The sequence below is a fragment of the Mustelus asterias genome, chromosome 6 (assembly GCF_964213995.1).
Source record: "Mustelus asterias chromosome 6, sMusAst1.hap1.1, whole genome shotgun sequence".
Classification (NCBI taxonomy): Eukaryota; Metazoa; Chordata; class Chondrichthyes; order Carcharhiniformes; family Triakidae; genus Mustelus; species Mustelus asterias.
The window spans coordinates 99,808,832-99,880,920 of NC_135806.1; positions in this window are offsets into that span (position 1 = coordinate 99,808,832).

The window sequence follows — 72,089 nt, forward strand, 5'->3', positions numbered from 1 at the left end:
TTGGTCCAACTAGACCAATCGTTTGTATCCCTCCATTCCCAGGCTGCTCATGTGACTATCCAGGTAAGTCTTAAACGATGTCAGCGTGCCTGCCTCCACCACCCTACTTGGCAGCGCATTCCAGGCCCCCACCACCCTCTGTGTAAAAAACATCCCTCTAATATCTGAGTTATGCTTCGCCCCTCTCACCTTGAGCCCGTGACCCCTCGTGAACGTCACTTCTGATCTGGGAAAAAGCTTCCTACCGTTCAACCTATCTATCCCCTTCATAATCTTGTACACCTCTATTAGATCTCCCCTCATTCTCCGTCTTTCCAGGGAGAACAACTCCAGTTTACCCAATCTCTCCTCACAGCTAAGACCCTCCATACCAGGCAACATCCTGGTAAACCTTCTCTGCACTCTCTCTAACGCCTCCACGTCCTTCTGGTAGTGCGGCGACCAGAACTGGACGCAGTACTCCAAATGTGGCCTAACCAGCGTTCTATACAGCTGCATCATCAGACTCCAGCTTTTATACTCTATACCCCATCCTATAAAGGCAAGCATACCATATGCCTTCTTCACCACCTTCTCCACCTGTGTTGCCACCTTCAAGGATTTGTGGACTTGCACACCTAGGTCCCTCTGTGTTTCTGTACTCCTGATGACTCTGCCATTTATTGTATAACTCCTCCCTACATTATTTCTTCCAAAATGCATCACTTCGCATTTATCCGGATTAAACTCCATCTGCCACCTCTCCGCCCAATTTTCCAGCCTATCTATATCCTGCTGTATTGCCCGACAATGCTCTTCGCTATCCGCAAGTCCAGCCATCTTCGTGTCATCCACAAACTTGCTGATTACACCAGTTACACCTTCTTCCAAATCATTTATATATATCACAAATAGCAGAGGTCCCAGTACAGAGCCCTGCGGAACACCACTGGTCACAGAAATCCAGCCGGAAAAAGACCCTTCGACCACTACCCTCTGTCTCCTATGGCCAAGATGTGGAGATGCCGGCGTTGGACTGGGGTAAACACAGTAAGAAGTTTAATAACACTAGGTTAAAGTCCAACAGGTTTATTTAGTAGCAAAAGCCACACAAGCTTTCGGAGCTCTTAGCCCCTTCTTCAGGTGAGTGGGAATTCTGTTCACAAACAGAGCTTATAAAGACACAGACTCAATTTACATGAATAATGGTTGGAATGCAAATACTTACAACTAATCAAGTCTTTAAGAGACGAAACAATGTGAGTGGAGAGAGCATCAAGACAGGCTAAAAAGATGTGTATTGGCTGTCTTGTCTGGAGACAATACACATCTTTTTAGCCTGTCTTGATGCTCTCTCCACTCACATTGTTTCGTCTCTTAAAGACTTGATTAGTTGTAAGTATTTGCATTCCAACCATTATTCATGTAAATTGAGTCTGTGTCTTTATAAGCTCTGTTTGTGAACAGAATTCCCACTCACCTGAAGAAGGGGCTAAGAGCTCCGAAAGCTTGTGTGGCTTTTGCTACCAAATAAACCTGTTGGACTTTAACCTGGTGTTGTTAAACTTCTTCCTATGGCCAAGCCAGTTCTCCACCCATCTAGCCACTTCTCCTTGTATCCCATGAGCCTTAACCTTCTTAACCAACCTGCCATGTGGGACTTTGTCAAATGCCTTACTGAAATCCATATAGACGACATCCACGGCCCTTCCTTCATCAACCGTTTTTGTCACTTCCTCAAAAAACTCCACCAAATTTGTAAGGCACGACCTCCCTCTTACAAAAACATGCTGTCTGTCACTAATGAGATTGTTCCATTCTAAATGCACATACATCCTGTCTCTATGAATCCTCTCCAACAACTTCCCTACCACGGACGTCAAGCTCACCGGCCTATAATTTCCTGGGTTATCCCTGCTACCCTTCTTAAACAACGGGACCACATTCGCTATCCTCCAATCCTCCAATCCTCAGGGACCTCACCCGTGTCCAAAGAAGCGACAAAGATTTCCGTCAGAGGCCCAGCAATTTCATCTCTCGTCTCCCTGAGCAGTCGAGGATAGATACCATCAGGCCCTGGGGCTTTGTCAGTTTTAATGTTCCCTAAAAAACCTAACACTTCCTCTCTTGTAATGGAGATTTTCTCTAACGGGTCAACACCTCCCTCCGAGACACTCCCGGTTAACACGCCCCTCTCCTTCGTGAATACCGATAGTCTTGAGTGACTATGTGGAGTTTGCATGTTCTCCTGGTGTGAGTTTCCTCCAAGTGTTCCGGTCTCCTCTCACAGTCCAAAGATGTGCGGGTTAGGTGGATTGGCCATGCTACATTGCCCCTTAGTGTCCAAAGATGTGTAGGTTAGGTGGATTAACCATGGTAAGTGCACAGGGTTACAGAGATAGGGCGGGGGTATGTGGTTCTGGGTAAGGTGCTATTTCGGAGAGTCAGTGCAGACTCAATGGACCGAATGGCATCCTTCTGCATGTAGCTCCATGATTGCGCTTTATGATTTTATTTATGGATAGAACTGAATTTAGCTATGATTTCTCTTCACCCTTCCTGCGGTCAAATAGTCCATTGATATTCACTCTCATAAGTCCTACAACCATTTGGGTTACATGCCAAAGGGCTGTCACATCCATGGAGCTGCACCCACCAGGAATTTGAGCCAATAGGAGAGGTAGGAAGAAAATTTGTAGGGAAAAAAAATCCTAACACGTGCCTAACCTGAAAGCGCACAGGAACGCAGCATGTTTTAAGATCAAGACATTCCTGAACTAAAACAGAAAAATGGCACAATCTGACAGCCAAATTTCTTCAGATACATTATTTCATGTGGAGTGTCAGTGTGTCTAAATTGAGATAAAACTTAGGTATAGTTTTGCGTTCTGTATAACAGTTAGCTGGTCGAAATTTGTTCTTTTTATTGCAGCTTTACCAGACTGCTGTCTGGAATAACAGAAATATCAAGGTGAAGTGTGTAAGATATTGCCTGAAAAATTGTATTGATTCAGTGACAGGAACCCAGGAGGGGGCAGGAGATGGCTGCAACAAGCTGGCACCAGAGAGAAATGTAAGCTGGTTGTTATGTGATGCAACCCACACAGACACATAGTGCTTGTTGTCCTTTACGAAACTCATGTTTCCAAAACCCTGCAAACGAACTTCTGTTTTTGGCTATGGTTTTCAAGCAGAATGGTTGTTTCATATAGTATTCCACATTGCATAGATGGTTGAAGATCTGTTCTTAATATTTTTGCTACTTAACCTGGCTTCTGTGCTTCTTTCAAAATCTTGCATAGTTTAAACAGAGATGCTTTTAAATAGCAGTAAACAGAGACTCTCACAGTTGGAGCCAAGGGAAGTAAAAGAGGTGCTAACATTATAGCTGGAAAATTTTCACAGGGACATTGTGAAAGCAACAAGGCCAAAAGGGCACATTATGCATAGGACGCACCACCCCTTCCAGATTCACTTCCCCAAAATGTAACAGTTTCTGTTACAGAGGGTGTGAAACTTAGCAAACTGCTATCGATACTGGTAATTGGCTAATTGTATTTTTTTACATTTTTGTTTTTAAATACACAGATTAGGCACTTAACAGAAAGTCAATTTCAGCAAATTTGCTTTTCACCTTATGTCATAGTTTCTGTCAGTCAATACTATTGCCAGATTTTTTAGGGAAAAAGAGAAAGTTAATTCACTAAAGTTAAATGGCTATTTCTGCCCTTGGTTTGTACTTTAACTGAAAGAAAATGTAACTGAAAGCATAGGATCATGGAATTCCTACAGTGCTGAAGGAGGCCATTCGACCCATCAAGTCAACACCGACTCTCCGATACAGCATCTTACCCAGGCCCTATCCCTGGCCCTATTCCCTGCATTTAGCCCACTAATTCCCCCTAACCAACACAGCCTGGGACACTAAGGGGCAATTTAGCGTGGCCAATCCACATAACCTGCACATCTTGGACTGTGGGAGAAAACCGGAGCACTCAGAAGAAACCCACGCAGTCTCTCAAAGGCTGATATCGAACCAAGGTCCCTGGCACTGTGAGGCAGCAATGCTGACAACTGTGCCACCGTACTGCCAGTATCTTGCAAAATTGAATATAGCAATTCAGTGCAAGGTCAGAATCTGACTGTATTTAATTAAGCTTCCCTGATAGAACACAAACTCACACTGAAATTATAGCACAGGAAGAGACCATTTGGTCCAACCAGCCCATGTTGGTGCTTACATTCTACACAAGTAATGGCCAAAATCCCATGTCCTGATCCCGTTTACATGTTTCCACTTTCTTTCAACCACCTATGTGTGAAACAAATGCTATTATTCATGCTATCCTTCTTTCAGCAGAAGATATTACGGTTTTCACTACCATGGATCTGGTTAACCTTTGGAAATAAGAGATTAATTCCAGGTCAAACCTCTCAAAAGATAAATTCCTGCGAAAATTCCCCCAGCCCATGTAAGTGATACTCCAAGATGCTATGCAAATTACAATCTACATTATTCAATCAAGGGACTGGAATCACATGTCAGTATTTACAATCTTGCCTGTGGAGGCTTTAAATTTAAGTAATCTGAGAATTAGAAACCTGCTGCTTCTAACCACAGGGACTAAGATGTACATTCCATCCTTCACCTTCATTCTGACAACTCGACTCTCCATGACAGTAAGTATGCATTCGCCAATGGGCTGAGAACATTACCCTTAACTGCCTTGATCAATAGGAAAAATAAATGTTTAAGACCATTAAATTGTAAGAAACTTGTGGTGATTTTCCCTTTGAAGAGCAACACAGCAGAGTAAGTGTCACTTGGTGTGGGTGACCAACAGGACTCACCCCATTATGAGAAAGGCTCCGACGCAAAGACATTTTCGCAGCAAGCCTCAGCTCATACAGTTGCTCTACAATCCCTATTAATAAATACTTTTTTGTGTTCACTAACGAAGTTTGTGAAAGTGCATCTTTACAAAATTCATCCAGAAATCAACACTAATGCTTAGAAACCGATCCCTCTCCACCACACTGTAAGAAACATCTTTCTCTATCAATCTCACCAAAACTGGAAAGAACAGACACATTTGTTTGAGAGTATGGGTGGGGTGTAGGGAAGGATACAGGTGGGGACTTCCTGCTAAGATGGAGCATAAGGGTTAGTGGAGCTCAGAAGGCCGATGATCTGGTCCTTGGAGAAACTGTGGCTGGAGGTGAATTTTCCACAAAACCTACAAAGATTTTTGCAGGCGATTTATTTTGGATCATGCCGGCGCACTCTTGCCTGATAGAATTACTTAATTTTACATAGACAAATGGAAAAAGTAAAAAAATCTTGATATCAGACTGGTATATTAAATATAGATTATAAAAGGTAAAAGCAAATTATTGCGGATGCTGGAATCTGAAACAAAAACAGAAAATGCTGGAAGTTTTCAGCACTTCTGACAGCATCTGAGGAGAGAGAACAGTTGGATTATTATATCTGATGTACTTAATATGGTCTACTGATACCAATCATAGAAATGTACATCAATGTCTCTCCTTCCTCTCAGTCATACTTTCCACATTTATATATTGCAGAAGATCCATCTCTAATTAGTAATCTATCCTCATCTTCCTCCCTCTATAATTTACATGGATGCTAGTTATGAGGTGTCTATTTGTACACTGAACAGAAGCCCATCATATCATCGACTGCTCACAAAGGTTAGTCATGGCAGGAATCAATTCTGGCCTCCCAGATTGCCTGGATCCACTACAGTTCGTCTATTGCCTGCCGCAACAGGTCCACAGCAGACACCATCTCCCTGGCCCTGCACTCAATCCTGAAACACCTAGATAATAAAGACACTTATGTCAGAATCTTATTTATCGACAGCAGCTCAGCCTTCAACACCATTATTCCTACGAAACTCATCTCCAAATTCCATGGCCTGGGGCTCGGCTCCTCCCTCTGTGACTGGATCCTGAACCCACAGATGACAATAAGTAAGGATATGCAACAACACCTCCTCTACGATTATCCTCAACAGCGGTGCCCCACAGGGTTGCATCCTCAGCCCCTTACTATACTACTTATACACCTATAACTGTGTGGCCAAATTCCCCGCCAACTCAATTTTCAAGTTTGCTGATGACACCGCCACTGTGGGCCAGATCTCAAACAATGCTGAGACGGAGTACAGGAAATAGATAGAGAATCTGGTGAACTGGTGCGACGACCATAATCTCTCCCTCAATGTCAACAAAACAAAGGAGATAGTCATCGACTTCAGGAAACATAGTGGAAGACACTCCCCTGTTGACATCAATGAGGATGAAGTCAAAATAGTCGAGAGCTTCAAGTTCAGATCATCAACAACCTGTCCTGGTCCCTCCATGCTGACGCTCTGGTTAAGAAAGCCCAACAATGCCTCTACTTTCTCAGAAGACTAAGGAAATTTGGCATGTCCACTACAACTCTCACCAACTTTTAGAAATGCACCATAGAAAATATTCTTTCTGGATGTATCACAGCTTGGTATGGCTCCTGCTCTGTCCAAGACCGCAAGAAACTACAAAGGGTCGTGAATGTAGCCCAATCCATCACTCAAACCAACCTCCCACCCATTGATACTGCCTACACCTCCTGTTGCTTCAGAAAAGCAGCCAGCATAATTAAGGACCCCACAAACCCCGGACATACTCTCTTCCACCTTCTTCCGTTCGGAAAAAGATACAAAAGTCTGAGGACACGTACCAACTGACTCAAGAACAGCTTCTTCCTTGCTGCCATCAGACTTTTGAATGGACCTACCTCATATTAAGTTGATTTTTCTCTACCCCTGGCTATGACTGTAACACTACTTTTTGCACTCTCTCCTTTCCTTCTCTATGTACGGTATGCTTTGTCTGTATAGTGCGCAAGAAACAATACTTTTCACTGTGTACTATGACAATCTGTGATAATAATAAATCAAATCAAAGCAATTGGTTTGAAAGCATGTTATATTTGTTGTACTGAAAATAAGCTAATTTATGGCACATCGTGCCAAAAAAGCTGACTCAACAGAATATAGGCTCAACATTTGTAAACCAGTAATTTAAAAATCGTATGCCCAATGCGACAACTCCCTCCAATTTCGGCTCTTAACAAAGCATCCAAATAAAAACATGCACACAATGATATATATCTGTCTGTCTATTGAGCTATCTCTCCAAATGCATATTAAATCTTATCATCCATTAGAGTCAGGTGTGCAATCATTTCAAAAAGGTCAATATATTAAATCTTACATTTCTTAAACCTCTCACAGGACTGGCATTAATGATGTCTCGCCACAGAAACATTTCCTCCTTGAAAAACCTCTGAAATTCTGACATACCAATGCAAAACCTCAAGTCAAAATCCATCGCACTTCAGTAATGTATGCTTATTTGGCAACACCTCATATATTATAGAAAAAAGAATAGTGACTTAGAGGATGGTGAAGTAGATGCATCAGTGTCGTCACAAACTCATTGTACAGAAATAAAAATTTGCTCAGTGACTGTAAAAGTAATGACTATCGGGACAAATGGTTTAAGAAAGATGAAAGTATACCACATTGATTTGATTGTCTGACTGCATAGTGAGCTTCGACAATTAAATGTTTCACAACCGGGTGTGCAGCCTGCTGCGAGGAAAGAAAGCAGAAGTGCCAGGATTTGAAAAAGAAAAGATACATTTTATGGTTATGGGTGTCAGAGCTGAATCTACTAAGTCTCAGCAGCTTCTTTCTCTCCGCCTCTGATGGTACTCCAGGCTTATCACGTGACTTACAAGTTAGTTCGTGTTGTTCCAGAAATAGAATCAATGGAGAAGAGGCTAACCACATAACTGTCCGTTGTGAAGTCTTGTGGTTGAATCTGGGGTACCAGGCCTGCAAAGAGCTGCCAGAAAATGAAGACAAACTATTTCAGTTCCCTTCTGTACATGTGTCACTTTGCTGATTTCTAGTGTCAAAAAGAGATCTGTTATCACAAGTTTGACAATCCATAAATTAAACAAGTTGGATACTAAATAGAATTTTCAGTTAACTAAAAAGAGAAGTACCGACTGTTTATTCAAAGAATCTTTTTCAAAAAGGAAAAAAACCCTTTCAACAGAAAACGATCTTTTGAATTGAAAATGCTTTATCCTCTTTTGCCATTGAATCCTCTTTCTCCATCTAACCTCAAGTATTAATGGTCCACTCAATGTAAAAGAGAGCTAAGCTGGGGATTCCTGAAGAAAAGGGTCGGTTTTTGCCTTCGAGTACTGAATCCATGAGAAGCATAAACTTCAGACTGCAAAATATTTTAATCCCAATATATGTGAAGAAACAAACTAATGTGACTAAACTGATTCACGATTAAGTTCACAGAGTTCCAAACATGTTTATTTGTGACCATATAAAAGCTTTGTGCGTCAGCCATAGCTCAGTTGGTAGCACCCTTCAGTCACAAGGTTCTAGGTTCAAGTGCCACCCCAGGGCTTAAGCACGAAACTTGAGGCTAACAGTCCAATGTAGTACTGAAGGAGCACTGCACTGTTGGAGTGCCACTTACAGATGAGATGATAAACTGAGCCTCCATCTGTCTCCTTGGGTGGGCATAAAAAATCCTATGGCATTATTTAGAAGAAGAGCAAGAGAGTTATTCCTGATGTCCTGTGTAATATTTAGCCCTTAATTAACATCACAAGTAAGAGATTACTGGTTATTATCACATTGCTGTTTGTGGAAGTTTGCCGTGCCCAAATTGTCTGCTGGGTTTCTTACATGACAAGAGTGACTTCACTTCAGATGTATTTCATTGGCTGTAAAGTATGTCCAATGGTTGTAAATGGCACCATGTAAGGGCAAGTCTTTCATTTACTGTTTTCCCTTGCCTACAAAATCTCCTGTGAAACCATATAAGATAATGGGGTAGGCCAGAATTTTCTGGCTTTCATGCGCCGTTGCTGCTGCAAGGGAGGATGGATAATTTGGCGCTCAGCTAAATCTCCAGTCACTGCAGCAGGACCAGAGAATCCCACTGGCGTGAACAGCCGTAAAATTCCAGCCGTAATCTAAGTCTACATGTAGCAAGATCTGAACAACTTCCAGTCTTGGGCTGATAAGTGGAAAGTAACATTTGTGATGTAATGGTATTGTCACTCGATTGGGAATCCAGGAGACCCAGGGTATTGCTCTGGAGACCCAGGTTCAAATCCCACCATGGCAGATAGTGAAATTTGAATTCAACAAAAATCTGGAATTAAAAGTCCAGTGATGACCATGAAACCATTGTTGATTGTTGTAAAAGCTGGTTCACTAATGTTCTTTAGGGAAGGAAATCTGCCATCCTTACCTGGTCAGGCCTACATGTGACTCCAGAGCCACAGCAATGTGGTTGCATCTTAACTGCCCGATGAAATGGCCGAGCAAGCCACTCAGTTCAAGGGCAACTACAGATGGACAGTAAATGATGACTCAGCCAGCGACGTCCACATCACCTGAATGAATAAAAAAAAAACAAGTGCCATGACTGAACATCCCTGACCAGAGAGGTTCTAACAATCTCCACTTACCACTCAATGGCATTGCCATCACTGAACCCTCCACTATCAGCATCCTGGGAATCCCATTGACCACAGAAACTTAACTGGATCAGCTCCCTAAATACTATTGCTGCAGGCCACAGGTTGAGTATTTTGTATTGACTTACTCAGCTTCTGACTCTCAAGAGTCAGTCCACCATCTACAAGGCACAAGTCGGGAATGTGATGGATTACTCTTCTCTTTCCTGGATGAGCACAATTCCAACAACATTCAAGAAACACAGCACCATTCAGGGCAACACAGCCTGCTTGATTGGCACCCCATCCACCACATTAAACATTCGCTCCTTCAGCCATTGGCACAAAGTGGCTATAGGGTATCCACAAGATGCACGACAGCAACTCGCCAACTCTTATTCGACAGCACATTCCAAACCTGAGACTTCTATCAACAGAAGTACAAAGGGAGCAGACATATGGAAACACCACTGCTTGCAAGTTCCCTTCAAGTCACACACCATCAATCCACACCATTTTTTTTTCCAAGATGGCACCGGAGTTAGGCGACATCTTGCAAGCTGTACCCAGCATACCTTCTAATTCTATCTTTTACTCTTGTTCTATGCTTCTAAAACTTAATTCTAACTCTTTTAAACTCTCTAACAATGCTCTAATTCAATCTCTTACAGATTTGGCGACATTCTGAACTCTCTCATTTCCTTCTCTACATACGATATGCTTTGTCTGCATGGTGCGCAAGAAACAATATTTTTCATTGTATATTAATACATGTGACAATAATAAATCAAATCAAATCATCCTAACTTAGAAAAACATTGAAATTCCTTCATCATTGCTGGGTCAAAATCCTGTAATTCCCTGTCTAGCAGCACCAGGAAAATACCTTCACAACAGGGACTGCAACGGCTCAGGCAGGCGGCTCACCATCACCTTCTCAAGGGCAAATAGAGATCGGTAACAGATGCTAGCTTTACCAGTGACACCCATATCCAAGAAATGAATAAAGAGTATAATTCTTTCATTCTTCTGAGTCTTTCAGCTCTCCCAGTATGGTTAACCAACATGACAACAGTGTCTGAAATTCAAGTAAGTAAAATGGAATTTTTTTGTGTAATTGCCTCAAGGGGTTGTTTTCAGAACATTGTTATTTATTTTTCTTGCAATCTTTCTGCACTCTCATTGCAGAATACTGTCCGCTGTGTTCAAGGGTGTACATATGCTGAGGATAGTACATACCTTAGAGTTAAGCTGGGGATAGGCAGAGAAAAACTAGCAGTTCCCACATTACCCGAGAGTCACTGTCCCTGTCTATTTTCACGCAACTCAGTGTTCCAGACTCTTTTTCTCATCTGTGTTTGTCCTCTGCCCCTGACTGCTTCAGATTTAAAAAATGGAAAATTATGACATAAACAGAGATAATGGCTGGTATTTAATGCAAGTGATAGGGGTCATGCCCACTGGCTGGAGCAAGGGAACCCTCAGAAAGACCCATTGCATTAAGTGACCATCAGGCACTTAAGTGGACAGCAGGAGGCCAGGGAAGGCCTCCTGCTGTCCACTTAAGTGCCTGATGATCACTCTGCTGATGCTACCTCTAATGCCTGCCTCTGTTTGGCTGGTTGTTCTTGGTGGTGGGATTTCTGTCCCTGGGATCAAGGACTGCAGGGGCAGAAATCCCACCACCAAGAACAACCAGCCAAACAGAGGCAGGCATTAGAGGTAGCATCAGCAGAAGTGGTGGCTGCTGCTGACAATGGAGCCATTCCAAAGCTCAGGGCTGAGGAACTCAGCCCAAATGTGAGGGAGAGTGGGATGGGGGCTGTGGGAGAGAGGAAGGTAGGGCAGGGGATGGGTCTCAACATAACAATTCACCCCCATCCCCTCCCACCTCCACCTTCCCACTGCTGCATCACTCAATCAGGGTTTTTTTTTTGACTCCAGGCAGGGCAATCCTCCATCCACCACTAGTATTCAACCATGTGGGTGAGGCCTTTGACTGGAATTTTCCGATTGCTCTCGCTGGCAGGAACTTCCAGTCCCATTGACTGTGAATCCCTGCCATGGGTTTCCCAGCGGCAGGGGCTGCATAGAACGAGAGACGCTGTTGTCAGTGGCAGGACCTCCACCACCATGAAACATGCTGCGGGAGGTGTGGAAAATCCCACCCCTTAAGTGAGAAATAATTGTCCACTGAAGAGCATCAATTGCCAGTGGGACAGGAAGATCATCCACAAAACTTCCCATCCTGCGCTTAATCAGGGCAGCGGCAAAACCCACCCCACCTGATTACATTCCTCCAAACTCACTCTGGGGAGGGCATTGCATTCCCCCCCAATGTTTCAGGTTGATGACCTTATATCAGAACTAGAACAAGTTAGGTACATGGTAGATTTATAACAAGTATAGAGAGGGAGAAATGGGGAAGGGAGGAAAAAGCAAAAAGGACAGTTAGTAATAGGGTGGAAGACAGAAGAGATTAATGACAGAAGAGGTGATAATGTAAGGCAAAAATAGGTGATACATGGTACAAGAAAAATAAAAAAATGAAAAGAAAACAGCATGAAGGATGTGTCCAGAGGAAATGTAAATTGGAAAGCAGAATCATTGCTAATGGCTGCTGTGCAAAAATAAAACCAATAAACAGAAAACTAAATGGGGTCAGAAGTTATGATCTGAAGTCGTTGAAATTAATGTTGTGCCAGGAAGCATGGTTAAAAGTTCAGATTCTGTTCCTCAAACCAAAGTTGAGCTTCATTGGAATAGTATAGAAGACAGAAAGGTCAGAGTGGAACTGATGCAGAGAATTAAAATGACAGATAACTGGGAGCACAGTGTTTTTGCTTAGGAGCTGAACAGGGATGTCTTGTAAACTAGCCATTCAATCTGTGTTTAACCTCCCCATTGTGGAGGGGTCCGCATTTTGAACAAATACAGTATGCTAAATTGATGGTAGTATAGATCTCCAAAGATCTATATGGGTGGCACGGTGACACATGGGCGGCACAGTGGTTAGCACTGATACCTCATAGCACCAGGGATGCGGGTTCGATTCCCGGCTTGGGTCACTGTCTGTGTGGAGTTTGCACATTCTCCCCGTGTCTGCGTGGGTTTCCTCCGGGTGCTCCAGTTTCCTCCCACAGTCCAAAGATGTGTGGGTTAGGTGGATTGGCCATGCTAAATTGCCCCTTAGTGTCAGGGGGATTAGCTAGGGTAAATGCATGAAATAATGGGAATAGGGCCTCGTGGGATTGTGGTCGGTGCAGACTCGATGGGCTGAATGGCCTCCTTCTGCACTGGAGGGATTCTATGATTCTATGATGTGTAGGTTAGGTTGATTGGCCATGCTAAATTGCCCTTTCGTGTCAGCAAAATTAACAGAGTCAATGCGTGGGATTACGGGGATAGGGCCTGGGTGGGAGAGTTGTTGGTGCAGGCTCAATGGGCCAAATGGCCTCCTTCTGCACTGTAAAGATTCTATGATTCTATAAGTAAATTGCTGTTTGATCTGAAAGGAGTGTTTGAGCCTTGAATGTACAACTAGATTCTGGGGGAAGAAGGTACTAATGAAGTCTGGCTAAAGTCTGTAAATAGTGTAAATAGACAGTGAGAAGGGAGGTGGTCCAAGAGCAGGTGTTACATCTCTTTTGTTTGCATGGGAAGAAACTTGCTGAACATCATTCGACAGCACTTTCCAAACCCATGACCTCTACCAGTTAGAAGGACAAGGGCAGCAGGCAGAAAGGAAACACCACTACCCTGTAGGTTCCCCTCCAAGCATCATCCTGTCTTGGAGCTGCATTGTCTTTCTCACACCAACACTGGGTCAAAATCCTGGAACCCCCTTCCTGACAACACTCTGAGTGTACCTACACAACATGGAGAGCGACAGTTCAAAGATGGCAACTCACTAACACCTTCGATGGTTAGAAATGGACAATAAATGCTAGGTTTGTCAGTAATGCCCATATCCCAGGAATGAATATGGGAAGGGGGTGCTGGAAGTGACAGAGGAATGGACTGTAGCATTACAGAGAAAGCAATCCCTTTGAAATGCTGACAGGGGAGGGGCAAGGTGTGTTTTGTGGAGGCATCATGCTGGAGGTGGCGAAATGGCAGAAGATGATGCATTGAATATGGGGGGGTGCATCTAAGGTGAGGACAAGAGGAACCCTGTTGTGGTTCTGGAAAGCAGATGGGGAGAAGAGTGACAACATAAGGGCAGGAAGTGAAACTGTAAGTAGAGGGGGAAATTTGCAGTTAAAGGAAAAGGAACATACATCAGAGGCACTGGTAAAGAAGGTTGCATCATCAGGACAGATTCAGTGGAGTTGGAGAAACTGGAGAAATGAAATGGAGTCTTCACAGGAAGCAGGTAGAGAGTGAGGATGAGTATTTGAGGTAGCTTTGGGAGTCAGTGGGCTTGTAGTTGATGTAGTTTGATTGTCTATTTCCAGAAGTTGAGGAAATGGTCCATGTGATGGTGAGGGAAAGATGGAAATTAGGTACAGTTGATGAAATGTTCCATTAAGGGAGAGAGCAGAAAGGGGTATTGATACAGTCACCAATGTACTCGAAAAAGAGATGAGGGAGGTGACCTAAGAAGGATTGGAACAAAGACTGTTGCGCGTATCCCGTAAAAGGACAGTTATGGCTCAGGCCCATCCAGCTTTCCATAACAGTGCCTTTTATTTGGATGAAGTGAGGAGTTAAAGGAGAAGTTGTTCAATATGAGACCATTTCTGGCCCGGTTGAAGAGGGTAGCGGTGGATGGAGACTGATTGGGCCTCCATGCAATGAATAAAGGGAGACCACTTGTCCTCGTGGTAAATGGAGGTGTAGAAAGATTGGCCATGCACGGTTGCTTAGGTTTGTTGTATTGAGTAGGAAAGGCTGAGCACACCTTATATTTCCCAGTTTCATTTAGAAATGAACCAAATCATTTTTGGGTCTAACTTACCTAATTTCGAAGCAAGGCTAAGACTTACGTGGATCCTGTTGTGTGTGCACATTTTGCTGATCACTGAACTTAAGCAACTTCTAGTTGAGTAGTGAGATTTTGCTGGCAGATTTCCCAGATCTCTTTGTCAATGAGCACATGTCCTATTGCTGATGTCCTTCGTATACTCTCTGTAGAGATGGTGTCAGTTTGTGAATGGCATCATTCCTCAATTTTAAGTGGAGCCTATTCTCTCTTTAGGCTCTCCCAATTCTCCTGTAGTTATATATTTGTTCACAGAGTGAATGGGTGGACAGATGTCCTGCTTACAGGTCTTTCTCTGTGACTAGCTGCTGAAGGTGCATAAGACCACTACACTTTTACTTACTTTCCGACTGCTACTTCCTTCCCTGTAGGAAGCATCTTGTCTTTCCCTGGCTCTTCTCCAATCAACATGCTGATGTTGGAAAGCCCCAATGTGGGAAATGATGAACAGAAACCCTTTGTTAACTCACTTTTAACTTGTAATCATTGAAAGATTTCTCCACAACATTACTCAGAAAATACCCTTATTTTTGTTAAAGCGATGGCACAGTGGCACAGTGGTTAACACTGCTGCCTCACAGCACCAGCGACCGGGGTTCAATTCCAGCTTCGGGTCACTGTCTGTGTTGAGTTTGCACTTTCTCCCTACGTCTGCATGGGTTTCCTCCGGGTGCTCAGGTTTCCTCCCATAGTCCAAAGATGTGCAGGTTAGGTTGATTGGCCATGCTAAATTGACCCTAGTGTCAGGGGGATTAGCAGGGTAAATGTGTGGGGTTACAGGAATAGGGCCTGGGTGGGATTGTGGTCGGTGCAAACTCGATGGGCCGAATGGCCTCCTTCTGTACTGTAGGGATTCTAAGGTTTCTATGATCCAAAAGGAAGACAGGAAGGTTTAAAATGTAACACTTGCTGGTGAATATATTTGTGTTTGCAAATATATTTACCAACAAATGTTATATATTGGACCTTTCAATGTCAAAAAAGCCTATCTGCTTCTCCCCTGAGTCACTGTTCTGTATAACGGGGAAAGTTCAGGTTCCAGAGCATTTGGGAGAGGAGCAGAAACCACCCGCAAGTGGAACTAAATATATCCTGTAAAACTATCTTAGAATCCCTACAGCACAGAAAGAGGTCATTTAGCCCATCGAGTCTGCACCGACCACAATCCCACCCAGGCCCTACCCCCATATCCCTATACATTTACCCGCTAATCCCTCTAACCTACGCATCTCAGGACACTAAGGGGCAATTTTAGCATGGCCAATCAACCTAACCCACACACCTTTGGACTGTGGGAGGAAACCGGAGCACCCGGAGGAAACCCACGCAGACACGAGGAGAATGTGCAAACTCCACACAGACAGTGACCCAAGCCGGGAATCGAACCCAGGTCCCTGGAGCTGTGAAGCAGCAGTGCTAACCACTGTGCTACCATGCCGCAGGGAATGAATGATTACAATGGTAGATCCAGATGAGAAAAGATGGGAGGAAGCTCAAGTGGAGTATAACCACAGACAGACTAGTTGGGCCAAAAAAATGGCCTGTTTCTGTGCGTTATATCTTCTATAAAAACTTCACATAGCTGTGAGACAGCAGTGCTAACCACTATGCCACCGTGCCGCCCTTCTATTCTATTCTAAAATGTTGAGTTATGTCGATCTCAAAGGAGAAAGAATGGGAAGTGTGTTTTGTACACAAAATACTCGCTTATCTCATCAAAAGTGGATGTGCACATTGATATCTAATAGCTATCATAGTTTGGAATGAAAAAGAGGTACACAGCAAGCCACCCTCCCATGGCCCTAACATTAACCACTGGAAGTATCCACTTTATAAGTGAGTAATCTGGTAATAATGTAAAAGTTCTCTTATAAAACTTAAGTCTCACCTTTTGTCATTTTTAATGAGAGGAATGATGCTGGAAAGCTGATTCTCACATGGATACACACATCTCTCCCTCACACACACAGATTCACGACATACATACACACTCACACCCTCCCCCTTAATCGCGCACACATGTACACACACACATCCCCCCGCTCCACCCCGACCATGCATGCATGCACATGCACTCAACCCCCCCACCCCCCCCCCGCCTCCCCCCCCCCCCCCCCCCCGACCATGTATGCAAGCACTCAACTCAACCGAGGTTTGATTCCCGGCTTGGGTCACTGTCTGTGTGGAGTTTGCACGTTCTCCCTGTGTCTGTGTGGGTTTCCTCCAATTGCTCCGGTTTCCTCTCACATTCTGAAAGACGTGCTGATTAAGTGCATTGACCCGAACAGGCGCCGGACTGTGGCAACTGGAGAAATTTCACAGTAACTTCATTGCAGTGTGAATGTAAGCCTTACTTGTGACACTAATAAATAAACTTTAACTTAGATATCCTGGTTTGGCAAGCATTAAGAAATAGTCATTGATATTCTCAGCCAAAACCAAATTGCACATAAGCCTTAGTTAACACAGGGATATTTTCATTCAATATGACCTGCCTGGCAGGAAATTAAAATCAATGGAGAATAGATTTGGACAGAATGTAAAACTGGTGTCTGATCCTTTCTGTCTGATTCCCATTGGGAATTACCTTTACAGTCTCTGTCTATAGACCTTTCAGCTCGCCTAAGGTATTAACAATTTCAGGGATTGAACATTCCAAACATTTGTGTTGGTCAGTTCCTCAGTGTGGGTGATGGAGTGGGGTGAGGGGGGCTACGTTGGGAGCAGTGTAGTGAGGGGTTCTCCAAGTCATTTGTTGTAACTTAAGGAGAGGTTTGGTTGAAACCCTGAATACTAGTGTAAACAAGGTATCTATTGAGGTTATGATGACTGATCAAGGAAAGCTTGAAGAAATATTGATACCAGCGACACTCAATAGAGGAGTTTTTTTAAAGTTTAAAATCGGCCAAGTTTCCTTCCCATCCTTGAGGAAGTAAAACTAGAGTCAGTTCTAACTGCACTGAGGCAGTTTTGCATAATGGTTATGAGTAATGAAATATGATAATATCAAGAATCTCAGTGAGATAGGAAGTTAATCCTGACTGACAAAACAAATAAAATACAGCTTAATGGTATGGTATATCGGGTTAGTGTTCTGAACTAAATGTCTTAGAATGGATATTATCATTGCATAGCCACTTTGATTTTTTTTTCCTACCCGTTTTTGACATTTTTGTTTGTTCACTCTTGATGGTATTACTTGTTACTACATTTACACAAATGCTGATCACCCACAACAAGCCTGAGAGTGAGTGTTAATAAGATCATTGGACCAAATCATTTGGCCTCGCCTGCACCACCCATACCCTAAGAACAAATTTAAATAATAGAGACTTCACACTTAGGTTTATAGTTTAGCAAGCCTTGCTGGATAGCGATCAGGAAGGGGAAGCCTGACAGATTCTTCCCTTAGCAATGTCCATATTGAAAAAGTTTATTTATTTATTAGTCACAAGTAAGGCTTACATTAACACTGCAATGAAGTTACTGTGAAATTCCCCCAGTCGCCACATTGCAGCACCTATTTGTGTCAATGCACATAATCAGCACATCTTTCAGACTGTGGGAGGAAACCAGAGCACCTGGAGGAAACCCACACAGACACAGGGAGAACGTGCAAACTCCACACAGACAGTGACCCAAGCTAGGAATTGAACCCGGGTCCCTGGCGCTGTGAGGCAGCAATGCTAACCACTGTGCCACCAACTGTTGCATGCATATTACTGCCCTAGCCAAGGTCAACTAGCAACAATTTTTACTATATGTCTCAGCTAGTCACTGAGCAGGATCACAGAGTTCTCATTTCATCTATACTATTAAATCTCAAGGCAGCAAGGGTGGGCTTCTCCAAGTATTCACTGAACTACACTGGTTCTTGGTTCCCAACAAGTCAAATTTAAAACTCTTGGCCTTCAGCATGAAAATCTAGATTACTCGTTGAGTGTTAGGAGCTCAATACCAGTACAACACAACTAGAACATTTCAACAGGTAGGTGGGAAATATTTTCCCACAGATAGAACAATCATTTTTCCTTCCACACTCAAAAGATCAATCTGATTAAGGTCCGAATGAGTGACACATGCAGCTCTTAATGCTTGATGATGCTTGACATCTGCAAATCCACCCATTTTAATCACCATCTATAATCAGTTGCTACTTCCAAGTTGCAGAGCCGACATTCTCCATGTCCTGCAGTTGCAGCACCCACACTGCGCATGCACTAATCAACAACAAGTTCATGTTTTGGTTGGCTGTTGGGTTCCCATTTTACCCCACCTTCTGTCAGAAGAAAGGTACAACCTTCTCAACAATTGACCCAATGGGTGGAGGTGAACCCTTTAAAAATGCCTACAGCATTTAAACCATTTGCCTGTTTTGCACATTTAACTGGATCTCTGTAGAATTTATTCTTACTCAGGGAGCTCCTGATCTATGCTTCAAACTGTCAGAATGAAACATTCTCTGATAAATATTATTGACCTTCATCTAAAGTAAAAGCATGAATTTAACAATGGAGATTCCTGCATTTACTATTCTCATGGACAAGAAAGAAGAGAACAAATTGAAGCAAAGACAGCATCAAAAGAGGATGAAGCCAGCCCGCTATCAGCCCCACAATGAGTGCATAGGTCCCGAGAGACTGAGTGAGGATCTCTCATTGAGGACCTTTGGCAACTTTGCTTCAGTAAGAAGTCCCCAGATAGGCTATGCTACCTTCTGCATGATAACTTGCAATTCTGAACAAGTAACAGATTAGCTCTGCCAGTGGCTGCCAAAATTAACACTGCTCTCAGCTTTTATGTCAGGCACCTCTTAAGTTGCAGCCAGGCACTTAGATAATTACACCCAGAAAATTGTGTAGACCTTCATTGCAAGATCATCGATCTTCTTGAGAGATAGAGAGTTCATCAATTTTGGCATAATGCCTATTAAGTGGACGATGGAAATGAAAACTAGATATCATGAAAAGTAACTGTGGAGCGATTGGATTGTGGTGAAAATACAATGAGTTCAAAAGAATAGACCTGCTGCCCTGAGCCAATTTGGAAATTGCTAAGCAGATTATGGATACGTGTAGGGGTCACAGGGTAGTTGTCATGGGGGACTTTAACTTTCCAAATATTGATTGGAACCTTTGTAGGTCAAATAGTTCGGATGGGGCACTTTTTGTGCAGTGTGTGCAGGAGGGTTTCCTGACACAATATGTGGATAGGCCGACAAGGGGTGAGGCCACATTGGATTTGGTACTGGGAAATGAACCGGGCCAAGTGTTAGATTTGGTTGTGGGAGAGAACTTTGGAGATAGTGACCACAATTCGGTGTCTTTTGTTATTGCAATGGAGAGGGATAGGGCCGGACGGCAGGGCAAGGCTTACAATTGGGGGAGAGGTAATTATGATGCGATTAGGCAAGAATTAGGGGGCATAAGATGGGAACAGAAACTGTCAGGGAAAGGCACTGATGAAAAGTGGAACTTTTTCAAGGAACAAATACTGGGTGTCCTTGATAGGTATGTCCCTGTCAGGCAGGGAGGAAATGGCCGAGTGAGGGAACCGTGGTTCACAAAAGAGGTGGAATGTCTTGTGAAAAGGAAGAGGGAAGCTTATGTAGGGATGAGGAAACAAGGTTCAGATGGCTCGATTGAGGGTTACAAGTTAGCAAGGAATGAGCTGAAAAAGGGGCTGAGGAGAGCTAGGAGGGGACATGAGAAGTCCTTGGCGGGTCGGATCAAGGAAAACCCCAAGGCTTTTTACTCTTATGTGAGGAATAAAAGAATGACCAGGGTGAGGTTAGGGCCGGTCAAGGACAGTGGTGGGAACTTGTGTATGGAATCAGTAGAGATAGGCGAGGTGATGAATGAATACTTTTCTTCAGTGTTCACCAAGGAGAGGGGCCATGTTTTTCAGGAAGAGAAGGTGTTACAGGCTAATAGGCTGGAGGAAATAGATGTTCGGAGGGAGGATGTATTGGCAGTTTTGAATAAACTGAAGGTCGATAAGTCCCCTGGGCCTGATGAAATGTATCCTAGGATTCTTTGGGAGGCGAGGGATGAGATTGCAGAGCCTTTGGCTTTGATCTTTGGGTCCTCGCTGTCCACGGGGATGGTGCCAGAGGACTGGAGAGTGGCGAATGTTGTTCCTCTGTTTAAGAAAGGGAATAGAAATGACCCTGGTAATTATAGACCGGTTAGTCTTACTTCGGTGGTTGGTAAATTGATGGAAAAGGTCCTTAGGGATGGGATTTACGACCATTTAGAAAGATGCGGATTAATCCGGGATAGTCAGCACGGATTTGTGAAGGGCAAATCGTGCCTCACAAATTTGATAGAATTTTTTGAGGAGGTAACTAGGTGTGTTGATGAAGGTAGGGCAGTTGATGTCATATACATGGATTTTAGTAAGGCGTTTGATAAGGTCCCCCATGGTCGGCTTATGATGAAAGTAAGGAGGTGTGGGATAGAGGGAAAGTTGGCCGATTGGATAGGTAACTGGCTATCTGATCGAAGACAGAGGGTGGTGGTGGATGGAAAATTTTCGGACTGGAGGCAGGTTGCTAGCGGAGTGCCGCAGGGATCGGTGCTTGGTCCTCTGCTCTTTGTGATTTTTATTAATGAGTTAGAGGAGGGGGCTGAAGGGTGGATCAGTAAATTTGCTGATGACACCAAGATTGGTGGAGTAGTGGATGAGGTGGAGGGGTGTTGTAGGCTGCAAAGAGACATAGATAGGATGGAAAGCTGGGCTGAAAAATGGCAAATGGATTTTAACCCTGATAAATGTGAGGTGATTCATTTTGGTAGGACAAATTTAAATGTGGATTATAGGGTCAAAGGTAGGGTTCTGAAGACTGTGGAGGAACAGAGAGATCTTGGGGTCCATATCCACAGATCTCTAAAGGTTGCCACTCAAGTGGATAGAGCTGTGAAGAAGGCATATAGTGCGTTAGCTTTTATTAACAGGGGGTTGGAGTTTAAGAGCCGTGGGGTTATGCTGCAACTGTACAGGACCTTGGTGAGACCGCATTTGGAATATTGCATGCAGTTCTGGTCACCTCACTATAAGAAGGATGTGGAAGCACTGGAAAGAGTGCAGAGGAGATTTACCAGGATGCTGCCTGGTTTGGAGTGTCGGTCTTATGAGGAAAGGTTGAGGGAGCTGGGGCTGTTCTCTCTGGAGCGGAGGAGATTGAGGGAAGACTTAATAGAGGTTTATAAAATGATGAAGGGGATAGATCGAGTGAACGTTCAAAGACTATTTCCTCGGGTGGATGGAGCTATTACAAGGGGGCATAACTATAGGGTTCATGGTGGGAGATATAGGAAGGATATCAGAGGTAGGTTCTTCACGCAGAGAGTGGTTGGGGTGTGGAATGGACTGCCTGCAGTGATAGTGGAGTCAGACACTTTAGGAACATTTAAGCGGTTATTGGATAGGCACATGGAGCACACCAGGATGGTAGGGAGTGGGATAGCTTGATCTTGGTTTCTGATAAAGCTCGGCACAACATCGTGGGCCGAAGGGCCTGTTCTGTGCTGTACTGTTCTATATTCTATGTTCTATGTTCTATATGTGAAATATAAACAGCAAATGCTGGAAATATTTAGCATATCTATGGGGAGAGAAACAGAGGTGGTGAGACATATTTTCCCATTCCACCCATCATGGGAATCGTAGTGGGCGAAGGGCGGACCATGGAAAGATCCATTGACCTTGGGCGGGATTTATGTTTTCAGGGCTAGCATGGCCGGAAAATCCCACCCTATATTCCTGGTCAGTGATCTTTCACAGGAATGAACAGCAAATGAAGTATATAAAATCGAAAGAAGTGCAAGTAAATCACTATTTCACTTGGAAAGAGGGTTTGGAGCCCTAGAATAAGGGAAGAGTTGAGGTAAGAGGGCAAATGATGCATCTCCTGCACTTACATGCGAAGGTACCACGGTAAGGGTGTTTGGTGTGATGGTAGAGAGGAACCAGGTGTCAAGATAGGAACAGTATCCTTGGAATGCTGAAAAAGGGGAGATGGTGGAAATAGAGTCATAGAAGTTTCCAGCATGGAAACAGGCCCTTTGGCCCAACTTGTCCATGCCAACACTTTTTTGTAAAGCCCTAAGCTAGTTCCAATTGCCCACATTTGGCCCATATCCCTCTATACACATCTTACCCATGTAACTGTCTAAATGCTTTTCAAAAGACAAAATTGTACCCGCCTCTACTACTACCTCTGGCAGCTTGTTCCAGACACTCACCACTCTCTGTGTGAAAAAATTGCCCCTCTGAACCCTTTTGTATCTCTTCCCTCTCACCTTAAACTTATGCCCTCTAGCTTTAGAGTCCCCTACCTTTGGGAAAAGATATAGACTATCTACCTTATCTATGCCCCTCATTATTTTATAGACCTCTATAAGATCACCCTTCAGCCTTCTACGCTCCAGAGAAAAAAGTCCCAGTCTATCCAGCCTCTCTTAATTCAAACCATCAAGTCCCGGTAGAACATAGAACATAGAACAGTACAGCACAGAACAGGCCCTTCGGCCCACGATGTTGTGCCGAGCTTTATCTGAAACCAAAATCAAGCTATCCCACTCCCTATCATCCTGGTGTGCTCCATGTGCCCATCCAATAACCGCTTAAATGTTCCTAAAGTGTCTGACTCCACTATCACTGCAGGCAGTCCATTCCACACCCCAACCACTCTCTGCGTAAAGAACCTACCTCTGATATCCTTCCTGTATCTCCCACCACGAACCCTATAGTTATGCCCCCTTGTAATAGCTCCATCCACCTGAGGAAATAGTCTTTGAACGTTCACTCTATCTATCCCCTTCATCATTTTATAAACCTCTATTAAGTCTCCTCTCAGCCTCCTCCGCTCCAGAGAGAACAGCCCTAGCTCCCTCAACCTTTCCTCATAAGACCTACCCTCCAAACCAGGCAGCATCCTGGTAAATCTCCTCTGCACTCTTTCCAGCGCTTCCACATCCTTCTTATAGTGAGGTGACCAGAACTGCACACAATATTCCAAATGTGGTCTCACCAAGGTCCTGTACAGTTGCAGCATAACCCCATGGCTCTTAAACTCCAACCTCCTGTTAATAAAAGCTAACACACAGAACAGGAATCGGTGGAGAATGAATGCGTGGCTGAGGGACTGGAGCAAGGGACAAGGATTTGGGTACTTGGATCATTGGGACCTCTTTAGGGGCAGGTGTGACCTGTTTAAAAAAGACGGGTGGCACTTGAATCCCAGGGGGACCAATATCCTGGCAGGAAGGTTGGCTAAGGCTACTGGAGAGACTTTAAACTAGAAAGGTTGGGGGGAGGGAATCGAAATGAGGGGACTGAGAGCGAGGAGGTTAGCTCGCAAATAGATAAGGAATGTAGACAGGGTAAGAGGGAGGTTAGACGAGTGATGGAGAAGGGAAGTGCTCAGGCTGAAGGTCTGAGATGTGTCTATTTTAATGCCAGGAGTGTAGTGAATAAAGTGGATGAGCTTAGAGCGTGGATTGCTGCTTCGAATTGTGATGTGGTGGCCATTACGGAGACTTGGATGTCTCAGGGACAGGACTGGGTGCTTCAGGTGCCGGGTTTTAGATGTTTCAGGAAGGACAGGGAGGGAGGCAAGAGAGGGGGGGGAGTGGCACTGTTGATCAGGGATAGTGTCACGGCTGTAGAGAAGGTGGACGCCGTGGAGGGATTGACTACGGAGTCTCTGTGGGTGGAGGTTAGGAACAGGAAGGGGTCGGTAACTTTGCTGGGTGTTTTCTATAGGCCGCCCAATAGTAACAGAGATGTTGAGGAGCAGATGGGGAAACAGATCCTGGAGAGATGTAGGAATAACAGAGTTGTCGTGATGGGAGATTTTAATTTCCCAAACATAGATTGGAATATCCCTAGGGCTAGGGGTTTGGATGGAGAGGAGTTTGTTAGGTGTGTCCAGGAGAGTTTCCTGACACAGTATGTGGATAAGCCTACTAGAGGAGAGGCTGTACTTGATCTGGTGCTGGCTAATGAACCTGGACAGGTGGAGGATCTCTCGGTGGGTGAGCATCTTGGGGATAGCGATCATAATTCTATCTCCTTCACGATAGCATTGGAAAGAGATAGGATCAGGCAGGCTAGGAAAGTGTTTCTCTGGAGTAAAGGGAAATACAGTGTCATCAGGGAGGAAATTAGACGGGTAAATTGGAAGGAGGCATTCTTGGGGAAAAGTACCGAAGGAAAGTGGAGGATTTTCAAGGAATGTTTGTCTGGAGCTCTGCATGACAACGTTCCGATGAGACAGGGGGGTGTTGGTAGGGTACGGGAACCGTGGTGCACAAAGGTTGTGATGAACCTGGTGAATAAGAAAAGAGAGGCGTACAGAAGGTTCAGAGAGCTAGGAGGTGTTAAGGATTTAGAGGAGTATACGGGATGTAGGAAGGAGCTTAAGAAGGAAATTAGGAGAGCGAGAAGGGGTCATGAGAAGACCTTGGCGGGTAAAATTAAGGAGAATCCCAAGGCTTTCTACAAATATGTCAAGAGTAAAAGGATGAGATGTGAAGGCATAGGACCCTTAAAAGGTGAAGGGGGAAAAGTTTGTGCGGAACCGTTAGAAATGGCGGAGGTGCTTAATGAATACTTTACCTCGGTATTCACGGTGGAAAGGGATCTGGGTGGTTGTACTGCTGGTTTGCGGTGGACAGAAAGGATCGAGCATGTGGACATAAAGAAAGAGGATGTGTTGGAACTATTGAATGGCATCAAGGTTGGTAAGTCGCCGGGACCGGATGGGATGTACCCCAGGTTACTGTGGGAGGCGAGGGAGGAGATTGCGGAGCCTTTGGCGATGATCTTTGCATCGTCGATGGAGACGGGAGAGGTTCCGGAGGATTGGAGGATTGCAGATGTGGTCCCTATATTGAAGAAAGGGAACAGGGACAGCCCGGGAAATTACCGACCGGTGAGTCTAACCTCAGTGGTTGGTAAGTTGATGGAGAGGATCCTGAGAGACAGGATTTATGATCATCTAGAGAAGTTTAGTATGATCAAAAGTAGTCAGCACGGCTTTGTCAAGGGCAGGTCGTGCCTTACGAGCCTGGTTGAGTTCTTTGAAAATGTGACCAAACACATTGACGAAGGAAGAGCGGTGGATGTGGTCTATATGGACTTCAGCAAGGCGTTCGATAAGGTCCCCCATGCAAGACTTCTTGAGAAAGTGAGAGGGCATGGGATCCAAGGGGCTGTTGCCTTGTGGATCCAGAACTGGGCTTGCCTGCAGAAGGCAGAGAGTGGCTGTGGAGGGGTCTTTCTCTGCATGGAGGTCAGTGACCAGTGGAGTGCCCCAGGGATCTGTTCTGGGACCCTTGCTGTTTGTCATTTTCATAAATGACCTGGATGAGGAAGTGGAGGGATGGGTTGGTAAGTTTGCTGACGACACCAAGGTAGGTGGTGTTGTGGATAGTTTGGAGGGATGTCAGAAGTTGCAGCGAGACATAGATAGAATGCAAGACTGGGCGGAGAAGTGGCAGATGGACTTCAACCCGGATAAGTGTGTAGTGATCCATTTTGGCAGATCCAATGGGATGAAGCAGCAGTATAATATGAAGGGTACCATTCTTAGCAGTGTAGAGGATCAGAAGGACCTTGGGGTCCGGGTCCATAGGACTCTTAAATCGGCCTCGCAGGTGGAGGATGCGGTCAAGAAGGTGTACGGCGTACTAGCCTTCATTAATCGAGGGATTGAGTTTAGGAGTCGGGAGATAATGCTGCAGCTTTATAGGACCCTGGTTAGACCCCACTTGGAGTACTGCGCGCAGTTCTGGTCACCTCATTACAGGATGTTGAAGCCATTGAAAGGGTGCAGAGGAGATTTACAAGGATGTTGCCTGGATTGGGGGGCATGCCTTATGAGGATAGGTTGAGGGAGCTTGGTCTCTTCTCCCTGGAGAGACGAAGGATGAGAGGTGACCTGATAGAGGTTTACAAGATGTTGAGAGGTCTGGATAGGGTAGACTCTCAGAGGCTATTTCCAAGGGCTGAAATGGTTGCTACGAGAGGACACAGGTTTAAGGTGCTGGGGGGTAGGTACAGAGGAGATGTCAGGGGTAAGTTTTTCACTCAGAGGGTGGTGGGTGAGTGGAATCGGCTGACGTCGGTGGTGGTGGAGGCAAACTCGTTGGGGTCTTTTAAGAGACTTCTGGATGAGTACATGGGATTTAATGGGATTGAGGGCTATAGATAGGCCTAGAGGTAGGGATATGATCGGCGCAACTTGTGGGCCGAAGGGTCTGTTTGTGCTGTGGCTTTCTAGAAAAAACACCATAGGCCTTCTTCACAGCTCTATCCACTTGAGTGGCAACCTTTAGAGATCTGTGGATATAGACCCCAAGATCTCTCTGCTCCTCCACAGTCTTCAGAACCCTACTTTTGACCCTGTAATCCACATTTAAATTAGTCCTACCAAAATGAGTCACCTCACATTTATCAGGGTTAAACTCCATTTGCCATTTTTCAGCCCAGCTTTCCATCCTATCTATGTCTCTTTGCAGCCTACAACAGCCCTCCACCTCATCCACTACTCCACCAATCTTGGTGTCATCAGCAAATTTACTGATCCACCCTTCAGCCCCCTCCTCTAACTCATTAATAAAAATCACAAAGAGCAGAGGACCAAGCACCGATCCCTGTGGCACTCCGCTAGCAACCTGCCTCCAATCCGAAAATTTTCCATCCACCACCACCCTCTGTCTTCGATCAGACAGCCAGTTACCTATCCAATCAGCCAACTTTCCCTCTATCCCACACCTCCTCACTTTCATCATAAGCCGACCATGGGGGACCTTATCAAACGCCTTACTAAAATCCATGTATATGACATCAACTGCCCTACCTTCATCAACACACTTAGTTACTTCCTCAAAAAATTCAATCAAATTTGTGAGGCACATCTTGCCCTTCACGAATCCGTGCTGACTATCCCGGATTAATCCGCATCTTTCTAAATGGTCGTAAATCCCATCCCTAAGGACCTTTTCCATCAATTTACCAACCACCGAAGTAAGACTAACCGGTCTATAATTACCAGGGTCATTTCTATTCCCTTTCTTAAACAGAGGAACAACATTCGCCACTCTCCAGTCCTCTGGCACCATCCCCGTGGACAGCGAGGACCCAAAGATCAAAGCCAAAGGCTCTGCAATCTCATCCCTTGCCTCCCAAAGAATCCTAGGATATATTTCATCAGGCCCAGGGTACTTATCGACCTTCAGTTTATTCAAAACTGCCAGTACATCGTCCCTCCGAACATCTATTTCCTCCAGCCTATTAGCCTGTAACACCTTCTCTTCCTCAAAAACATGGCCCCTCTCCTTGGTGAACACTGAAGAAAAGTATTCATTCATCACCTCGCCTATCTCCACTGACTCCATACGCAAGTTCCCACTACTGTCCTTGACCGGCCCTAACCTCACCCTGGTCATTCTTTTATTCCTCACATAAGAGTAAAAAGCCTTGGGGTTTTCCTTGATCCGACCCGCCAAGGACTCTCATGTCCCCTCCTAGCTCTCCTAAGCCCCTTTTTCAGCTCATTCCTTGCTACTAGCATCCTAGTAAATCTTTTCTGCACTCTTTCTAGTTTAATAATATATTTTCGATAATAGGGTGACCAGAACTGTACACAGTATTCCAAGTGTGGCCTTACCAATGTCTTGCACAACTTCAACAGGTTGTCCCAACTCATGTATTCAATGTTCTGACCAATGAAACCTAGCATGCTGAATGCCTTCTTCACCACTCCATCCACCTGTGACTCCACTTTCAAGGAGCTATGAACCTGTACCCCTCAATCTCTTTGCTCTGCAACTCTCCCCAACACCCTACCATTAACTGAATAAGTTCTGCCCTGGTTCAATCTACCAAAATGCATCACCTCGCATTTATCTAAATTAAACTCCATCTGCCATTCGTCAGCCCACTGGCCCAATTGATCAAGATCCCGTTGCAGTCCGAGATAACCTTTTCCACTGTCCACTATGCCACCAATCTTGGTGTCATCTGCAAACTTACTAACCATGTCTCCTATACTCTCATCCAAATTAAATATAAAAATATATATAATATAATTTATATATAATATAAATGGTGGAGACTGATCCATTGAATATGGTTGGTGCGGCGGAAAGTGTGAACCTGATTATGTTTTTGGGAGGAAAGCAGGAGTGAAGTGTGGGAAATGGATGAAAATAGGCAATGACCCTGTCAACCACATTGAAGTGAAATCCTCAGATAAGATAAAGGGAAGACAGAGATGGAGAAATTGGGGAAAAAGCAATGGAGTCTTCACAGCAAATGAGATGGGAGTATAATCAAGGGAAGAATCAGCGAGAATATAGGAGATATTATTTAAAGTTATTCACAGAAATGTAAATACAGAATTCAAGGAAAGCAAATTCAGTGATGGAGAGGTTCAAATTTGAAGCAAAGTTGATGAAATGTTCTAGTTGGATGCCTTGGGAGGGGAGCAGGTAAAGGCACTGACTCAGTGAACAATATAGCAGAAAGACAGGACATGAAGGCTTTACAACACTCCAATCCACCAAGGAGCTTGTGGCAACTCCAGGACATCTGGAGTGGGGTTTTCATGCCAGAGACTCAAAAGGCCATTGGTTCTTTTCCACATCTGCTCAGATTGCTGTATCCGCTTGTCTGTGCCCTAGTTTTCCCATGGTTTTTTCAAGAATTTGAAGCTTTTGCAAGCAATGGTCTTTGGTCAAGTGGAAGTACATGTGCTTTTACCAATTTATTCTCGTGTGGGGGTGTCAGCAGGACTGTCAAGTTGCATTATTCGCAGTATGACATACCTGGCATTAGTCTATCAGTCTTCCTCTTCTTGCTCCAAAAGAGCATCGTAAAATCCCCAGTGGAAAAGACATTGTGGCAGCAAGAGTAGAAAACTGTGGCATCACAACAATTGGCACAAGAGTCTTCAAACACATCAATTATTAACAGAGAAAAATAAAATAGGAAAAACCAGCACTGTCATAATCTCAGAACTGATAACTGATATCCATATGTTATTTGGGACTCAGCATCCTGAATGTCAAATTTATAGAAGCAGATAAAGGAAAAAATATGAAACATATGGAAATGTGACATGTATATGATAACTTCATGTCACGTTGCAGTAATTTATAAAGTCTATGTACAAATTGACAATGTAATTTCAAAATGTGACTGGAGAATTGCAATGCAGGAAACATGAACAGAGGTCAGGTGTGGTACATTTCTGTCCAATATTTCAATCAGGAATGTTAATTTTAGGGATTGTTCCTCACATGAATGCATGTTGTAAAACTCTCCAGTTTAAATCACAATGGTAAATGCTTAGTTAAATTGTTTGGTAATTAGCACTCAGTTTATATCTCTGCTCTTCAAGTTTAGTCATTGCATTGTGATGATGCATTCTCCCCTCTCCTATTTCACAATCATACAGTCAAAATTGATTGACCATTTTAATTATTGGTTCCTTAATGGCTTCAACATTGAATATGAACTAATTAATATCACTCTGCTAATTGCCTGTTTATTTTTACAGAAATATGGCAAACACAATCTTCCATCTAATATGGTTCTGGTGAGATTGCTTTCGTTACTGGCATTGAGCATTAAATATTGTAGGATATAAAGCCATTGACTACTGGCTCCAGCACAAACTCTGTGCCTTGGCCACTACATCAATTCTCTTTCCTGGCCATTGCCTCAGTCTGTATTACTGACCTACACTGGCCCTCCCAGCATCTACCTTTCAAGTCCCTTAAGAATTTCACACATTGCTTTGAATTCACCACTCATTCTTCTAAACTTCAGGGAATACAGGCATGGCCTTCTCAAACTCTCCTTATTGCATACTCCCATCATGCAAAGCAACTACATTGTGCTCCCTCAATGACAAGTACATCCTTCCTTAGGTAAGATGCTATCCATATCATAATTAGAGTAGATGAAGAGGTACTGCATTAAGGTGAAGAATAGCAAACTGGATTAATAACTAAAGGGAGGAAACAGAAAGTAGGTGTTAATGGCAGTTTTATAGATAGTTGGAAGTCGGTATTGGTGTCCTAAAGGGTTCAGTTCTGAAGTTAAGGTAAAGTTGCCATAGAGATGTGGGGGTAGGGCCTGGGTGGGATTGCGGTCGGTGCAGATTCGATGGGCCGAATGGCCTCCTTCTGCACTGTAGGGTTTCTATGATTCTATGATTCTATGACTATAGGTGCCCTTTTGTGTGTGTATGGGGAGGGGGGGTGGGGGGGGGGAGCAGAGAGCTGACTGGTGGTGATTTAGCGTGAGGATCGCCACACCTCAGGCAAGGGGCAAGGTTGAGAGGGTGGGCCTTCATGAATAACATCGGACAATTATAGTCACTGTGTATGTTAATGAGTTGTACGTGGGAATAGAAAGAGTTGCATTGAATTTTAACATGACGGACTTGAAAAATTAGAAGTGTTGGAAATTGCAGGTTTGATGTCATCTAGGAGGGAGAAACTGAGGAGAGAGTTAATGTTTCAACTCAATGCCCCTTCATCAGAACTGGAAGCAATTTGACATTTTTAAATAAGGCATGGAAGGGAGGAATAGAGAGGAAAGAATAAAAGGGAAAGTCTGTGATAGGATGGAAGGTAAGACAAATTAAATGACAGCAGAGATGCTAGTGGAAGGCAAAAAGAAACAAAAGATGTGTCTAGAGGAGACGTAAATATGAAAATCAGAATTATCACCAACAGCTGACACCCAAGAAATCCCCCCTCCAAAAAAAAACACACTATAAAATACAAGAAGAAAAATATGGGAGCAGAGGTTAAAATGGTTGAGAAAGTAATTTGGAAAATACCTTGTTCAAAGATGAATTGCGGTTTCTTGAACTTCATTTAATTGACAGTTTGATGAGTAGTTACTAGCTTTAAAGTGTTTTAAAAGCTTTAAATGGGTGTTTATTTTTACGTATTTATATACATTTGAGATGAGTGAGTTTTTTTCAAGTGGAGTTTGAATGACTTCTTAATTGGCAATTTTATGTGTTTCTAAGAGAAGTGATTATCTTCAACTGGAATTTGAAGGAATGATTTTTTTTTTTCATCTGTGATCATTTAAATGACTTCCAAGTGTTATTAGAGGGCTTGTGACTTCAGGATATTGGGTGAGGTAGGGGGAGATGGTGGTATTGTGGTAATGCCAATGCTGGGGCGGCACAGTGGTTAGCACTGCTGCCTCACAGCGCCAGGGGCCCAGGTTCAATTCCCAGCTTGGGCCACTCTCCGTGTGGAGTTTGTACATTCTCCTTGTGTCTGTGTGGGTTTCCTCCGGGTGCTCCAGTTTCCTTCCATAGTCTGAAAGATGTGCTGGTTAGGTGCATTGGCCATGCTAAATTCTCCCCAGTGTACCCGAACAGGTGCTAGAGTGTGGCAACTAGGAGATTTTCACAGTAACTTCATTGGAGTGTTAATGTAAGCCTACTTATGACTAATAAATAAACTTAAGTTAATTTGAGAGTAATCTAAGGCCCAGGCTAATGCTCAGGGGATGCAAGTTCAAATCCCACAGAGACAGCTGGTGGACTCACCCACACAGTTCAAGGCAATCTCTAAACTTACCATCTGAAAAATGGAGGTCACAGTGTCCCTGGAGAGGTGGACCCTCCTTCAGCACTGAACTTTTGACACGATGAGACAGCTGGATCACTGCCTGTACACTGGCAGTAGGATAATGGTATCTTCTGCAGCCCCTTCCACCTTACACTCGCTATTGAGGACTTGCAGTCCTATTCCTATGCTTCTTCTCCTCAGGGGTCACTTCCTTGGGTGTGGCTTGTGGGCACCAGCCCTCTCTCCCTCTGCTCCGACTTCCTCCTGAGAGGAGCTCCCATGATTTCATGCAAGGTTGGGTCGGGTGTGTGCCTACGTTTACAGTGTAAATGTCTGACCTATGCCAACATTCAAAGTCTAATAGAGAGGTGAAAGAAGGATTAGATGTTGAAGGGATTTGGTAACAGGCTGCAAAATAAAGGTCAGCATAAAATGGGCTTGATGGCCTGTTTCCATAGAATCATTACAGTGCAGATGGAGGCCGTTCAGCCCATCAAGTTTGCACTGACTCTCTCTGGTAGAATACCTTACCGAGGTCTTTTCCCCCATCCTCTCACCCTAACCCCACACGTTTACCATGGCTAATCCATCTAACCTACACATCTTGGGACACTAAGGGACAATTGAGCATGGCCAATCCTCCTAATCTGCACATCTTTGGACTGTGGGAGGAAACCAGAGCACTTGGAGGAAACCTACGTAGACATGGAGAGAATGTACAAACTCCATACAGACAGCGACCCAAGGTCAGAATTGAACCCAGGTCCCTGGCACTGTGAGGTAGCAGTGCTAACCACTGTGCCACTGTGCTGCCTTTTGATGTTGAATGTTTTGATGTTGAAACCTTTACCTATTTCTCTGCAAACATTTGTTGAGGTGCTCTAACATCCTTTTAATTTATACCTGGTAGATAGGCTCTGAAGGTAATTATTTTTGTCCTATTTTTATTCATGTTGTTGCATTTGTTAGGTCTTCTTCTGTTACACATCTTAGGAGTGAGTATACCACTCAGCCCCATGAGCCTGTTCTTCCACTCAGTTAGATCAATACTGCTCAAAACCTCGAGACTATTTCTGTTCTGTAACTGGATACCTGAGAGTCTGTGCAACATGTGCTGCCCTATTTTTGAACACTTCCTATGGTGAATTCGCCGTGTGGGAATGTGTAAACCCTATATCATCAGGCACAGAAAAGGAGCGCGAGAAAACCAGTGGACCTTAGCAACACAGAAAGGAAGAATATTTTTAAAAATAAAATTGATTTGCCATCAATAATGAACTTAGAGAAGTTTTTTAAAAATACACTGCTCTGTCATATTATTACAATGCAATGGTATGATGCTGTTGATAAGACCCCAACTTTAGTTTTCTTCTGTAAAATAGTGTTGGAATGACTAAGAAGTTCCTCAGAACTGCTCCTACTCCACTGACTAGATTTAGCCGAAACTCCCATTCACATGAACGTGGGGTTTTCAGAACAATTCTAAAGAAGTGACAGCAGCGGTGGAATGGGTGCAGTTTCAAGAAAATTTTGGAGGACTTTGTGAGCTCATAGGCTCTCATCAAAAACTTAAGTACAACATCTAAGTTGACATTGCAGTGCAGGAATGAGGGAATGCTGGGTTGTTGTCCTTTGGAATGTACAGTAAACATAGGCCCTATGTGCCCTCTCAGGAGAGTGTGAAATATTCCATGATGCTATTTTGAAGAAGAAGGAGTTTAAATCATCCAAAGGAATGAGGGAAGGAAAAAAAGGCAAGAGAAAGAAAAATAAGGCAGGCAGAAAGGATATGTAAATTTTCATTTGATCTTTTTTGTGAGAAACAATATGGTGTTGATGCTGTAATGGGCAATTGAGTTTATCCAGTGATGATTTAAGACATACAGGCTTGACCAGTTTTGGATTCAATTCCAACTCCATGCTGACTTAGTGGCCGAATGGCCTCTTTCTGCACTGTAGGATTCTAACTAAATGCCGATGGACATCAGATGAGGAGAGCATCAGAGGGATTGTGTTGTTTCCTGTGACTCAATAACCAAAGAACATTTGTTTCCAAGACTTATGCAAGGATAATGACCATTTGTAAGGAATAACAGAGCATAAGTGATGCTCATGGAACTGTACTTCAGGAAAGGATGACAGGGTAGATACTTGTTAATTCGTTCATGTGATGTGCGTGTCACTGGCAAGGCCTGCATTTATTGCCCAACCCTATGCAACTGAGTAACTTGCTAGGCCATTTCAGAGGGCACAGTTAAAAGTCAACTGTATTGCTGTGGGTCTGGAGCCATATTTTGATCAAACTGCATAAGGACAGCAACAGCAACTTATATTTAACGTAATGAAATGTCCCAAGGCACTTTGCCGGAGCATTAAAGTATGACAGTGAGCCATGTAAGGAGATATTAATGATGTGGAGATGCCGGCGTTGGACTGGGGTAAACACAGTAAGAAGTTTAACAACACCAGGTTAAAGTCCAACAGGTTTATTTGGTAGCAAAAGCCACACAAGCTTTCGAGGCTCTAAGCCCCTTCTTCAGGTGAGTGGGAATTCTGTTCACAAACAGAACTTATAAAGACACAGACTCAATTTACATGAATAATGGTTGGAATGCGAATACTTACAACTAATCCAGTCTTTAAGAAACAAAACAATGGGAGTGGAGAGAGCATCAAGACAGGCTAAAAAGATGTGTATTGTCTCCAGACAAGACAGCCAGTGAAACTCTGCAGGTCCACGCAACTGTGGGAGTTACAAATAGTGTGACATGAACCCAATATCCCGGTTGAGGCCGTCCTTGTGTGTGAGTCCTTGTGTGGCAAGACAGCCAGAGTTTCACTGGCTGTCTTGTCTGGAGACAATACACATCTTTTTAGCCTGTCTTGATGCTCTCTCCACTCCCATTGTTTTGTTTCTTAAAGACTGGATTAGTTGTAAGTATTCGCATTCCAACCATTATTCATGTAAATTGAGTCTGTGTCTTTATAAGTTCTGTTTGTGAACAGAATTCCCACTCACCTGAAGAAGGGGCTTAGAGCCTCGAAAGCTTGTGTGGCTTTTGCTACCAAATAAACCTGTTGGACTTTAACCTGGTGTTGTTAAACTTCTTACTAAGGAGATATTAAGGCAGACGTGTCGTAAAGGAGGAAAATGAAATGGAGAGCCAGAGAGATTTAGGGCGTGAATTCCAGATCTTCGGGCCGAGGCAACTGAAGGCATGACCACAAATGGTGAAGCAATTATAATAAGGAATGTACAAAAGGCCAGAATTAAGTGAGCACAGATATCTTGGAGGGATGTAGGGTTGGCAGAGATTACAGAAATGGGGTGCGGGAAGACCTCAGAGGGATTTGAAGACAGGATGAAAATTTTAAAATCATCATATTCTTGACCAGGAGACAGCAAGTACAGAGGTGATAGAGGAGTGGGTCTTGCTATGAGTTACAATATGGGGAGCAGAGTGTTTACAGAGAGTAGAATGTGGGGGAGCAGCCAGAAGTGCATTGGAATATTCAAGTCTAGAAGTATAAGGCACAGATGAGGTAGAAGATGAGCTGAGACAGGGGCAAAGCTAAGCAATGTTATGGAGGTAAAAACTAGCAACCTTTGAATATCAGATCAGAAGCTCATCTCAGGATCAATTGAGACACCAAGGTTACAAACAGACTGGCTTAATCTCAGATTGTCGTCAGGGAGTTTGGAATGAAAACAATGGCTTCAGTCTTCCCAACATTTAACTGAAGGAAATTTCTGCTCATCCAGTACTGGGTGGCGAATAAGCAGTCTTACAATTTTGTAACAGTGGAGGAATTGAGAGAGGTGGTGATGAGGCATGAAAACTCAAACTGTGCCTTCGAATGATGTTGCCAAAGGGCAATGTGTATATGGAGGGAGCCTTGGATAGATCCTTGGGGAATGCCAGAGGTAACAGTATAGGAATTGGAAGAGAAACCATTGCAAGTGATTTACTGGATGCCATAAGATAGGTAAGAATGGAATCACCTGAGAGCAGTTGCATCCACCTGCACCCCACCATGGAGAGGCATTGGAGGAGGATGGCGTGGTCAACCATGTCAAAGGCAGCTGGAAGGTTAAGGAGGAAGAGAAGGGAAAGTTTGCCTATGCAATGTCACATAGGATGTCATTTGTGACTTTGATTAGAGTCATTTCAGTACTGTGGCTGGGGCAGCAGCCGGATTGGAAACATTCAAACATGGGGATCTGGGAAAGATGGGAACGGATTTGGGAGACAATACATTCAAGGACTTTGGAAAGGAGAGGAAGGTTGGAGATAGAACACTAGTTTACAAAGATGGAGGGACTAAGTATATTTTTGACGAGAGAGCTGTTGATGACAGATTTAAAGGGGACAGGGACAAAATCTGAAGAGAGAGAACCCCTCGTTGACAACGTCAGGAGGGGGCCAGGAGAGAAAGTTTGCTGTTTGGCAGATTTCCTTCCCTGAAGGGCAGTAGTGAATGAGGTGGATTTTTATGACAATCTGGTAGTTTTATGCTTACCATTACAGACTGATTCTTGTTTTCCTTTTTTTAATTTCCAGATTTACTTAATGAGCTGAATTTAAATTCCTCAGCTGTTGTGGCAAAACTTAAACTTATGTTTCCACATCATTAGTCCATGCCTCTAGATTGCTAGTCCAGTAGCATAGCTACCATGACGTTTGCAAAAGCCTGCTTGGTTGTAGAAGGTTAAGTTTATAATCACATTTATTACTAATAAATGAATAGTTTTAACACTATATTTTAGAGAATATTCTTACATTACAGTACATGAGCAGAAACGAATGATGGACCCCTGGGGTCAAAATTGCATTGCCCCTGGATTTGGTCATGGGATTGCAATATGTGACTGCCCCACACCCATTCAAAGTGATGCAGGCAGTACACTAACTTGGTGCAGCCTGCTAATTATAATGATTTTGCCTTACAGTCTAGCACTCAATGCATTGTTGAGTGACTGCGCACCTCAGCAGGGGGCTCAGGTTCACTGGAGGCTTGCACCATTAAAGCCAGCCTGCACCACTTAAAGCCAGACTGAATATTTTAAAGGTGAAATACATTCTGGCTGCAGAAGGGCTGAAACTGCTTAAAAACCCAGAGGAAGAACAAGGGGAAATTAAGCTCCAGAAATGGAACAACAGGCCACAGAGAATGTCCCAAGGTTCTTGGATGCCATGCAAAAGACCTTGGTTCATAAAGCAGACAGGAGGAGAGAGGAATGTTTGGGGCACGGAGTGATTGGGGAGATTAGTGCTTCATGAATAGAATGCTAAAGGATGAATTTGGTGCAAGTGGGCATTTATTGCAGAGGACAAGGAAGGACTTTTTTGTTTTATCTCCATTAGTGAGTGTTTTTCTTTTGTCTCTAAGGTTGGGGATTGTAACTTACTATTATTTTACTGTCCTAAATTAGTAACTAATTAACTAATTGAATAATTAAATAAAGAAGGCATGGTAGGGCAGGTGGTGCCCCATAATGGAACATTTGGGAATGTGTGGAGAGCACTGTGATTCCAGACAAATACCTGAGGTGTGTGTCTGCAGCTCCAGCAACTTCAGCTCTGGGTTGTTAAGCTAGAGTCTGAGCTGCAGACATTCAGGGAGGGGGAGAGTTTCCTTTGTTCACGGAGACAGTCACATCCCTTTAGATTAAGTTGAATTTTCAAGCTTGCCAATGGTCAGTGATAGGAGGCTGTGACAGTGAAGGAGAGGAGATTGCAAGGGATTTGATGCTAATTTCAAATTCTCTCTTTCCACAGGTGAGGTGCCAGTGGACTGGAGTGCAATGAATGTGCTACTATTATTCAAGAAGTGAAGTAGGAAAAAAACAGGTAATTACAGACTAGTGAGTCTAACATCAATGGTAGGGAAGTTTTGAGGGACAGAATTAATCTCCACTTGGAAAGACAGGGATTAATCAAGAATAGTCAGCATGGATTTATCAGAGGAAGTTCATGTCTAACAAATTTGATTGAACTGTTTGAGAAGTTGACAAGGTGTGTAGATGAGAGGAATGCAGCTAATGTAGGTTACATGGACTCAGTAAGTCTTTTGACAAGGTTACACGTGGGAGACTGATCAAGAATGTAAGAGTCCATGGGATCCAGGGCAATTTGAAAATTGGCTTTGTGACAGGAGGCAGAGGGTGATGACTGAAGGTTGTTTTTATGACTGGAAGCCTGTGTCCAGTGGTGTACCGTAGGGATCGTTGCTGGGTCCCTTGCTGTTTGAAGTGTACATTAATGATCTATACGTCAATGTGGGGAGTATGATGAGTAAGTTCACAGATGACACTAAAATTAGTGGTATGGGAAGTAGTGAGGAAGCTTTAGATTACAGGATGATATAGTTGGGCTGGTCAGATGGGCAGAACAGTGGCTAATGGAATTTAGCTCAGAAAAGTGTGAGGTGAAGCATTTTGGGAGGATTAACAAGGCAAGGGAATATCCGATGATAGGTAGGACGCAATGAATTACAGAGGACCAGTGGGACCTTGGGGTGCATGTTCATAGATCACTGAAGGCAGCAGGACAGACAGATAAGGTAGTTAAGAAGGCATATGGGATACTTGCTTTTATTAGCCAAGGCATAGAATATAAAAGCAGAAGGGTAATGATGGAGCTGGAGTACTGTGCACATTTCTGGGGTTGGCACACTATAGGGAGAATGTTATTGCACTAGAAAGGGTGCAGAGGAGATTCACCAGGATGTTGCCCAGGCTGGAGAGTTTCAGCTATGAAGACAGGCTGGTTAGGCTAGGGTTTTTCTCCTTAGAGCAGAGGAGGCTGATGGGAAACTGATCAAAGTGTATAAAATTATGAAGGATATAGATAGGATAGATTGGAAGAAACATTTCCCCTGGGTAGAGGAGTCAATAACCAAGGGGCATAAGTTTAAAGCCGGGGCAGAAGGGGATTTGAGGAATGGTGGGAATCTGGAACTCACTGCCGGAAAGGTGGTACAGGCGGGAACCGTCACATTTAAGAAGCATTTAGATGAGCACTTGAAATGCCGAAGCATACAAGGCTACGGACCAAGTTCTGGAAAATAGGATTAGAATAGATAGGTGTCCGATGGCTGGCACAGATACGAGTGGCCGAAGAGCCTCTTTCTGTGCTGTAAAACTTTATAATCTATGAAGGAACAGAGAGAAATTGAATTTAAAAAAGCTGGAGCTCATCTTTGTAAGTCACATATAACCAGGTAAAGCATACATGACAAGGGGACTAATGATCATGTTAGAATGTTACATCATGCAGATAGAAAAGGCCGACAAATGGATAATTTTTTAAAAATACATACATTAAGATTAGTGAAGAGACTTGAGCCCCAAAATTCCTGCCCCTTTTTGCATGCAAGTCATGCAGTCTGGATGTGGAGAAATGAATATGGTCTGGAACTTGATTCAGCTAGTTGTTCACCTCTTCCTTGGTCAAGTGGGGGGGCAAAAGAAATTTAAGAATGTGTGGCCACTTTTGTTGCAATCTCATTGAAAGATATTGGATGGGCAGGATGACACTTTGCACCAGAAATCCCTCCTGCTCTTCTTAACATACAAACAATGTACATTGACATCTGCAAAAGGTCATGTAGCAACATAAGTAGGGTACAAAATGCCTTTTTCATGGTAGTTGTTCTCTTTCTGAGATAGTTTGCTATTGGGAAAGTTGTAAGTGCAGCAAGAATAATATCAAGAGAGGAAATTAGTTATTTGACTGCTTTAAGCCAGACCAACATGAAGCCTCTGCGACATTCTAGATTCTACATGGGTTGGATAGCCTGGGAACACTGTCAATATCCTACATTATAACAATGATTACACTTCAAAATGATTTAATTGGCTGTAAAACACTTTGAGACATGGTAAAGTTTGTGAAAAATTCCTTAATTCCTCCCTCCCTTCCTTCCTCCCTCCCACTCTCCCTCCCTCCTTTCCTGTCTTTCTCCCTCCCTTCCTTCCTTCTTTCCCTTCCACCTTTCCGACATTCTCCCCTCCCTCCTTTCTTGCTTTCTTTGTTCCTTCCTTCCTGTCTTCTTCCTTTCTTCCTGTCCTTCCTCCTTCTTCCCTACCTCCCTCCCTATGATGCTTTAACCCTGCATTTGGCAAGAAGTCGGTATTACAGCAGACTAGTGAAACTCCACTCTGCCCGTGAGGCAGCAGCTACTCAAGAATTTCAATCCCTCTGAGGCTCCATTTGTTTATCTGCAGTTGAAGTATTGTGTGCTGTTACTGACACCACATTATAAGAGCATATTTCATCTATGCTGCAAAGTTAAAGTGAAGAAACACGAGAAAGTTAAGAACAAGATGTCATAGTTTTGGTCAAGAACTTGAAACTTTTTCACTAGAATAGATAGGGAAATCTAAAATGGCTTTTCAAAAGTGGGATCGTTTGAGAGGGTAAATGGCAAAAGATTGTTGGTGAATCAGTAACAAATATGCATTAACTCAGGATTATCACTTGAAAACAGTTGGTAAGACAAAATAAATGTATCACAAACAATTATTAGAAATCGATTGCTTTGCCACAGGTATGACTGAGGCGGGAGCTAAAATTCCATTTATAAAGGGATTGAATAAGTATTTGAAATGATATAACATAATGGATATAAGGAGAGGCCAGGGAAATAGACTTAAATTAGACAGCACCAATTGAGAATCATGTACGGGCACAAAGAACTCAATACTTCCTCCTGCACCTTGAATTCTATGATTCTATCATTTTAATCTTTTAGCAGCACAGGAATGAATAGCTGCAAAATGATGGTGACATTTGCTACTTTAAATAACATAGAATCATAGAAACCCTACAGTGCAAAAGGAGGCCATTCGGCCCATCGAGCCTGCACCGACAACAATCGCATCCAGGCCCTACCCCTGTAATCCCACGTATTTATCCGGCTAATCCCCTTAATAATAAGAGGCAATTTAGCATGCCCAGTTAACCTGAGCCACACATTTTTGGACTGTGGAAGGAAACCGGAGCACCTGGAGGAAACCCGAGGTCGGAATTGAACCTAGGCCCCTGGCACTGTGAGGCAGCAGCGCTAACCACTGTGTCACAGTGCTGCCACTGTGATACCCCAATATGACCTGAGTACAATCGGATTTGCTAAAGTTGATACCAGAATGTGAGTTAGGACAAAAAATCGTTTGACTATATGACAAAAGCTGTTGTTGTACAAGATAAGGAGTCTAACAACACCAGGTTAAAGTCCAACAGGTTTATTTGGTAGCAAACGCCACTAGTTGTACAAGATAACAGGTAACATTTCAGCTAAATAAAATCCACGTTGGGGAAGAGCTGCCCTCCATATGTTTTGAGACTTCCACCTTAGATCTCTGTTGTTGACTGCACAAAAACTGCCATTTGGGGTAGACTTAGAGCATCTGACTGTCAAACACGCTAAGGCTGTTAAAGGAATGGCTGGCTATGGAGAGGGCTAATGTAATGACTTCAATCAGGCCATTGAGGTTGGCCTATTGGAGTATGAACTCCTTGATTAAGGATCCAATTAATGGGCCAATCAGGGAGTCTTTGCCTTGTAATTAACCGGGAGTGTCAGTTCCTCTGACATCCCCAGAGGTAGACTGCTCACTGCTGGCACCCTGTGTATTGCTGTTAGAGTTTGTAAATAAAGGAATTTTGGTGAAAGGACTACTGCCTCCAAAGACTTATTACAGTTGGATCACCTCTTGCAAACAACTTTCAATGGTCCCCTTGTCACTGAGTGATGTCTATCTTTTTTTAGCTTTACTTCTGGCAGGGATTCTTCATTCTTGATTGAATCTTCAGCTGAATCCAATTCTATAATTTGGTGGGTAGATATGCTTGTTTCCAGCTGCTGATTTTACTCATGGTTCCTCCGAAGGCTGGGGAAGTGGGATTTAGTGATGGAACAGTCCCAAGATGAAGAACGAACCCACTTATATATGCTGATGGTCTTACCTGAGGTGGGAAGACGTTCCATCCAATGGTACCATCTTGTAATCTCCAACTAAATTTATACTCTGGAAAGATGTAGATTATTACATTCATATGATATTCTTATCTTCTAATTTAAAAGAGATTAACACATCTATGAGGCCTTCCTCACCCACCATTATATGGGAGGTGAAATGGGGGTGGGCAGGCCATCTTTTTTATCTTACAAGCTGTTTTATTTCCATCCAATTCCCTCAAATATCCCTGCTCAAATATCACTATGATCAGAGAAGCATCTGCATCTTTGGTAAGTTTCTCATTTTGTAGTGCAGCCGTATCCCACGCTTCCATGCATAAATCACCTTTTATATCCTCAGGGATCCTCAGGGATCGGTGCTGGGATCCTCAGGGATCAGTGCTGGGACCTTTGCTGTTTGTAATATATATAAATGATTTGGAGGAAAATGGAACTGGTTTGATTAGTAAGCTTGCGGACGACACAAAGGTTGGTGGATTTGCGGATAGCGATGAGGACCATCAGAGGATACAGCAGGATATAGATCAGTTGGAGACTTGGGCAGAGAGATGGCAGATGGAGTTTAATCCAGACAAATGTGAGGTAATTTTGGAAGGTCTAATACAGATAAGCAATATACAGTAAATGGCAGAACCCTTAAGAGTATTGATAGGCAGAGGGATCTGGGTGTACAGGTACACAGGTCACTGAAAGTGGCAATGCAGGTGGAGAAGGTAGTCAAGAAGGCATACGGCATGCTTGCCTTCATTGACTGGGACATTGAGTTTAAAAATTGGCAAGTCATGTTGCAGCTTTATAGAACCTTAGTTAGGCCGCACTTAGAATATAGTGTTCAATTCTGGTCACCACACTACCAGAAGGATGTGGAGGCTTTGGAGAGGGTACAGAAAAGATTTACCAGGATGTTGCCTGGTATGGAGGGCATTAGCTATGAGGAGAGGTTGGAGAAACTTAGTTTGTTCTCACTGGAACGACGGAGGTTGAGGGGTGACCTGATAGAAGTCAGGTGACCTGATAGAACCTGATAGATTATGAGAAGCATGGACAGAGTGGATAGTCAGAAGCTTTTTCCCAGGGTGGAAGAGTCAATTACTAGGGGGCACAGGTTTAAGGTGTGAGGGGCAAGGTTTAAAGGAGATGTACGAGGCAGATTTTTTACACAGAGAGTAGTGGGTGCCTGGAACTCGTTGCCGGGGGAGGTAGTGGAAGCGGATACGGGTAGTGACTTTTAAGGGGCATCTTGACAAATACATGAATAGGATGGGAATAGAGGGATATGGTCCCCGGAAGGGTAGGGGGCTTTAGTTAAGTTGGGCAGCATAGTCGGTGCAAGCTTGGAGGGCTGAAGGGCCTGTTCCTGTGCTGTAATTTTCTTTGTTCTTTGTTCTATATCCCTAATCAGCCCATTCCTTCATTCACTGATGAATGATGGCTGAGATAGACAGATTTTTAATCATTAAGGGAATCAAGGGGCATGGGGATCAGGCAAGAAATTGGAGTTGAAGATTTTCATATCGGATCAGTCATGATCTTATTGACTGGCAGAGCAGATTCAATGGGATGAATGGCCCTACATCTGCACCTATGTCTTATGGTCTTAAGAGTATGTACCGTGTACCTGGTGGATGGTGTTCTCACGTGAGATGATGGCATCCGTGTCGATAACCCGGCATGTCTTGCAGAGGTTGCTGTGGCAGGGTTGTGTCGTGTCGTGGTCACTGTTCTCCTGAAGGCTGGGTAGTTTGCTGCGGACAATGCGGGACACGGCGGACGGAGTACCCTTCATCGTCCAGTACTTCCCCAGAGCGGAGAAGCTACGATATCTTCTTCAGAGCCTTCAATATGTCATCGATGAAGACGAACATCTCGCCAAGGCCATCCTCACACCCCCACTTCTTGCCTTCAAACAACCGCACAACCTCAAACAGACCATTGTTCGCAGCAAACTACCCAGCCTTCAGGAGAACAGTGACCACGACACCACACAACCCTGCCACAGCAACCTCTGCAAGACGTGCCGGATTATCGACACGGATGCCATCATCTCACGCGAGAACACCATCCACCAGGTACACGGTACATTCTCTTGCAACTCGGCCAAAGTCGTCTACCTGATACGCTGCAGGAAAGGATGTCCCGAGGCATGGTACATTGGGGAGACCATGCAGATGCTATGACAATGGATGAATGAACACCACTCAACAGTCACCAGGCACGAGTGTTCCCTTCTAATCGGGGAACACTTCAGCAGTCACGGGCATTCAACCTCTGATTTTCAGGTAAGCGTTCTCCAAGGCGGCCTTCACGATACACAACAACGCAGAATCACTGAGCAGAAACTGTTAGCCAAGTTCCGCACACATGAGGATGGCCTCAACCGGGATCTTGCGTTCATGTCACACTATCTGTAACCCCCACGACTTGCCTGGGCTTGCAAAATCTCACTAACTGTCCTGGCTGGAGACAATATGCATCTCTTTAACTTGTGCTTGGCCCTTTCTCCACTCACATTGTCTCTACCTTTAAGACTTGATTACCTGTAAAGACTCGCATTCCAACCATTATCTTATAAATTGTGTTTGTATCTGTATATGCCTTGTTTGTGAACACAAGTCCTCACTCACCTGATGAAGGAGCAGCACTCCAAAAGCTTGTGCTGCCAAATAAACCTGTTGGACTTTAACCTGGTGTTGTGAGACTTCTTACCGTGCTTACCCCAGTCCAATGCCGGCATCTCCACATTATGGACTTATGCCATGGACTTCCTAGTTCTCAATTGTATTATCCACCTGATCTTTCTGCTTCATCTTACTCTCTATCGATTTCATCATCCAGGGTGCCCTGGATTTGTTTGCCGTACCTTCCCCCCCCCCCCCTTGTGGCAACATACTGTGTCTGTACTCAAACCATCTCCTCTTTAAAAGCACTCCTTTGTTCCATTACAATTTTGCCTGCCAACCTTTGACTCCAATTTATACGGGTCCAGATCTGTTCTCACCACATTGACCTTGGCCCTCCCCCAGTTATTTATTTTTATTCTGGATTGGTCCTCATCCTTTTCTAGAGCCAACCTAAACCTTAGGATAGTACGATTACTGTCCTCTGAATGTTCCCCTCCTGACACTGGATCACTTGACTTGCATCGTTCTCCAGCACCAGACCCAATGATGCATCCTTCCTCATTGGACTGGTACATACCAATGCAGAAAGTCTCTTGAACACACACGGAGAACTCTTGCCCCTTTCTGCCCATTACAAAGCTATACGGTCTATATTAGGATAACAACATTCCCCCATAATAATTACTCGATTCCTCCTACAACTGTCTGTAATTTGCTGGCAATATGTTCCTCTGTATCTTTTCCACTAAGTTGGTGTCTGTCAAATATGAGCAGTGTACTCTGTTGTTTCTTACCTGTAACCAAATAGATACTGAGAGAGATTTTCTTACCAATCCTGTTGGCAGGATTTCCACATGGCTATCTATGTTTCTGCACCTCACCAACCTTCCTAATCACGCTCCATGCATTTACATACATGGACAGTAAACTTACTGGATAAAAACTTCCTGCACAGTAGGATATTCCTCTATCTACTATTTTAATAGAAGTATTGATCCATTTAAATATATATTATTGCGTGCGTTAAGCATCCATCCCTAATAATATAACAATAGTATCCAGCCCTATAAACCCTTTTCCCTGGAATTCTGTTCTTCCACTTCTGGTCACTTGTGCATTCTCCTCTACCTTGACCCGACCACTGACCATCAACACTGAGACCTCACATTGTGAAATATTCTCCCTAGACCCCTCCAGCATTCCAGATCCCTCTTCATCTTTAAAACTCTTCTTAAAACCCAGCTAATTGACCAAACGTTTGCTCAACCTTCCAAGTATTTTCTTTCCTTATCTCAGTATCCTTTGGTGCCTCTGTGTAGCACCTTGGGATGCTTTTGTACATAACAAACTCAATATTGAAAGGAACACTATTGGTCTTTTAGACAAAGGAAAATATGTGAGCTTACTGATGAGACCAGTATGATATCCCCTGATGCATGTTAAGTTTTATGTTTATTTATTAGCGTCACAAGTCGGCTTACATTAACACTGCAATGAAGTTACTGTGAAAATCCCCTAGTCATAGAACATAGAACATAGAACAGTACAGCACAGAACAGGCCCTTCGGCCCACGATGTTGTGCCGAGCTTTATCTGAAACCAAGATCAAGCTATCCCACTCCCTATCATCCTGGTGTGCTCCATGTGCCTATCCAATAACCGCTTAAATGTTTCTAAAGTGTCTGACTCCACTATCACTGCAGGCAGTCCATTCCACACCCCAACCACTCTCTGCGTAAAGAACCTACCTCTGATATCCGTCCTGTATCTCCCACCACGAACCCTATAGTTATGCCCCCTTGTAATAGCTCCATCCACCCGAGGAAATAGTCTTTGAACGTTCACTCTATCTATCCCCTTCATCATTTTATACACCTCTATTAAGTCTCCCCTCAGCCTCCTCCGCTCCAGAGAGAACAGCCCTAGCTCCCTCAACCTTTCCTCATATGACCTACCCTCCAAACCAGGCAGCATCCTGGTAAATCTCCTCTGCACTCTTTCCAGCGCTTCCACATCCTTCTTATAGTGAGGTGACCAGAACTGCACACAATATTCCAAATGTGGTCTCACCAAGGTCCTGTACAGTTGCAGCATAACCCCACGGCTCTTAAACTCCAACCCCCTGTTAATAAAAGCTAACACACTATAGGCCTTCTTCACAGCTCTATCCACTTGACTGGCAACCTTTAGAGATCTGTGGATATGGACCCCAAGATCTCTCTGTTCCTCCACAGTCTTCAGAACCCTACCTTTGACCCTGTAATCCACATTTAAATTTGTCCTACCAAAATGAATCACCTCACATTTATCAGGGTTAAACTCCAATTGCCATTTTTCAGCCCAGCTTTGCATCTATCTATGTCTCTTTGCAGCCTACAACAGCCCTCCACCTCATCCACTACTCCACCAATCTTGGTGTCATCAGCAAATTTACTGATCCACCCTTCAGCCCCCTCCTCTAAGTCATTAATAAAAATCACAAAGAGCAGAGGACCAAGCACTGATCCCTGCGGCACACCGCTAGCAACCTGCCTCCAATCCGAAAATTTTCCATCGACCACCACCCTCTGTCTTTGATCAGACAGCCAGTTACCTATCCAATCGGCCAACTTTCCCTCTATCCCACACCTCCTCACTTTCATCATAAGCCGACCATGGGGGACCTTATCAAACGCCTTACTAAAATCCATGTATATGACATCAACTGCCCTACCTTCATCAACACACTTAGTTACCTCCTCAAAAAATTCTATCAAATTTGTGAGGCACGACTTGCCCTTCACGAATCCGTGCTGACTATCTCGGATTAATCCGCATCTTTCTAAATGGTCGTAAATCAGATCCCTAAGGACCCTTTCCATCAATTTACCAACCACCGAAGTAAGACTAACCGGTCTATAATTACCAGGGTCATTTCTATTCCCTTTCTTAAACAGAGGAACAACATTCGCCATTCTCCAGTCCTCTGGCACCATCCCCGTGGACAGCGAGGACCCAAAGATCAACGCCAAAGGCTCTGCAATCTCATCCCTTGCCTCCCACAGAATCCTAGGATACATTTCATCAGGCCCAGGGGACTTATCGACCTTCAGTTTATTCAAAACTGCCAAGACATCCTCCCTCCGAACATCTATTTCCTCCAGCCTATTAGCCTGTAACACCTTCTCTTCCTCAAAAACATGGCCCCTCTCCTTGGTGAACACTGAAGAAAAGTATTCATTCATCACCTCGCCTATCTCTACTGACTCCATACACAAGTTCCCACTACTGTCCTTGACCGGCCCTAACCTCACCCTGGTCATTCTTTTATTCCTCACATAAGAGTAAAAAGCCTTGGGGTTTTCCTTGATCCGACCCGCCAAGGACTTCTCGTGTCCCCTCCTAGCTCTCCTCAGCCCCTTTTTCAGCTCATTCCTTGCTAACTTGTAACCCTCAATCGAGCCATCTGAACCTTGTTTCCTCATCCCTACATAAGCTTCCCTCTTCCTTTTCACAAGACATTCCACCTCTTTTGTGAACCATGGTTCCCTCACTCGGCCATTTCCTCCCTGCCTGACAGGAACATACCTATCAAGGACATCCAGTATTTGTTCCTTGAAAAAGTTCCACTTTTCATTAGTTCCTTTCTCTGACAGTTTCTGTTCCCAACTTATGCCCCCTAATTCTTGCCTAATCGCATCATAATTACCCCTCCCCCAATTGTAAACCTTGCCCTGCCGTACGGCCCTATCCCTCTCCATTGCAATAACAAAAGACACCGAATTGTGGTCACTATCTCCAAATTGCTCTCCCACAACCAAATCTAACACTTGGCCCGGTTCATTTCCCAGTACCAAATCCAATGTGGCCTCACCTCTAGTCGGCCCATCCACATATTGTGTCAGGAAACCCTCCCGCACACACTGCACAAAAACTGCCCCATCCAAACTATTTGACCTACAAAGGTTCCAATCAATATTTGGAAAGTTAAAGTCCCCCATGACAACTACCCTGTGACCCCCACACATATCCATAATCTGCTTAGCAATTTCTTCCTCCACATCTCTATTACTATTTGGGGGCCTATAGTAAACTCCTAGCAACGTGACCGCTCCTTTCCTATTTCTAACTTCAGGCACTCCGGTGCCTGTAGGGGTACACTGAGGCAGAATTTAGCATGGCCAATGCACCTAACGAGCATGTCTTTCAGACTGTGGTAGGAAACCGGAGTACCCAGAGGAAACCCACATAGACACGGGGAGAATGTGCAGACTCCGCACAGTCACCCAAGCCTGGAATCAAACCCAGGTGCCTGGCGCTGTCAGGCAGCAGTACTAACCACTGTGCCACCATGCCTACTGCCTAGGTTGAGCAATTTTCTGTATTCTGTACTTCTGTTAATAATTCTGATACTAATGCTATAAGGATAATGTTATCTTTAGACAGTGGTGCATACCAGCAGCAGCAGTTCAGCTTTCAGTTCGAATGGACAATTATCTTGGGATCTATAACAGGCAGCTGATCTACTGCCATATGTTCATCTATCCATAACTTTGGGTATATTGACTTTTCACCTTCTGCACCCTAAGATCATGCCAACAAAAAAATGCCTGAATATAATTACCTAGGTTTGCAGTTTACATCAGCATCTGAATACTTACCCCAATATGACTTTTACTCAGGTATTTATTGTTTTGAGTCCTAATAAGGGACATGAGCGAACATTGCATCACATCATTACCATCAATTCCTGGTTAAAAATAGTCTGCAGAAATGCATCTCAGAGTCGATATGTGGAAGGTAAAAAGAAAATCTTGATATATCTAATATAACAGTTCAGAGAATGGAATAATTGAAGCTGGCTGTAAATATAATTCCAAGACTTGTGGCTGCAAAAGCTGCGGTTGATTTGGCAACAGCAGGAACTGTCTTGTGCTGCTGAATAATGCTCAGAGTTTTCCCTTGTTTCATCAGGCTGGAGTGGATCAGCTATTCATTTTCCACGCACACGATTTTCATTTGGTGTGTAATATAGTTACACTCACTTCCCCTTAATACCTTTGCCAAAATTGCAAGTTCAGCCCACTGTTAGTCTAGATTTGGCAGCAATGGTGAAAATTCACCACACGGCATTTAGTGTCAATGATTTTGCAGTGGATTTGCACTGGTGGAGTTGGATTCTATCACCACAGCAGGGAAGAAATGGTACTGCTCTGAACTCTGTTTTTAATTCCATCTTTAAATTTTAATTAGATTTCAAAAGCATCCAAATTAATAATGAATAATATAATAACAAGGTTACATCTACACGTAAATTATTTAAATTAGTTACCTCAGTAAGACTGAATGCCACGTGACCTCTTTCACTTCTTTGAAGGCTGGTCAAATTACACATAGATAGAACAAGCAGCAATATATATTCAATGCAGAGGCTCAAAACACCCACCATCAAACCTAGTGGGAATGCTGCACAGTGGAAGGTTAGTGTTGGTGTTCTGTTCCCTAGAAATGTGAGCCAGCCTGGAATTTGAAGAATCAGGGGCTGAAGCAGCTGCAAAGGGAAGGAATGAAGAGGAGGAAGAGGACCTCTTCTTACCTCCCTCCTTTCTGTCTTTTAATCGCCTTAACAGACATTTGCTCAGTCATGTCTGTCCACCATTTTCTAATTGCAGTGAAGCCAGTCTGTTCCCAATGTTGTAACACAATATCATGGTGTGGCTGGTGATGAGTTGTATTTCACTTGCGATATCACCCTTGGGCTCAGCAGCTTTTATGAGTTGGGACTTCAGAGTTAGCACGTTCACTCTGAAGAACTTAACTTTGGGACACTTGTGGAATGCGGGTATCAGCAAGCTAACGTTTATCATGCACTTCTAATAGTCCGCAAAGGTGGTTAGTCCTTTCTTGCTTTGAGCTGCATTAGGAGAAAGGCACAAATACAACAACATGAAATTAATTAAAGAAATAACAATGAATAACCTTTCCTTTGACCTTACCCTTATGGATTCAATTGAAAATGATAGCATCATCTTTAACTCATTTCTGCTGACAACTTCAAGGCTTTCTTCCTGGGCTGACTTGTTTTCAGCTCACATGCTTGATAGTTCAAGAAGCACGACTATTAACAATAATAAAGGTACTCAAAATGACAGCTGTAGATTCATTGCTGCATTGTTAACCATAAACTCCAAAAAAGGATATAAAATGCAAATTATAATATGAAGTAATGGTCAGCATTTTCACGTGAGGTAATACTGATGCTATAATTACAGCAGAATATGTTTTCCACCTTCCCCTTTTGGCTGAGTGGAGACATAGGTGGGCTTCCAGGGCTCGGTCTAAGGGTGAAATCTGTGGTAAGTTCCTGACAGCATTTCCATCCCAATGTGGGAGCCCATTGAGGGCATGGGCACAAAGGCTTCTGCCCAACTTGGGTTTTGCAGTAGCCCAGCTGACAGCCTGTAAGCCAGCTGAAGCAAAGTCCACAGGTGAAATCTTACCAAAAAATTACAGAGTGTTAGTTCCGGCACCAAAAACGGAGTGTTGTACGTTGATAGTGCCGGCGGGTTTTTGGTCCGAATCTTACAGCTCATTACGGCCTATTTCTCAGGCTGGAAACTTGTGGCCACAGTTGACATCCATCCAGAATACCCACCCCTGCCCAACCCAGTCCCCTCCCTTGTCCCACCAAGATTGTTTTAGAACTAATTGGATAGTGCAGCTAGGGGCAGTTAGGACCTTTCTGGATGAAGAAAAGCCAACTTGCCTTCTACATTTTTATTTATTTTGGGTGTATTGGTTGCAGCTTCATTTGAACCTCATGTTTGTGTTACTGGTTGTAGCACTTGACTTTTTTTTATTCATTCAAGGGACATGGACGTCGCTGGCTGCTCAGCATTTATTGCCCATTCATAGTTGCTCGAGGGCAGTTGAGAGTCAACCACATTGCTATGGGTCTGGAGTCACATGCAGGCCAGACCAGATAAGCACCGCAGATTTCCTTTCCTAAAGGGAATCAGTGAACCACATGGGTTTTTCCAACAATTGACAATGGTTTCATGGCCCTCAGTACATTTGTAATTCCAGATACTTTTATTGAATTCAAATTCCACCATCTGCCATGGTGGGATTCGATCCCGGGCCCCCAGAACATTTGCTGAGTTTTTGGATTAATAGTCTAGTGACAATTCAACCAGGCCATTGCCTCATCTCATTTCCCATGTTGTAATATTGGAGGTGTACCTTTGGCAGCTGGAACAAATATGAATTAAATAAAGTGCTCACCAAGTAATAAGATGTTCTGTGAAGTTTTTAATAATTTCTATTACAATAAACTTCTCCAGTTGTTTTACAATGGGAAATTCTGAAAACACTCTAACATGTTCGAGTCTGGACTGCGGGAGATGTTAATTATTTTCCACATTTTCCTTTTTCAGATGTTGATCTGAATGAAGGAAATGGTGAGCCCAGGATAAAAGCAGATACAGTTGCCATTTGAAAATGACCACCGAATACAAAAATGTGGTTAGAGAACAATTTTATCATTTTTTTTCTTTAAAAAACTGCTATCCTTCCAGCGCTACGTTGATGAATGTGCTGTAGAAAAAGCAGAAGAAATCATGGAGTCACTACCTCATTTCTGAACAGTTGTCAAGGCATCAGTGATTAATGAGACCATGATAATGTTACCATGGTAACTATATCAGAGTGATACTGCTAATGACTGTGAGGAGAGTATCAGAAATAAGTGAGAACAGCACAAGACAAACTGGTGACTTTGGCGAGAACGTAACAAAACAGATAACATCCACCAGAGACAAAATCCAACTATTCTAATGAGCAGCCTTTTATTAAAACTTTTCTGAAATCTCCAAGGTCTTTGCTTCAGTAACATTTCTGCATTCTTGTCACTAAATGTAGAAAAGCTGTTATTTTGTTTTCCGTTTGTGAGTAGAATTCAATTAGACGAGGAGGAACATTTGCGTTTATCTTGATAATTTTCACAGCATTTTAAAAGCACAGTTGTTATTCCTGGTATGTGAAAGCTGAAGTGATGTTGATGGGATGTTATCCTGTTAAAAGAAAAAAAGCAATGTAACAAATACTGAGAAGGCGAGTAGGTATCTGCTGTTAAGTGCTGCTGTGATGCACTATATGCATGGAGCTTCAAATCTAGGAAATCTTTTCTTTTAGTCTTGTTCTGGTAATGCAATAATGCAATACTAACGTACCCACACTGTGATATTCCCGACCTCGGCTGTCCAATCATGTAAATTTACCTGTGGGAAGTTAGACAGAGGAAGGGGGAGAACATTGGAAGGGTAGCAACTTAAATAATCTCCCCTCCCATCAGACCCAGAATTCTAAACAGCAAGTTACAGAGCAGCCTTGGCATAAATCAAGAATTGTGAAGTTATTTACCCACCCATTCTCACAACATGCAAGAAAATCTAGACAATGGAAGTAGAACGAATAATAAAATACTTTGCCACAGATAACTAAAGCTAATAAAATAATGCGAGAATACAATTTGTGAAGGAATTTTACTTAACACCTTCCAGTCAATGCGTAGACAAAAAAAATGAATCGATTATGCTCTAAATCACAGACTCCTACAGTGCAGAAAAAGGTCATTCGGCCCATTGAGCCTGCACCTACAACAATCCCACCCGGGCCCTATCCCTGTAACCCCACATATTTATGCTGCTAATCCCCCTGACATTAAAGGACAATTTACAATGGCCAATCCACCTAACCAACACATTTTTGGAGTGTGGGAGGAAACCGGAGCACCAGAGGAAACCCATGCAGACATGGGGAGAACATGAAAACTCCACACTAACAGTCACCCGAGGCTGGAATTGGACCCGGGTCCTTGACACTATGAGGCAGCAGTGCTAACCACTGTGGCACCGTGCCACTGTAAATAAATGTACTGTGCCACCTTAACACCATGCCACCGTAAACAAATGCAAGAGTTGGAAAATATACTCAGTTGCCATTTAATAGCAATTGCAGGGAATGTGCGCCCATCCTCCTAATGTTCAAGTGGAAAGGATGCCCAAACTAGAGATAGAAACTCCCTTGACCTAATCCTGAATAACTTGTGTTAATGGGACGATATGGTCAGTACCAAGCGACTCAAGAACAGCTTCCCTGTTGCCATCAGACTTTTGAATAGACCTACCTTATATTAAGTTGATCTTTCTCTGCACCCTAGCTATCACTGTAACATTACATTCTGCACCCTCTCCTTTCCTTCTCTATGTACTGTATGCTTTATCTGTATAACGCACAAAAAACAATACTTTTCACTGTATACTAATAAATGTGACAATAATAAATCAAATCAAATCAAAAGATCTATAAGATAATGAAATAATCTTGGTGTATCCCCCCCCCCATTTTTACTGAGGTTTGCTTTTATAAGATATGAATGGCACATTTGGCAGATTTCCTATTTTAAAAATCTGTCCTTCATTAAGAAATCCAAAGTAATAAAAAGTCCTACTGGTGTTATGTAAGATGTTCAATGAGAATTAAACTGGAATTATTGATGACTAATATCTGTGATGAATGAATGAGCTGCAGTTTTTTCCTCCAACTAAATGGGTCAGTCTACAGCCCCAGTCATAAACCTTGCTTCCCTGCCAATAATTCCATTCTCTCTCCTAACAATCACTTAAGCTGAACCAAGTCATTGAGACCTTGGTGTCTTTTTCGATCGTCCTTGGGCTGAGCTTTATATGCCATATCCAATTTACTAACAAAATCCTTGATCTTCACTGGCACAGTATTGCATGCTTCTGCTGCTGAAAGTTTTATTCAAGCTGATTTTTAACCTTTGGTCTCGATTACCGCAATATTTGCTTTCCACAGGTTTGAACGTGTCTTATATCATATTCTGCAATTCTTCCCACACATCAGGAATGTCCACTCTAAGCTATTTTGTGTCGTGTGGGTCCTATACATTTAAGTCCATGGGCCCTTTAAATTTTCTAACATTTCTAATTTAAAAGGGCTGATTCATGCTCGACATGTGTAGTGTTACAATTATGAGGTTTATAAGATTATTATCTTTGGGATTGTGTCTTTAATTTAAGGCAAAGTCAAGGAGATTATGTGACCCTGTGTGGAAATGTGCCTGAAAGCAAGCTTGGGTGATTTAATTGTTAAAGATTAAAAGGGGCCCAGATTGTTTTGCTGGGAAGAAGGTACAAGGTCTTCATAATTGGAGACAATGGCAGCAACCAGTGAGCTAACAGTAGAGAGACGTGTGTATCTCCAAAGTCCTGGTTCAATTTCAGCTTTCCTTCCTGATCTATCAACCACTCGCCAGCCTAGAAATTGAGGCTGGGCGGGAAAGGCCCTCAAGTGGCAATTAAGTGGAACGAGGAGAGCATTTCGTCTGAGGCGCTGCTCGTCCCTGCATAAAATCACGACTAGTTTGGGGCAGACAGGAATGTCAGGAATGTTTGAGAATGTCAGCTGAGAAATAATTGTGCTTTAAACTGGCCATTTATTTTCAAGATAAAAGAAAGTTGGGGTCTCAACAATAACTTTACCTGAATATAAGGCCCATGTGATTCACATTGTCATAGAGAAGGATTTTATGGGGGGAAGGGTCTATGATAATCCTGAAAATTCCCATGCAATATTTTGTCTGCCAGTATCCAGAGAGAGAAAGCAGATAGAGGCACAAAGTCTCTATGGCCAGAATTTTATGCTAATCTCCCAGCTGGCTCTGAGATGGGGAGGGATGTAAAATTGAATGGGTAGGGTTCCTTCGGGATCCTGCCTGCCTGGCTGCAATTCTATGCTGAGGCAAGCAGGGCCTCAGAGGAAATGCCTGCCCTTGCTCTACTTAATTACCACTCAAGGTGCTTCCTTGTCTCGCCTCAATCTTTAGGCAGGCGAGCAGTTGATTGATCATGGGGGATAGCTGAAATTGTACTAAATTCGATCTCAGGCGGGAAGGGGAGGGGACCTCCATCAGAAACTGGCTGGCAGCTCTCCAAGCCGGGTTCTTTCTTCTGGTGATGGGAGGAAGTCCCACCATCTGCCAATCATTAAGATAAAAAAAATACTGTGAATGCTGGAATCTGAAACAAAAACAGGAAAAGCTGAAAAGGCTCTGACGAAGGGTCACCTAGACTCAAAACATTGGCTCTATTCTCTCCCCACAGATGCTGTCAGACCTGCCGAGATTTTCCAGCATTTTCTGTTTTTGTATCTGCCAATCATTGTTTACTGGAGCAAGAAATGACATTGGGCCAGCTAGAGTCAGTGGGGATGTGTTCCCTGCCAACTCTTCAGATGACGGGGTCTCATCCTGAAAAATGGTTTACCATGCACAAATGCATGTGGGAGCACACGCTCATATTAGGAAGAACAAATTTGTGAGAAATTAAAATGAGCTGGAAGATTTGTTGAGCTTGCACGGGAGGAAGAATCTCTTGCAAAATCTTCACTGTGAAAAACAGTTCTGAGATTAAAGGCTGAATTTTAGGGAGGGGTGGCTCGCTCACACTAATTCCTCCCACCGCCAAAAAGGAGAGTGAAGCTCTGACCAACACTCAACAAGGCTGCAATAATATCCTGAGGGTGGCCTTAAACAGTGGGGGTGATATTTTCGCCACTCAGTGGGAAGAAGTCTCGCCCTCAAGAGCTGCCAGTCAATCTGATTGAGGGTGGGGGAGCTTTGGAGTAGCAAAGAGGTTGAGGGGAGGTTTTCATGACCTGACAGGGAGGAACCAAGGGGTGTGGATGGTAACATCTTTGGGGGGAATGCCCCTGATGTGCACAGTCACCACCCACTTTCCTCCTGGCTTTTCCACAAAGTTGGTTAAAGAACAACTTTCCGAAACTCATCGGTTTGCCCGTGCCAACAGCTTTACAGTGTGGGCAGTGTATTATTTGGGTCAATTGGCTTGCTAACAAGTTAAATTGCCTGTTAATTATTTATTTAAAAATGGTGGGCAGGCTGTTGATTTTGGCACCTACTGCATTATGGGGAGCTGGTCAGGGGTGGGCAGGAATGTGATGGACTAGTCCCACTCCCCCCACGACTGAAAACATACCCAGAGGGGGCAAGTAAAATCCAACTCCAAAAATCCCCAGGCTGAGAATGCAAAAGAAAAGAACGAATGCCTCAAGGATTAAAAATTACTTTGGACTGGTTCTGTGGGAATTCATAGAATCCCTACAGTGCAGAAGGGGGCCATTTGGCCCATCAAGTCTGCACTGACCACAATCCCACCCAGGCCCTATCCCATAACCCCACATATTTATCCTACTAGTCCCCCTGACACTAAGGGGGAATTTAGCATGGCCAATCAACCTAACCTGCACCTCTTTGGACTGCGGGAGGAAACCGAGAACCCGGAGGTACAGGTTGAACGTGCAGACTCTGCACAGACAGTGACCCAAGCTGGAAATCGAACCCAGGTCCTTGGCATGGTGAGGCAGCAATGCTAACCACTGTGCCACCGTGCCGTCCAACTGAATATCTCCTCAAAGGACAATGTAAAGTAAGTCTCCGAAGTGTGTTTTTTGGGTTGTGCTAAATGTAAAATGATTCTTCTCAGTCTCCTAAAGTATAAGGTACCAACAAAAATAGTGCTGTCAATCGTGCTTCCAGTCTGTTATAGTAAATGTGAAATCTTGTTGTGTTATCTTTTCAGCTATTAGCTGGAAGATTCATTTCTTTTTAAAATGCATCAATCTCTACGAGGATCATAACAGCAGGAAATTCCGAGCTCTGCATGGCTTACAGGGAAGGCTGCCCGTCATCTCTGTACTTGCTCACCTCTGTTGCCTTCCACCCTTCCCCAATGTATTAAATTTAAATTGCTCATCAATGCAAATTCCATACTTTGGGGAGGACTTTCATCCCACCAATAGGCAATTTAATTTACCCATTGGACTTAACTGCAACATTTTGCTTTTCTTTTGTTTTATGTCGTGGCTAGGGAGCTTTTCAGCGTAATGAATACTATACATCTGCAAACACGGAAAACACTGCAGATACTGAACAAGTTAGATATTGTCTGCCGAGAGAATATGGCTCTTCTGGCTGATCCCAGCCACATCAAGGAGGTGTGTGTCTCAGAGCTTTACCAGGCTACAACAGAAATTGCAACCAAAACACCCTCTTGCCGCATCCTGAGAAGTCTTAAGGGTCTCACTAAGGCTACAAGGAAAGGGTCCAGAACAATTCTAAGTGACCTCATTGTTATCGGTTGGAACAGTACGTAGGGTTCTGACTTGGGTCAACATAGTGATCATGTGACAGCCAAGCTCCATTAATTTATGAAGCATTGTGAAAAGGCCTGTTGCATCGATACAGATGGCCTCTTGCAATAAATGGTTGCTATAAAACATAATTTTATTCAATTTCCACAGTAGGAATTACAGCTGGGAAGACTCTTAAAAGAGCCACATCAAAGCATTGGCTCTCAAACCAAAGTAGTGATTTTGGTTGACGGAGAATTCTAAGTCTTTCAAAGAAAGCATCAGACCCTTGATTATCTGGAGTCTGAAGTTATTGGGCTGGATTCTCTCATTCACACCCTTACCCATTGGGTGGAACTTTCTGCCTAGTCTGGGATTTCCATGCAGCACTGGAAGGAGTGGGAGTGATATTAAAGGGGCAGACAAATCTTGAAGATTTCAGCTGCTCTCCTGCTGAAGGTTTTAGACAACATCAAAGCCTTCAGCAGGTACATGCTGGAAGCAGAAATGGAAGAGAGCACCACCAAAAATCCCACTGCCTCTCATCATTATCCCAATACAGCTGCCAGATTTTACCTGGGGAATAGGGGCAGAAAAGGGAGACATAGACCAGAAACCTAGACTTCATCCCGCTTCAGCTGTTAGTAGTAGTGTCACATGGTAGGTTAGGAATGAGAAGTTTAGCAGAGGCACAAGAGGGAAATTCAGGTTGGGCAGTGATAGGCCTTGCTTCCAAATGTTGTCCACTTTTCTATCATCATTGAGCCTGATTTAGGGTAAAAGGCAAATTTACCACAGAGACTTATAGAGGCAGTTGATAAATGGGCAGTTTCAGTTGTACTGTTGTATGCATTTCATAACCAGTATCCAAAAGTTTGTATCTATTTCACAGCCATTAAGCCTTGAAGGATTAATTCAATATATGCATTCTTCTGCTTGAGTGGCCAAGTTGAAAGAAAATGTAAGCAGTGTAGTCTAATATTTCATACATCAATGCATGGAAGGAATTATACATTTACACTATGAAATTTGGATATGGTTTGTTCATATACCAGATGAAAATGAAACACTTGGGGAGGAATTTTCCCATCCCACCCGCCACATAGCGGTTGGGGGGTTGGGAGGGGGGCGGGGGCAGGGGGACGGACCTTGGAAAGATCCGTTGACCTTAGACAGGATTTTCCGGTTTTGGGGTGAGCGCGGCTGGAAAATCCCACCCTTTGTACTTCAAAGTCTGCACATCTAATAGAGCATACTGTAAAAAGAGAATCCGCACATTTGCACATTAGTAGCTCGTGTACAAAGTGAGATCCTTTATCACAATTCCTGTGTTATCCTATTGTTTACTCTGATAGTGGGCAGGAAACAAAATTCATTGGTGGTATGGGATCCGCTTATGAAAGTGGCTGGTTTGGCCGAATGTTGGGAACTATTTAGTGCAAAAACCTAAAGTTGTGACCTTCCCCACCCCTCACCTCTTCTGTGGTGCTAAAATCTATTTCTTCCACTACCTCTTCATTGTGCACTTGGCTGGTTCTCTTTACATGTGGGCAGGCCATTTTATTGACTTACAACCCCCACCAGCAAATACCATGGAGGTCACCACTCTATTCCCTTTGGACACAAATATCCGACTGGATGTCAAGTCGGTATTCAGAAAGTGAAACTTCTTGTGGGACTAAGATGTTGTGGGAGGGGTTAAGGGGGTGTGAACTCCACTTTTATCAGACACAAGGGATTGGATTTAGTCAGCTCGATGGGGTCTCACCATCAGTCAGGGAATAGGCAAGGAGTGTCAATCATGGAATCATAGAATCCCTACAGTGCAGAAGGAGGCCATTCAACCCATTGAGCCTGCACCAACACAAATCCCACCCAGGCTCTATTCCCGTAATCTCATGTATTTAGCCTGCTAATCCCCTGACACTAAGTGCCAATTTTAGCATGGTCAATCAGCCTAACCCACACATCAGTTCTATGGGGGAGGACCAACAATATTAAGTGTCCTTCAGGTAATTAAGTGGTCTTCCACAGGATTTAGAAGTCTCACCCTCCAAGAGCTGCCAATCAATCAGAGACTGGCTGTTCTCCATTGCTCCTCAGTGCAAAGGGGAGCAGTGACAATTGGCGGCAATGGTCCCATTAGAGGCATGGGGTCCCTCGGGGACTAATGATGAGTGAGAGTGGACTGGGCATCACGGGAGGCGGAGGGTGGGGGTCAGAGGCAGGAGCAGGGAGTGAATGTCTGATAATGAGAGACATCTGCCTGAGAACCCGCTAGCAAACCCAACAGGGTGGACTTTGGGAGAAGTGGGAAAGCTGTTTGGCTCTCATTTATTCCCTGAGCCACCATTAAATTGTGGTGGGCACAGGGATAATGGGCATCAATTGGCTCATTCCAAACTCCTGATCTCTACCACCTCAAATGACAATGGTCAGAATTTTCCAGTCCATCTCATGAGCAATCATCAGGAACACATCATGGAAGGTACCCTGGCTCCATACATCCTGAGTCACTTCCAGGTGTTCAATCGTCGAAGGACATCAATGATTAGTGGGTTGGCTGCTTGGGGATAAGGGGTATCTGCTCAAAGAATGACTCATTACACCTATACCAAGTCCTCAGAGTACCTCTGAGAAGAGATGCAACATGACACATAGATCGACATGATTCATCATCAAGCAGAGCATTGGCATCATCAAGCAGAGCATTTTGCATGTTTGGTCCACTCAGGTGGGGCTCTACAATACTCTGAACACAGAGTTTGCTGCACAATTGTGGTCTTTTGCTGCCTTCGCACACTGGCAATTCAAATCCTTTGCCAGAGGAAAGTATAGGGGAGGTTGAGACCTGCTCAGGCGATGAAGAACAGGAAAGCCTGGAACCTGAATTGGGAAATGAGGGTCTGCCTCCAGGTGAGAATGCCACTGAAGAAGCACCATGTGGAAGGCATGCCCGTGCCACACTGATTCCAGGAGGAGTAAGGTGTAGACAATGAAACAGTGTCACGCTCCTTCTGTCCCTTAATGCTATGCCAATGCAATGAAAGGCCTTTGCAACCAGTAACATCAAGAGCAAGTTCAGCATTCAGACTTGCACCATTGACCTTCATGATTCACCAAGCCCATCTTTGGAAAGGTCAGCAGCAAACCCTGTATCCATGCGCTCTGGGAAGAGAAAGTTGGCACAACAGTGTAAATGCTGCATTAAAGATCCTGATGCAGCTGTCACCACCTTAGTGAGAAACATGTGGCGGACACTCAGGTGCTCACATGCTTGAGGGACCATCATGGTGTAGGTCTTGTGCTTTGGAATTAATGAAGGCAAACTTCTCATTTGGAAAGACAGGCGCAGTTAACCCTCCAAAGCATTTGAGCACTCCCAAGTTCCATATTGTCTTGTAAGGAGTATAGGTTACATTTTGCAAGTAGTTCCAGTAAAGAGTTTGACACATCTCCCAGACAACGCAAGGGTTGAGTAATTATCATGACTCAACTACACATGACATGAATATAAGGCTCACAAAGAGAGGTGATCACTGAGTGGGAGCATAAGAGGGCACATAGATGCATATGCACAATGCTTTCAAATCACAAGATCATTCTCATGAACAGCAAATCACCTCCAGAGGTGATGTTAATTTTTGTAACCCTACCACTACATCTTGGTACATCCCCAGCACCCGCAGCAGAGTTGGAGGCAACCGGCTGACTGCTACGCCCTACTGTGTTTGATGAATTTATCGGGCATCCTCTAGACTGTTGATACCTGGAGGGCTGGAGGGCTCCAGCCTGTACTGGGTGTCCTGCTGTGGGACAGGTGACCCTCCTCAGGCTGTACAGTAGGAGGTGAAGGAGTCACAAGCAGAGATGATTTAGATTGGATGGACACTCGCAGAGTAATCTGGATGGCCGCAGGATTTCCAGCTGCTGATCTTCCTCCCTGTGGGTGGCAGAGGGACTCTGCCTTAATCTCTGAGGAGAAAGGGCTCCTGGAGTGAGGTTCATCCCAATGCTGGTGGACTCCACAGATGAGGGCCTCAACAAAGTCACTACTGAACCTGGCAGAAACTTTCTTGTTTCCTGCACACAGCTTGCCTGCTAAGAGTAATGTATGTGTTAGGGTGGCATTTAAATATGGTGCCAGACCTTCCACACCATTATGTAACAGCGGGCTGGACGAAACAGTGTCTGTTCCATCATGTGCTTCAGAGAAAGATACTCACCAATGCATAATTAATTACCTTCTGAGCATGAAATTGCCACACTGCCCATTGGGAGAAGTGCCTCAGGTGGGATTTTCCAGTCCCTCATGGTGTGTTTTCCGGCAGCAGGGGCAGCTTTCCATTGGCGGCTGGTGGGATCTTCCAGTCCCGCCAATGTCTATGGTGTTTTGCGTGACTCGCCTGTCCCGCATCCAGGGAACCCGTCATGGGGGTTGCCTTCGATTGGAATGGAAAATCCCACCAGCAGGAAAGGCCCAAAAATCTCACCCTTCAAGCCCGAAAGAGAAAATTCCACACAAGGGCAGCAGATGCATGGGAACACCACACGCTGGAAATTCATCTCCAAGCACAGATTCTTGACTTGGAACTATAGTGCCATTCCTTCACTGTTGCTGGGTCAGAATCCTGGAACTCCCTCACTAACAGTACTGTGGGTGTACCTGCATCACAATTGTTCAAGAAGGCAGCTCACCAACTTCTCAAGGGCAATTAGAAATGGGCAATAAATGCTGGCCTATCCAGTGATGCCAAAACCCCATGAAAGATTAAGTTTCAAGTCCTACTGTTGGTGGCTGGGAATCTCCTCCTGCCCTCCGGGGGAGGTTTTGCCACCTCCAGGAGACTGACACAGAGCCTCTCTCATAATAAAGTGTTCCCATCCTCCATGGTTCCTCCCTCAATGTCTGAATTAAATCCAGCCCAAGAGACCGTGTTGGATATGAACCCAGTGTTGCAACTCTCATCCTCACTCACTGGGCTTGTCTGGAGTAGGGCTTGAACCTCTAATTTTCAATTTTAGAGGCAGGGATGTAACCAGACGTGTGTTATCCGGCATGTCTTACTCTATAGCTAAGACAAAGAGTTTAACACTTTAAATCATCCAATCTGCATATCATGGCAACACGACAACTGGAATTCATTCAGTGTTGCTATGGTACAAGAGATAAGAAATAATATACATTGTATTGCTATCATTTTCACCTCACTTTATTTAGACCCTCCCTTATCTTGGTGAATACACTGAATCCTGTATCAGCTTTATGAATTTACAGAATCAAAATGTACCTAATGTTATTGCAATCTAACAAGCACAATGTTCTTGAAAAATGACATTAAAATTAATGTTATACATTTATGTGTATCCAGCCTGTGCTTTTGACTTAGTGCCTTACTGATTTATGCAGTATTATTGTAGCATCTTAGATTTATGTCACCATATTCAGGTATTTCTTGCTAAAATTAATTTCTACTTTAAAGTTAAAATCTGCGTGTTGAATACAAATTATTTTCATTGTAATATCCTAATAATCCACACTTTTTTTCATTTACAATAAGCACTTTGATATTTTCTATAAAGCAAATGCCTTGTCACTTATTTGACCTGTGTTGCTTTCCCTTTGACCTTGAATGCAATTATTAAATTTCAAGATTAAACCCCGACTCAATAATGCAACTTGACCATGATTATTAAACATGTTCTGGAATGAACTTTCTCATGTGATTCTCTTTAACACATTGTACTTTCATATGAACATAGCAATAAAGTTTGGACTATGTTATTTTACAAATGCATACATTCTTGGCATAATTGTAAGTTTCCCAAACATGTTATGCAAGGATGCAGTTTCCATGTAATGATATTACTAGTGAAAAGATTTGTGTTATAAATTTTTCCATTCAGTAATACATGCCAGAATCTTTAGCCCAGAATTTCCTGGAAACACGCCATTTGAATAGCCTAACTAAGGTTTTGGGTTTGTTTTGCAATGTCAAAGTCCCAGGAAATTAAATGAGTTATGCCATTATGAGGTCACACCATAAATTCTTCAAGCTCCCATCAAGGCAATGACAATGGCAAATTTCTTGAATTATCCCAGATTTCTTGCCGTAGCTAGATAGACTGACAAATAATTGTGCAGGTTAATGTATTTAAATTCACAAGCTCAAAACAATTGCTTTGAGTAAAGTAAAATAATTGATCTTTCCTGATATTTTTAAAGATTAGCTGAAACAAATTGTGTCCGTGGTGTACTGCACTGAAGTACCTGCATGGAAAGTTGATGAAACCACAAGAGAAAATGCTGGAAAATCTCAGCAGGCCTGGCAGCATCTGTAAGGAGAAAAAAGAGCTGATGTTTTGAATCCAGATGACCCTTTGTCAAAATTGATGAAAGTGAGACTGTGAGAAATTCCTTTAAACCGGTTTTTAGGCCTGAAATGATCAACCTGCAAGCAGTATCTGCCAAAATTCTGCTCAGTGATGATCTGAGCAATTCTGGCAAGCTGCAAATGCCTATCGGGTCTCCCAAGGCAACTCAATGGTTGCCTCTGGATACTTTTAGTATCATGGGAGGCAGGGAGGCAGACAGTATAGACAAGCAGTACTGTGATTGCATGAGAAAGGGTGCAGAGGAGATTCACCAGGAATTTGCCAGGCTGGAGCCTTTCGGCTATAAAGCAAGGCTGATTAGTTTGGGGATGTGTGATGATTGTCCCTTTAAAGACACAGCACAGAAGAGTAAGGGTCACCCGGCCTGGGTGACCAATGGGGACTCAGAGTATGGAATCACCTTAGGGGGTGAAGCTCTCTTAGGCAAATAGACATTTTGGGAGCTAGCTAGAGCCATCCTTCTGCTGTACAATTCTGATAAATAAGTATCTTTTGTGTTTACTAATGCAGTCTCTGAAAGTATAATTTTACATCTGGCGATGAGGATAAATTACCCTGACACTACTTCTGCCCTGACATCTGTGAATATCCTGTTTTAGTGGAAGTCTGGGAAAGAAAATACTCATCAGAATGCCTCTCTTTGGGCAAATAGACCCATTTGAGATATTGCCAGACCCTGAGGAATTTAGAATCAGAAAAGATGAACATTTATAAGATGAGTGAGCAATGGAGAGAACACAGCAATACCACTGGGTCAGAACCAGCAAGAAATGTGAGCAAAATGCAAAAATATAGGTCTACTTACATTATAGACTAGGTGTGGTCCAGGAGGCTCAGTGCATTAAAAGAACTGAAAGATAGATGTAGAGCAGAGCCAAAGGTTTAAAAATGAAACATACAGTGTAAAAAAAGAGATGTTCATGTGGAACTGGCAGCTAGAAGAGTTGTAGCTTCTGATGCGCGTTATCAAACACGAGGCTAGATGCTCGGGAAATAAAGGCTTTTATTTACTGTAATGAAGCAGCCAATAATTATATACACAATCCCAGACTGAGGGGTCCCAGCCAGAGCAGGGACTTTTATACCTCTCCCAGGAGGCGGAGCCCGACTGGGATGTACCACAACACTACAGTACAAAGGTGTAACAACCCCACCCTAACCCCAACAGCAACAAGTAGCACAACCCAACAGTAACATATGTACATCCTTGTAGTACTGGCCAGACCCTGGCTCAGTACTATCCAGTGGGAACCAACGATGGTTCACCACAGCTTCAAATTTAAAAAGAAGTAATTTGGATAGAAGGCAAAGAATTGCTGCAGTTGGAAAAGTTCAACAGCTCTAAAAAAAAGCGGCTGCAGTAGAAAGCAATGCTGTAGCTTTAAGAGTAAGCAAAAAAGTAGGAACAAAGTCAAGTAGGGAATCACCCCAGGGGGTTGAGCCCTCTGAGGCAAAGAGGTATTTTGGGCGTTAGCTACAGCCATGCGCTACGGTACAATTCTTATTAATAAATACTTTTTGTGTTCACAAATGCACTCTCTTAAATTGAATCTTTACAGGATGTTTTCCTTAGAACAGAGAAGGCTGAGGGGAGACCTGATTGAGGTGTACAAAATTATGAGGGACATAGATAAGGTAAAGAGGAAACATCTTTTCCCCTTAGGTGATGGGTCAATAACCAGGGGGCATAGCTTTAACGTAATGGACAGGAGATTTAGGGGGGACTTGAGGAAAAGCTTTTTTACCCAGAGGGTGGTGGAAATCTGGAATTCACTGCCTGAAAGGATAGTAGAGGTGGGAAAACACACATTTAAGAAGCATTACAAGGCTATGGACCAAGTGCTAGAAAATTGGATGAGAATAAATAGGTACTTGATGGCCAGTGCAGATATGATGGATCAAAGGATCTCCTTCTGTGCTGTTAAATGCGATGCATCATATTAAGGTTAATTAAAAATAAAACAAAGTACCTTTATGTTAATGGTGCTGCAAAAAGAAACAAGTCTGTTAAATGCTCTGCTCTGTTTTTGATCAATTTTGAAGCTGGGTTCTGAAACAAATATTAAGTTATTTTTTTTTCAGCATATCCAAGGAGGCTAATTGATGCCTATTTAAGGCAGCCACAGGGTTAATTGAATATTGCTACAGTCGATGTGGCCTTGGACATATTTGAAGAATCCTTCAGCATCCATGATTATAACAATGCGTTTCTCATAATTCCCTTTCTTTTTCCTATATCCCCATCTTACAGTATTATTACTCTTTGGAGACCTATAAATTATTCCCAAGATTGATATCTTACCATTGCTATTTCCTGGGGGGATTTCCCCGTCCCGCCCAGGTTGGTTTGCTCTGTTCCTTCCTGCCATGTTGATTTATTATTACCTTTACTGCTATCCTGCTCTCTTATCTTCTCCTTTAAATTTACCACATCTTCCCTCACTTAGTCCCTTTCCCCCACTATTTAGCTTAAAGCCTTCTCAACCTCCCTAGTTATATGACTTAGCTGAACACTGGTCCCAGCTTTCACAAACATTTTTGTCTGTTTCCAGGAGAAATAGGTTTTCAATGGAATAACCACTAACTTCTTGCCGATTGCATATTTCTTATACGTAGATACTTTAGCTATATTTGAATTTGCAGCTTCATTTCAGAATTTCCTTACACACCTTAATGCCTCCATCAAATATAACTTGGAAATGGAGTAGCCTAATGCAATTTCTTTCCTCAATGTGCTAGTTGAGAAATTTGCCAATGGGTTTTCTATTACTGTGTACCTCAAATCTACCTTCATTGGTCAATATATTAGTCAATAGACAATATAGTCAGGAGATCACTCAAGTCATTTACCCATTATACAAACTTGTTGCTGCAATGAGTGCACCAAAACTATCCTGTGGGAAAATGGCTACCCTGATCTGACCACTGCTCACTGTGTATTGCACATACTCACGAATAGAGCTAAGCCACCACCTTTAGTCTTGAAAAGTGCCTTGCCTATCTCAAATTACTCTGGAAGGTTCAGGTATCAGAAAAATCTGAGCAACGTCTGAAGCTAGCAGCTCTGTGCTGCTGCTACACAGTAGCAAAACGACTGATGAGGTGCAGTTGTCAAACTGAAAAGGCAAACTGAAAAGGCAATCTTCTATGATTCTTCCTACCACACAAATGACTAATATGGTATATAGATTTCAATGCCAGCTACCCAGGTCATACATCCAATGACTGATGGATTGTTTCCATCAGAGTTCCTTCAGGCAGAGTACTGACCATACTCTACCAGCCCATGCTTGCAAAACTCAGAATATCATGCCTAATGTTAAATGTAATTCCACGATTGGGCAGCACTTGCTGAATAATCCTGTCTGCTAAAAATTACACTATCAACCAATTTAAGATTATCAGTTGAGCTTGCAATGTAGCTCACTTAAACCTGCTAGAAGTTATATTTATTCATACGCAGGGACCTGTCCTCTTCAAGCAAAAGGAATATGTCCAAACATTGCACCTTTTATTGAATTAAACAAAAACAAGAACAATAGTTCTCTGGTGCATTCTCCATGACAATGCCTCCACTAATGGAGTCGATTTGCAAACCGTGCAGTAACCCTTTCTTATGCAGTATAAATTTGATATTCTTGCATCTGTCCTGATATTTTTTGTCTTTTCGGGGCATCTGTCCTGATGAGTAGGACAAAAATCTTCTAACATAAATTCAAATCCCCCATGGCACCTTGGGAATTTAAATTCACTTCTGCAAATTAATCTGGAAAAAAGGATGGTTGCGCTTATGGAAATTAAGTCTGCTCTTCACACCTGGTCTGGCCTACATGTGACTCAGAGCATTGAATACAGGCATTAGGATGTCTTGTTGAAGTTGTACAAGACATTGGTAAGGCCACACTTGGAATACTGTGTACAGTTTTGGTCACCCTATTACAGAAAGGATATTATTAAACTAGAAAGAGTGCCGAAAAGATTTACTAGGATTCTACTGGGACTTGACAGTTTGAGTTATAAGGAGAGGCTGAATAGACTGGGACTTTTTTCCCTGGAGTGCAGGAGGCTTGGGGGTGATCTTATAAAGGTCTATAAAATAATGAGGGAATAGATAAGGTAGATATTCAACATCTGTTCCCAAAGATAGGGGAGTCTAAAACTAGAGGGCATAGTTTTAATGTGAGAGGGGAGAGATGCAAAAGGGTCCAGGAGTGCAATTTTTTCACTCAGAAGGTGGTGAGTGTCTGGAACCAGCTGCCAGAGGTAGTAGTAGAGGCGGGTACAATTTTGTCGTTTAAAAAGCATTTAGACAGTTACATGGGTAAGATGGGTATAGAGGGAGACAGGCCAAATGTGGGCCAATTGGGACTAGCTTAGTGGAAAAAACTGGGCGGCATGGACAAGTTCGGCCGAAGGGCCTTTTTCCATGCTGTAAACCTCTGTGACTCAATGACTCTCTATGACTCCAGACCCTCAGCAATGTTGTTGACTCTTAATTCCCCTAAGGCCTAGCAAGCCATTCAGTTATTAAGAAGCTGGGTCACTACCACTTTCTCAAGAATAATTCAGAATGGGCAATAAATGCTGGCCTTGCCCACATCCTGTGAATCAGTAAGTTAAACAAGCTAATTAATATCCTTTAGGGAAGTCAACATGCTGTCTTTGCCTGGTCTGGTCTATATGCAACTCTTAACAACCATCCACTATGGCCTAGCAAGCCATTAAGTTTCATTCTTGAGAACAACTAGCAATGGACAATAATTGCCAGCAATGCCCTCACATCTCAAGGGCAAAAATAATGTGTGTCTCTTAAAATGGTCCACTGGTTGGCATCAGGGCTCAGTAAATCTACAACACAACTACTTTGTCTTCTCTTCTGGGGGAGGGAAACATAACTGACACTTGCACTCCCACACATCATTTAAGAATCAAGGCTTTTTTTTGTTACCGTAAGTGCAGCTTTTTTGTTACATAATTGAAATGCTCTTTTGGCTGCTGAATGCCATGGTTTATTTTCATAGATCAGTCAATGAAGTTTTAAGGGCATTAAAAATTATTGAGCCTACCTGTATGAAGTGGTAGTCTATTCATCATTGTTAGAGCAATACAAAAATGGTGATTATATCAACTTGAGCAGCACGAACAAGGCAAAATGTGAATATGAAAGCATAATCTGAGACCGGGTAGGTTTGGTTGCTTCTCTTCAGCAAATGTCTCCATAGCCATATACAATGGAGCCATCAATAGACACTGATGTCGAGAAACATTGGGACAGTTCAAAAGTTTATAGAGCTTGATAATTGGTGCCAATTCTGATGCAGCAGATTTCTTGAACATCAGCAGGAAAATGCATTGAGAGGAAGCTGGGACTTCAGAAGGAATCCACGTTCCAATATCTCAAATATGCAATCAAATGGGTTCTGCATTTCCTTTGACTATCATGTGATTAGAGACTAGCAAAATGGAAATGGGGTAGTGCTGTTCCCAGAAAGAGGCTTCTCATGTGGTTTGCTGCTACTCAGACACCAATTAACCAGATAATGTTAAAGCAGAGGGTAGGCTAGTTCATTTAATTGCCAACTGCATTGCTACCTACAATTATGGCACAAAAATAAAAGGCAACTATGGTAAGCAGATGGCGTAGCCTCTGCTACTTTGCCAAGCATGACCTAATAATGGAGTATGGGCCAGACAAACTAAACCAAGATGCACATCTCTGTGGTGATACAGTCAATTTCACTTTAATAAAAGAGCAGTAATGGTACGCCTCTAACAACTAAATCAAAATTTCAAAAGCATGTTATACTTCTGCCTGTGAGTGTCACATTAAGTGGAAGATATTCCACACAAATAGCCTAAAGATCCCGAAATGTTGTGTGGAAGAATAAATGGTTGTATATGTATTGATCATGAATGCCAATAACCTAGAAGATTAACGGAAGGTCAACAATTTCAAAAGCTGACGGGGGTGGGAAATGTTCTGGCATTGCAGATATAAGCAAAGAAAATGCTGACATGCAAACTTAGAACAGGTGAAGCATGAAATGTTTGACCAGTGCCATCTTTCAGTCGAGCTTTGATGTTCCATTTTTATTTTGAAGTTATTCAAGGCCATGGGCAAGGAGAGGAGGAGCATTTATAATGTCTTGCATTGTTCCAATAAAGAGCTGGGATAGACACAATGGGCCACAATTAATTCACTTAAAACCCATCCACTTGCGTAAAATCAGACTTAATTATATTAATGGCCTGCTTATGAGCAGTAAACTTCTAAATTTCTACTAAATGCAACTTTGGGGTGGAAATTTTGTCTTGTGGCAAACTTTTTTTTATTCATTCATGGGATGTGGGCGTCGCTGACTAGGCCAGCATTTCCTATCCACCCTACTGCTCCACTGAAATTATGAATGAGATAGTCATTAAATCACATGGGGAGTCCAAATGGCTGTCCAAAACAAGCTCCAACCAAGCAAACCTGACTCTAAAGAGATCAACAAATAAATGTGAACTGATGTAAAGAGAAAAATGACATATTACAAGTGTGAAAAGCACAGGCAACATGCCCTCTTCAAAAATATCCCAAGTGTAACCTATTATTTCTATAAGGTAACAGTCCTGGAGAATCTAAATGGACATGTGGAAATAAAACCCCATGGTTAAATTGAATTTATCCCAGAATGCTGTGAGTAATTAGGAATGGATAGACACTGGAAAGGTACATAGACTGGAAACACAGTCATTATCCAATACGGGAGTGATATTGGGGTGGGGAAGTAGTGTATGGGGTCCCTCCAGGCTCAGTGCTGGGATCACTGCTGCTTTTAGTTTGCATCAGTGACCTGGATTCTGAAACTTAATGCAAAGTGGTCAAATTTACAGGTGATAAGAACCTTGGAGGATTAACAACATCAAAGGAAGTAGCTCAGGAATCACAAACTGAGTATATCACAAATCAAACTATATAGTGCCCCGGTCATCTTGAATATTGTGCCCAGATCTGGTCATGGAGAATATGGAATTCAGTTTTGGCCACTAAGAAACAAGCACTGGAGGCTATGTGGAGAAACCTATTACTCCTCAGATTCCTTCATCTTATTGAAATGAAAGACCGACTAGACAAACTACTCAATTAGGAAGGAAATGCCTGTGGAGCATACAAGATTAATTGAAACAGAACATTGCTTCAAATTAAATTGTGAGAGTAGCACAAAATGATACAGGTTCAAAGTAGTAAACAGTAACTTTTAGAACTGATTTGAGGCAAGAATGATCCGTCTGTAAAATAAGCTTCCAAATAGGGCAGTGGAGCAAAACTCTGGAATGATTTAAGAAAAAAATCGGAAACAATTGGATGGCATTAGGATCTCTCTGGATGGATGAATTGAGATGGCTTTACCCATCTGTAATTATCTTGTAATAAAAATCAGTTCCAGCCTGCCTCGAATCTGCAGTTCTAAAGCAAAAAAATACAATTAAGAAAGACAACTGAGAGGCATTATTAAGTGTACAGGCATCTTCCTTTCAAACAGTTTGTGTAATAGGGGTAATTTTCCGATCACCCTGCTACTGGCAATTTTGTCTGCAAGTTAGTACATTTTGTAAATTCAGACATGAGCTGTGCACCATTTTGTGAGTCTGGTAGTCCCTGACACTCAACAATACCGTAGCGGCAGAGGGAGAGCACTTAAAATTGAAACACTGGAAAGTCTATGCAGTGCTCATAAAGCAAA